At 43.0% G+C, this 70,025-nt stretch overlaps 8 protein-coding genes across 9 annotated transcripts; 5 read left to right on the top strand and 3 right to left on the bottom strand.

The window, feature by feature from the left end:
• The first annotated feature begins 2,989 nt into the window (after positions 1–2,989).
• Positions 2,990–10,017, top strand: LOC310964609 (ETS translocation variant 5-like). The gene is made up of 13 exons (XM_083937799.1): positions 2,990–3,070; positions 4,817–4,879; positions 4,976–5,060; positions 5,214–5,261; positions 5,382–5,432; positions 6,861–6,969; positions 7,050–7,322; positions 7,436–7,716; positions 7,817–7,870; positions 7,945–8,013; positions 8,136–8,287; positions 8,369–8,470; positions 8,589–10,017. The coding sequence occupies exons 2-13, from the start codon at positions 4,832–4,834 to the stop codon at positions 8,820–8,822; spliced, it is 1,506 nt and encodes a 501-aa protein (XP_083793925.1). The 5' UTR covers positions 2,990–3,070; positions 4,817–4,831; the 3' UTR covers positions 8,823–10,017.
• Positions 10,018–19,637: 9,620 nt separating this feature from the next.
• On the top strand, positions 19,638–24,414 carry cyp4f3 (cytochrome P450, family 4, subfamily F, polypeptide 3; the record flags this gene model as incomplete). The annotated part of the gene is made up of 13 exons (XM_083937998.1): positions 19,638–19,853; positions 20,109–20,253; positions 20,343–20,396; positions 20,502–20,629; positions 21,013–21,134; positions 21,238–21,384; positions 21,988–22,111; positions 22,207–22,273; positions 23,106–23,235; positions 23,554–23,687; positions 23,883–23,947; positions 24,027–24,109; positions 24,195–24,414. The coding sequence occupies 13 exons, from the start codon at positions 19,638–19,640 to the stop codon at positions 24,412–24,414; spliced, it is 1,635 nt and encodes a 544-aa protein (XP_083794124.1).
• A 1,829-nt stretch (positions 24,415–26,243) lies between these two features.
• On the top strand, positions 26,244–33,843 carry LOC310964615 (uncharacterized protein). Of its 2 annotated transcripts, none has more exons than XM_083937806.1 (11): positions 26,244–26,468; positions 28,005–28,154; positions 28,965–29,090; positions 29,219–29,379; positions 30,570–30,669; positions 30,748–30,846; positions 30,948–30,968; positions 31,445–31,465; positions 31,703–31,720; positions 31,821–31,877; positions 32,603–33,843. In XM_083937806.1, the coding sequence occupies exons 1-11, from the start codon at positions 26,393–26,395 to the stop codon at positions 32,629–32,631; spliced, it is 858 nt and encodes a 285-aa protein (XP_083793932.1). In that variant the 5' UTR covers positions 26,244–26,392; the 3' UTR covers positions 32,632–33,843. The 2 variants fall into 2 exon arrangements, with proteins under 2 accessions (XP_083793932.1, XP_083793931.1); XM_083937805.1 differs by having other exon boundaries at positions 30,745–30,846.
• A 1,728-nt stretch (positions 33,844–35,571) lies between these two features.
• On the bottom strand, positions 35,572–40,994 carry slc19a1 (solute carrier family 19 member 1). The gene is made up of 5 exons (XM_083937798.1): positions 40,536–40,994; positions 38,713–39,496; positions 37,528–37,720; positions 37,249–37,390; positions 35,572–36,780 (listed from the first exon to the last, which is right to left on the bottom strand). The coding sequence occupies exons 1-5, from the start codon at positions 40,839–40,841 to the stop codon at positions 36,577–36,579; spliced, it is 1,629 nt and encodes a 542-aa protein (XP_083793924.1). The 5' UTR covers positions 40,842–40,994; the 3' UTR covers positions 35,572–36,576.
• Positions 40,995–44,833: 3,839 nt separating this feature from the next.
• Positions 44,834–45,901, bottom strand: LOC310964738 (C-X-C chemokine receptor type 1-like; the record flags this gene model as incomplete). Its single annotated transcript, XM_083937997.1, has 1 exon — positions 44,834–45,901. The coding sequence occupies one exon, from the start codon at positions 45,899–45,901 to the stop codon at positions 44,834–44,836; it is 1,068 nt and encodes a 355-aa protein (XP_083794123.1).
• A 4,870-nt stretch (positions 45,902–50,771) lies between these two features.
• On the top strand, positions 50,772–59,614 carry arpc2 (actin related protein 2/3 complex, subunit 2). Its single transcript, XM_083937803.1, has 10 exons — positions 50,772–50,978; positions 52,681–52,715; positions 53,267–53,379; positions 55,089–55,134; positions 55,369–55,555; positions 55,869–55,962; positions 56,247–56,373; positions 56,473–56,573; positions 57,340–57,440; positions 59,113–59,614. The coding sequence occupies exons 1-10, from the start codon at positions 50,905–50,907 to the stop codon at positions 59,132–59,134; spliced, it is 900 nt and encodes a 299-aa protein (XP_083793929.1). The 5' UTR covers positions 50,772–50,904; the 3' UTR covers positions 59,135–59,614.
• A 1,770-nt stretch (positions 59,615–61,384) lies between these two features.
• LOC310964737 (keratin, type I cytoskeletal 18-like) lies at positions 61,385–64,450 on the bottom strand (the record flags this gene model as incomplete). The annotated part of the gene is made up of 8 exons (XM_083937996.1): positions 61,385–61,716; positions 62,238–62,272; positions 62,582–62,811; positions 63,201–63,326; positions 63,404–63,565; positions 63,645–63,801; positions 63,893–63,975; positions 64,073–64,450. 8 exons carry the CDS (start codon positions 64,448–64,450, stop codon positions 61,385–61,387), a joined length of 1,503 nt encoding a protein of 500 aa, XP_083794122.1.
• A 384-nt stretch (positions 64,451–64,834) lies between these two features.
• On the top strand, positions 64,835–67,778 carry LOC310964612 (keratin, type II cytoskeletal 8-like; the record flags this gene model as incomplete). Its single annotated transcript, XM_083937802.1, has 7 exons — positions 64,835–64,990; positions 66,318–66,526; positions 66,612–66,672; positions 66,872–66,967; positions 67,082–67,246; positions 67,343–67,468; positions 67,554–67,778. The coding sequence occupies 7 exons, from the start codon at positions 64,835–64,837 to the stop codon at positions 67,776–67,778; spliced, it is 1,038 nt and encodes a 345-aa protein (XP_083793928.1).
• Positions 67,779–70,025: the final 2,247 nt, after the last annotated feature.

The following is a 70,025-nucleotide window of genomic DNA, read 5'->3' as shown; positions in this document are numbered from 1 at the left end:
CACCATATGTTGTTAACCTTTGCATGATTACGATGTAAAACCATTAGCCATAAGATAATACATCATATTAACGCGTTACAATAAAAAAGTCAGCAAGTAAAGTGAAGTAATAAAACGGTAGAGAGAAAATGCTAACAGGACTTTCATTAAGGGACAGAAGAAAACACGTCATAAACAACCTGCAGACACGTTAGATAAGGAAGAGTGCCGTGCATTTCCTGCCACAGGATCTGTTCGATCATATCGCGCTTGTCAATCTGCCAGAACGGATGAATATAAATCTGTGATGTGATGTGCACACGGTAGTAGACGTGTGCTGGCCGAGTAAACAGGGGACACTGCGAATCAGTAACAGAGCTGCTGAGCTCAGCTGATCACACACACACACACACACACACACACACACACACACACACACACACACACACACACACACACACACACACACATCTATTCTGGCATCCCCTGATGCTGATCAGGCACTTTCTGGGAACACAAACACTCACTGCACTCTGCAAAATCAAAAAAACACGTCCACCTGAACAGGTCACTCAGTCTGAAGTCATAAAACAGGGCTTTTAATTTGAAAAGTAGGAACTGCCAGTGGGGTTTCCAGTGCAGTTGGAACAAAATCTGCAACAGAGAGATTATGCAACCATCATGATATTGTAAAAAATGCTTCCTTTGATGTCGACAGGGACATTAAATGAAGGGTAGGTAGAAGTTTGCATGATTTTAAGTGCATGGATACAACATAACATAAAGCAGACTTAGGTGAATCTGTATTTAGTGTGTTTTCTTCAAGACAGTACACAGATACAATAACTGCATTAACTGCATTCCTTGGTCATCCATTATCTCACGGTTCCATAAAGCATATTGCGTTGCATCTGGGGCGTGCTTTAAACTTTCTGTCTTTTTGTGTCTCTTTCTTGGATAAAAGTTCTCATAACTGCGGCGTTTTTGTTGTTTTGTCTCACAACTCCAAGACCCATCAGTCGTCAAAGAGGCCCTTTGTGAAAGCCTTAATGCCGGCCTGTAAATGCACAAAATACTACACTTTTAGATAATCACGTGGCACGATTGGGGATCTCTCTGCAGCGAAATGGTAATGAAGTGGAAAGAGATGAAGGTGGGATTAAAAGTGCTCGGGCCACACACTGAGACTTTGAAGCAGTCAGTGTGATGCTGGATTAAATCTATGAAACATGCAGGAGTTACAGGAGTTACATAACTGCCTGTAGGCCTCTGGTGGCGCGTGATGGCGTGCGGAAGAATAGTATTTCTACCCCTAAACAAAAGCATCCAGGTTGATGTCACGCATTGTTTTTATAGGCTGGAGATGAGCCGTCGTTTTCTTATTGTTAGCCACAAATGAGTCCATTATGAACTGAGGACACTTGCAGGAATACTGAAGCTTCCATTGAAGTGAAATAAGTTAGGGCTACTGCTAATTATCTTTTTAAATATCCATTAGTGCTCAATCAATTAAATATATTAAAAAAACAGGAGCTTGTAAGCAATGCACATCCTTTTGAGAAGGTAGAAACTGAGAATGTTTGATATTTTGGTGGATAAATGGCTTCAACATTTACTGATTATCAAAATAGTTGATGATTCATTTTCAAATTATTGACTAAAACTTTTTTATTGTCGTCTATCTGTTTAATTATCCTTTTTTTGTACATGTAAGGTGACCTTGATTGTCCTAAAAGGCTCCCATAAATAAAATTGTATTACTATTAATAGTGTTATTATTATTACTCTATTAAACAGCACATTCTTTAAGCACTAGTCTTATCCATAAGTTTTTAGTTCTTCAGTTATAATAGTACAATAGTGTTGTGTTGGCTGTCTGGACTCTATATATGACCCTTAATAGCCAGTTTAATCCCACATAATAGTGTTCATTATTATGCCATTTTGCCAAATCATATTTACATGTATAGACATTTTTAAAGTTGTAAACATAAACATTTTAAATGTGTCCCAGTTTGTTTCCTGTTGCAGTGAATGTGAATGACCTCATCTGACAGGAAGTTAACAAGGACCAAAGCTGTTGCCTAGCAATGGAGTTCCATTAAAAAGGTCTTTATGTTTGGCAGATTATGACTAATAAGACAATACGTTTTCCTTATTAAATTGCATGTAATACCCCTCAAAACGCCCTGTGGATGCATTATTTATTTATTTTAAATATGGCTTTTAATGAAGATTCTACTTATTCAAACGTTAAGTAATTATTTTATATAACAATAATAATAATGATGATGATAATAAATTTGCAAAACCATATCATCATATTAACTGCTAGAACTGAGAAGTTAATTTGGATTTATTTATTTATTTGTTTAAATACAGCTTTTAATGAAGAGTCTACTAATTCAACCTTTAAGTCATTATATAATAATAATAATAATAATAATAATAATAATAATAATAATAATAATAATAACATATAATAATAATAATAGTAATAATTCTATATAATAATAATAATAATAATCATATGATATTAGCTGCTAGAACAGAGAAGTAAATTCGTATTTATTTATTTATTTGTTTAAATACAGCTTTTAATGAAGAGTCTACTAATTCAACCTTTAAGTCATTATTATATATATAATAATAATAATAATAATAATAATAATAATAATAATAATAATAATAATAACATATAATAATAATAATACTAATAATTCTATATAATAATAATAATAATAATAATATGATATTAGCTGCTAGAACAGAGAAGTACATTCAGATTTATTTATTTATTTACTTATTTAACGGAATGGCGGCGCTGGCCCTTTAAGAGAGCTGTTGCCATGAGTGAAACGCAGCCATTCATAAAAAACACGTCAGAGCAGTCTGGACGTTGATTGGCTCGCTCTTTGACGGACTCGCGTTCCAGCCAATGGGAGTGCGGCACAGGGCTCTGGTTCTGATCCAGCGATCTAAGCTCTTCATTGAGAAAAATCCACGGCCGAGCTTTTATCCGAGGAGCCGCAGGGGATGTAGGGGAGAAAACCTGCGTTTTTCCACACGGACAACAAACTCCACGCGTCAAGTGAGTCCTGCATTAGTATTATCATCGTTATATCCTCGTGAAAACGCTGCGTGGGTTTGTTTGTGCTTTGTTTTGTGCCATTAACCGCAGCGTGATGATGTGAGGGGAGCACATAGGGGTTTAAGAGGCGAACGCCATTTTCTGAAACATCAACGGCAACATTGCGTCCATTTCCCCGCGTCCGTCAGCCCTGCAGCGGCGTGTTTGCGTCTGCAGCGGCTGTCTTTGCGGCCTGTTCGCATCGTGAAGCTTTCTCCGGGGTAAAATTTCTCAATGGTGAGCTGGTGTGCCCCCCCTTTTCACACCTCCTCCCCCTCTGCGAGGATCAAGTTTCACTTCATTGAGAAAAACAAGGAGGTCCCACGATACGCGCTGGTCTCTGCTGTGCGTCACACCAAACTCCATTCACAAATCTGATTCTTGCTCTTGTTTATGCCCTGTTACGAGTCAAAACAGCACACATGAGAGTCCCGTGTCATTTATGTTGTGTTTGTGCCGTTACAGCTGATTAATGCGACTTCAGCTCCAACTTTTCGCTCCTTAGTATCGCGATATTCTCCGAACAAAAGGTGACGAGAGGTGTTGTTTACCTACGGAAGCCCACTGCATTCCTCAGAGGAACAGACGATTTGTGCTCATAATGACTTCCGTGTGTCGCAATCCTTATCCAACAACAATGGGATGAAAGGATGAGACATGTATCTTATTATTTAGTTTGGATTTAACTGGATTAACGTGTGTTTTGATAGGTTTTTAAGTGATTAGAGCCTTAAAAGCCTTTTTTTTTGCATATTTTTACAGTACTTTTGATCTGTATATGTTACTATTTTACATTTGATATTATATATACATATACATATTTTATATTTCTGTTTTTCTAAATATATATGTTATCTGTATAATGTTGTTGTTGTTTGTAAAGCTGGAGTCTGCAACGGAAATAACTCCCCCTGGGATTATTAAAGTATTTCTGATTAATAATAAGACATTACTACCTATGCTTATGGTAGGTTTATAAGTTACTAAGTATAAAAACACACAATTAAAGTTTGACTTAATGTTTTAAGGTATAAATCTAATAAACATTTTGACCATAAAGGTATATATTTTGACACCTATGCAATAAACAGTCAATTATCTACAATTTACACAATGTGGCAATATTCCTATGTTTGTTTTTTCTTCTTTTAAGATTATTTTTTGGGCAGTTTTCAAGCTTTTACTATGTAGGACAGACAGGAAATGGGGTAAGAGAGGGGGGGGGGGCATGCAGCAAAGGGCCGCAGGTCGGAGTTGAACCCGCGGCCTCAGCCTCATTACATGGGGCGATTTCTCTAACCACTCAACCACCGGTTGCCTCAATATTCCTATACATTGGTTTGTTACGTCCACTTATTATTCAGCAGACTTTAGATGTTTGCCTGCTTGATTAAAACCATTGTTTCCTTCCTGTAGCAGCTGTCAGTTAACATTAAAACAACTCAAACTGCATTAATGATTACCCCTGCGGTGAAATCCGCAGTAAGGTCACTGCAGTGCAACCCGACAGTAGGAAAAGTCAAATGACGTCACATTTTTATGACTGTACAGCTGCTCTCTGTTTACTGTTTCCTGCTGTGAGGTGGTGGAGGTTAGACAAAGACCCAAAGGAGTCAGAGTATTGGTGGAAATAAACATGTTCATCAGGCCGATGCATTACTGTCTGTATTTATTATAAATCTGTCCTCCAACCCCTCTTTATTTTAGGAAGACTCCTGCGACATGGACGGCTTTTATGACCAGCAGGTCCCTTTCGTGGTCCCTGAGAGCGTGAGTTCATCATCCCCGTGCCACAAACACATCCGCAGATTCCACTGAGGTTTCCAGTTTATGTTCACTAAACACTTCTGTTTGTCAAACTACTAGAAACGTCAAGTAGAGGGAGCGGAGAGATGTCTGAGCGACCGCAAGAGGAAGTTCATGGACACAGAGTTGGCTCAGGACACAGAAGGTAGGCTCGTTATCCCGGCCACATGTGAAAGCGGTTACTGTGTTGAAATGTTTGTCGGAGAGAGTCTCAGAATGGAGCAGGTGAGGGTGGAAAAGTTATGTAACCACGGTGAGGTTTAGAGCCAACATTAAATGGTGTTACGTCTGTTTTCAGAGCTCTTTCAAGATCTGATCCAGCTCCAGGAAATCTGGATCGCAGAAGGTGAGACACTGCACACAGAGAGGGTTCAAGGGCATTCTGGGAAATGTAGGAGGGAGCTTAAACTCACACAAGTGGGAATGCACAGAGTCCTTTAATATGCTGCTTTTTTCCGTCTGACAGCTCAGGTTCCTGATGACGAGCAGTTTGTCCCAGATTTCCAGTCCAATAACTGTGAGTACCTGCGTCTCCTCTAATGTTTAATTATGGGTTTATACAATCCAGTTAATCTTATTTCCATATAGCCAATGTATTTTGTTATACCATTTGTTCGCACCTTATTTTGAAAACCAAGTCCGCAGTCTTCAGCTCGATCTGGGCCGCTCAAACATCATAAGTAAAAGGAGGAAATGATCTTTTGTTCTAAGATAACAAAGGTTGATTTCTCAAGATAATAACATCATTAACTTGCAATCCTAAGATAATGGCCTAATAAATAATCCGTTCTATTTACCTTTTCTCAAAACTCCCGTTTCCAGCTGTTTATGGAAGTTACTGAGCCTTTTTTTTAAAGAAACCACACATTTGTGAGGTGTTTTTTAATGTTTTAAGTAGAAACCAAGTATCACTCCTCATGATTATGATTCTTTATCATGTACTCTTTGATGCGACGTGACTCTGGAGAAGCGGTTGAAGATGAGATGAGATCATTTACTCCTTGATGCTAGTTAATCTAAAACAGTTAATCCTGTTTAATTAGCTGGTCATATGTTTTAAATGTCGGTAAAGTAACTATACAGTAAGTGTTAGATGCATGTACTGCAGTAAAAAGTACTTCCCCTTCTTAGAAGTATAAAGTTGCATTAAATGGAAATATTCAATTCAATTCAATTTTATTGATAGTGCAAAATCATAACCAAAGTTATCTCAGGACACTTTAGAGAATAGGTCAAGACCACACTCTATGACTTATTTATGATAAACATAGACCCAACAATTCAAACTTGTTCGTTGTTGCGGCTTTGTGCAGTTTCTTTCTGCAGCTTTTTTGTGAATGAACCCAGGCCGCGTCCTCTCCAGGGTCGATGGTGTAAATACAGTTTACACAGTTTATGGCCCTCACACAGGCCCGCCGTGCATCTGTGCCAGTTAAATGATGGCAGTCACGTGGTGCAGGAAATGATGTCACAGATTAGACCTGGATGTGTGGAAACAGTACATTTAGTGCTGCGGCCAAACACGTACTGCGTGTGTTTATGGCTGCTTGATAGCTGCCTCCGGTCCTGACAATAAACCCGAGAGCGATTGCGTCGTGGATGGAAACGTCGCTGCTGAGATCAGAGAGGAGGCGATCGCTCTTTTCTCACATGTGAGCCGCAGCGTTTGAAACAAGGGTGTTGGAGCATCGTTTAACCCTTGTTTCACTGTAACAAAGTAGACATTGATGTGTTACAAAGAAACTGTGAGAGGCTGGTTATTTTTGTCCAATAATTTTACCTGTTCAGGTGGTAGAACGTCCTAATTTCTCAGATACTCTAAGCACCAACTGTTCTTTATTTATCTAATATTAAATACTCTGTAAGTATAAAAAACCGCAGGGGGAAGTCTTTTCTTTTCTGGTGATGTGTGATCTGATATCAGGGCTTTCGTGTGTGTTCGCAGTGATGTTTCATGGACCGCCTGTCAGCAAAGTGAAGCGAGAGCCCAGTCCGTGTGAAGAGCTGTCTCCCTGCAGGACGCCTCACGCTGACATGTGCCTTTACAGTTACAGGTATGAATGCGTTATATCATTTAAGCACACATCATATCGTTACATCACGCATACGCTCACAACCTGCGTCCTCTCCTCAGTGCCTGTGACATTAAGCCATCTGGGCTCAAAGCTCTGACTCCAGCCTCCACGCCGGTGCAGTGTGGCTCCACCCATCCTGCTGGACCTCCACCCGTACAGAGGCACTTGCAACCTTCTGCCCCCCAGCTGGCCAATAACTCCCCTTCGAGCCACGGTCCTGCTCTGAGCCCCTCCCACCACCGCAACCTCCCACAGGCCAGCCAAAGCCAGCAATTTGCTCTGCCGCGTGCCCCCATCAGCTGCCCCAGTGCATCTTTCAGCACCGAGCAAAGGTGAGCGCTTTGGTACTTTTGCAGTATTCATTTAAGTGAGTTCGGACTCTAAAGGTCCCGTATGATGCTCAACGAGTCATTCAAACCTCGTCTTGTGTTCTTCCACCCCGCAGGTTTCAGCGGCAGATGTCAGAGCCCTGCTTGCCCTTCCTTCCTCCGGAGAAAACCGTGAATGCGCCGTACCAACCTTCGAGCCGTGACGGGCGACCGCTGTACCAGCGCCACCTTTCAGAGCCCCTGGTCCCCCACGGCCCCCGAGGTTTCAAACAGGAGCTGGTGGATCCACGGTACCCAGAGCCAGGGCCACCGCCCGGTCCAGGTCTGGCCCGCTCCCAGGCTGCTTTCAACCACGTCACGATCAAACAAGAGCCGAGAGACTTCGGCTTTGACTCCGGTGAGTGTGTGACCCACATTTGCGACATTTTGACAGGAGACTAATTCATTAGCGCAGCATTTTCGTAGCGAGCACTCACAGAACGCTTTGTGTCTTCCAGAGGTCCAAACCTGCCATTCGTCGTCTTCGGTCTTGTACCAGAACAACAGTGTTGGTGAGTTTTGTTTGTCTTTGTTTTTAAGTAAGTTTTTCAGGTGAGCAAATGTTAACTTTTCCAATATGTTGCAGGGTTTGGTCACGACAGAGAGCCACACTTGTACTACGACGACGCTTGTGTTGTGCCAGAAAGACTGGAAGGTAAGATGAACGTTAAAGAAGGAGATGAGTACTTCTAAACACCGCAGCCGATCACCTCAAAGGAACACACACAAAAACAGCGCGATGTGAACTCATTGTGTCCTGTTTGACTCTGTGTGCAGGTAAAGTGAAGCAGGAGGGTCTGCCGTACCAGCGCCGCGGCTCACTGCAGCTCTGGCAGTTCCTGCTCACGCTGCTGGACAACCCGGCCAGCGGACACCTGATCGTCTGGACGGGACGCAACATGGAGTTTAAACTCATCGACCCTGAGGAGGTCAGTCATCGCCGAACCATTTAAAAAGCCCGAGTTAAACTTAAACTTTAAGGTGACGATGCTTTAATGTTTTTTCTTCAGGTGGCCCGGCTCTGGGGGCTCCAGAAGAACCGACCGGCCATGAACTACGACAAGCTGAGCCGCTCGCTGAGGTACTACTACGAGAAGGGCATCATGCAGAAGGTAAAGGTGTCACAGTGCGCTTACATGGTCTTACACGTACGTTTTACCATCCATGCTTCAGGGTCTGCATTAAAACTGATCCTCTTTTATTCTCACCTCTGATTGGCTCGTCCTGCAGGTGGCCGGGGAAAGGTACGTCTACAAGTTTGTCTGCAACCCCGAGGCGCTTTTCTCCATGGCGTTCCCGGACAACCAGAGGCCAAGTCTGAAGGCCGACCCAGACGCCATCCTGCCCCCCAGCGAGGAGGACGGCCTCCCCCTGCCCAGCTACGAGGAGGAGGGTCCGTACCTGGCTGAAGGAGGGGAGCAGTGCGCCCAGGGACTGGCTTTCCCTGACAGCTACCCGTACTAGACTTCACAGCCCGGCAGCTGGAGGTATTTCAACCAGGAGGAACCCGAATTACTAAGCAGTGTTTGAGATTTTCAGCATGTACACCCATGTTATGTTTGTCACAGGAGAAGAGAGAGGTGTTTTTATCCACAGGAAATGTCTGTTTTACCAAAAGATTTGGTTGCATAATTATAAATGATTTGGTTTCATGTGTTACTGTGGGTTAGGGCCACTGTTTGCACACAAAAGTCTAAATATTATTGGGGAAAAAAGTCAAATTATTACAAGAAAAAGCTGTATTTCAAAGTAAAGTTGTGATTTTACAAAATAAAAGTCACAATATCATGTTAAAAAGTCGGTTATAATTAAAATATTGAACGTTTTCTTGTAAAAAATTGCAGCCGTTTCTCCGTATATTACAGCTTTAATTTTCCGCTCATGTCACAACGTTTTTAATATTTAACTCCCCCGTCACAGTCACCCTGCAACCGGTGCGGTTGTAGTTTTGTAGCATGGCCGTCGCTGTAGTTGTGTACGTGAACTCTGGGATCTGTATTTCAACCAAAAAGCATCTCAAACCCACAGGCACTCCTTTACGCATTTCCTTTGACTCGTTTTATTGGTAAACCTTTTACTGCCTGAAAGGGACACTTGTATTTTCCAGATGGTATAGTCCTCCTATAAACCTGTATATGAAATGTCTTTTGAGTCTTGTTTTCAAAGCTAATATTTTTGGTATTATATGGACTTGTAATTTTTTCCTAAAACGTTTTCTGACAAAGGTACTGCTACTATTTTTCTGTAATACTGCCACGCTGATGCTAATATTAATAATAATAATGATAATAACAATAAGCATGGACTTTCATATAAACCGACCCCCCAGTTATTGTACTGAGATAGTTTTCTGCATTTTGTATAGTTGATTTGCTTCAGTGTGTAGAAAAAGGTGTATAATTATATATGAATATATTTTTGCAAAAGGCTGCATTTGCTTGACATTGTACTATGAGCTGCAGAGTGCCGCCTGCTAACGTGTTGCATCGGTTGCAGCCTCTCCCAGTTGGATGAGTGACACCCTCTGAGAGCCGCAGAGAGAAACGGATGTACTGGTATATTTTGTTATATATGATCTCACGGTGGTTTGAGTGCAGGAGGATGGAGGAGGCTTTGACACTGGCGTGACGTCTACCCTCAGATACTGTATGTGTGCCTTCTGTTGATCTTTACTGATACAATAAACTATTTTACTCTTTCTCTTTGGTCGTGCTGTTCAGTCATGTTCACACCCCCAAAGAAACCTCCACTGTCAGATGAGTTTTGTCGCCATCCAGTGGCAACAGTGTGTAACTACAACTGCATTACTATTGATATTGATACTCAATAACAAACAGAAGAATTCCTTTATCAGGTATTGCAATGAATGAATAAGAAGAAGACACACAGGCCCGAAATACACACACATGCACAGACAGACCTATATACATGCAACCATGTTGAGGCCATCATGTTGGGGCGAGGGGGCCAAGGGCAGTTGGTGGTTCGGAGCACTACCTCATCTATTGGCACCTCTCCAGATACCAGTCCACGCTCCATACAGGGACTGTAACCGGCGATACCCCGGTTCCCAGACAACCGTAGATGACCCGTACGGGGGTCGAACCCGCGACCTTGGTGTTATTGTATACTGTAACCAACTGAGCTAACCGGCCATCACTGAGGGGTGACCGAGCAAGGGGACTTCCCGTTGATCTCGCCACACTCTATTCATTGTCCACACGGAGTCTCGAACCGGCGACACCCCGGTTCCCAGCCAAATCACCTAACTTTCTTTACGACAGAGGTTCAGGAGATGTGAAGAGCCGGTACAAGGAGCGGTTGCCTAGCGCGTTCCCAAGGGTACAGTGACGAAACATAAAGAAGCTAGCTATACAGGTTCCGGCATAGACATATAAAGAGTAGATGCCGCATCGAACGTTGGGCCGTGAGAAATGCGGCCGCCATCTTGGACCGGTCATCCTACCAGATAAGTTCTATGAGTGACTCGTTGAGCCTATGAGTTGAGCAGCAGAAGGAACAAGATGCCAGAGCACTGTGCAGCGTATTCCTGCTCTAATCTAATATTACAATATTACAATTCATAATCAGTACGGTACAGTACAGTTTTAAACAATTATAAATAAATCCATGCATTTTTAAATGTTATAGTGAGTCCCTCAGGCTGTGACAGGTAGATACATATTTAGCTGCCAGAGGAGCTGCTGTCCCTTATTATATTATTATTATCTTGTCACAGTAGAGGCGTGGAGATTAGCCTCTGTGGGAATCTTAGTTAATTTACCCCCCGGCCAGATGTGTGTGTGCAAGCCTGTGTAGATATGAAAGGAGAAGCAGGGAGGAGAGGGGTTGTCGTACATGTGGTCTAGTGTAAATGGATTGCACATTTCCAGCAGTAGGTCAGCGGAGGATGTGCTGTGGTTTCATGAGAGGAAGACACTTCAGAGACAGTTAATCTCAGGTCACCTCAGATATTCTCAGTTTTGTTTTTTTAAATATTGAACATGACATTGACATGAATTATGAGATCATTTTTCATGTCATGTCACTTTTTTTAAAGTTTAGACTATCAAAGGAGAAGTGACAGAATCTGATCAATATCCTTTGCTGTTAAACTGTTTCATCAAACAGGAGCAACATGATGTGGGGTTTATTATAAAGAATGAATTAGAGATTTAACATGTGTTTCCACTCTGTGCCCGATATTCTCACAGCTGAACTAAATGTTCCATACATTTTTACTTGGTTCTCCACATCTCCACTTAAAGCAGGACGAACGTCACATGTTTGTAAACCAGAGCTGATGAGTCCAGGCTTTTTTAGTTCAGTTGTACCACAGAAGTTAAAAAAATCATACATTTATTTAACTTAGGAAAAATCTTAAATGGTTTGTATAATTTAAAATGGATATTACTGAACTCTGCCCCGTGTTTTTGTTTGCACATTAAATACAATTACTACATAATTAAAATATGTAATAAAGAAGACATTCACATAATTAGACCTTGCCTAAAAACAAAGGACACAGTCATTTTAGATACTATACAAAGTACTCCTACAACATCACTTTCTTTACCAATTAGAGCTACACTCAAATTGTTAACTGTGCAAGAACAAAACAGTGTGAAAATGATCGATTTAACAAAATGTTATATATATTTTTATACCACACACACTCGCTCAAATGTGGACCCTCCCTCTCCTCTCCACTACCACGACTATGCGACTGGCAGAGCATGGATCATTTCTGAATATTTATAAACATATAGGGTTCGGCTCTTGCTTTTTTTTTAGTGCTTTAAATGAAAGTGTGTCTGTTTGACTTGTATTTAGATGTGTCCAAAATGTCATCTCTCTCTCTGACCTAATTGTATTGATACTCTTGATTTATATGTATTTTAATTTTCTCTGAGTGTGTGTGTGTGTGTGTGTGTGTGTGCTTGCGTGTGTGTGTGTGTATGTGTGTGTGAGAGAGAGAAAGAGAGAGAGAGAGAGAGTGAGTGAGAGAGAGATTTATGTATTCATGTATGAAATACAGCCTATTAATACTCTATAAATGATTTCTCTTGTTGTGTTTATATTTATAGTGTTTGCAAACACCTATCATACATCACATATATCATATATCAGAATATTCTATTACTGTTAATCCCACTGTGAATATTAAAATACGCTGAACCGTGTCCTGTCCTTACACTGAGTGGAGCGGGCGACCGGGCCAAGATGGCGGCTCCACCGCTCGTCAGCGCCAATAGGCCCAACGTTCGATGAGGCGTCTACTCTTTATGTCTATGGGTTCCGGGGCTACGGTGAAGGGACGTGCATAACGGGGCTAGCTATACAGGTTCCGGGGCTACGGTGAAGGGACGTGCATAACGGGGCTAGCTATACAGGTTCAGGGGCTACAGAGACTGAATATGAATAATGTGGCTAACTATACAGGTTCTGGGGCTAAAGTGACTGAATATGAATAATGTGGCTAGCTATACAGGTTCTGGGGTTACAGTGACGAAACATAAACAAAAGAGCTAGCTAAACAGGGTCCGGGGCTACAGTGCCCGAATGTGAATAACGGAGCTAGCTATACAGGTTCCGGGGCTACAATGAAGGAACGTGAATAATCAAGAAGCTTGTCACCTATATATTATACGGTATACTGTATACGTTTTTTGTGTTTGTCTATCCAAATCTAAAAATGGAGCATTTTATAAATGGATGATGCATTTAATATGTGAAACTCGTGGACGGAATTGTTTGATGCTGAAAGACAATAAAAAACAACAGTGACAGTGTCCAGTGATGTGTTATTAAGAAGCTTGTGCACTTGGCTGAATTTAATATCAGTGTCAAAGTGAGCGGTCTGAGCTCATGTGGGTGTTTTCAATGAAGCGCTAGAGAACAAAGTGCATTCATGTGACTTTACTCTTTCATTCATGAAAGTGCTGTGTGATTTAGACCCAAACCCCAGGCTTCCTTTAATCCACACCCAGAGAAAAATAATGGAGAAAAAGGGGCAAACTGAGAGCAAACACTAACACAAAGACAACTTTATTTTTCTCAAACATTTAACTGTAGTACTGGAAGACTGTAAAGCCCCAGTTTCTCTATCCATGTGCATTGTGTGCGAGTGATTAAGTGCAACAGTCACACTGAAGGATTTCAATCAGTTACTCTTTGATCAGCTGGAGGTTGCTGCACCAGAATAAATAAGAAGCTCCTGTTCAGACTTTTCATGTCCACAAACAAAATAATCTGTGCAAGCAATCAGCATCTGTCCGCAGCTTGCAGGCATGAAGGCAGACACAAAGACAGCCGGTGTCTTCTCACGGATTGGTCTGATGCAGCTTGGAGCCGAGCAGAACGGCCCGGACCAGAGTTTGGACTCGCCAGGACGGGCCTGGAATAGCGTGGCCCAATGGTGGCAAATGGAGTCATCGAGCCTGAACCATCAACACTCCTCACAGGAGACGACGTGGCCCCGGTCTGTGCTGGAAGTGGGCTCTGCTCGGATGAGGTACTCTGCTGCCTCCCATCATCCTGTGGTCGGGTGGAGCAGCTGGTGCTCGTCTGTGATTGGCCGGCTTCGGTTTCAGACCGCTGGACTGAAGTCACCAGCCACTGCGGCTCACTGTGCTCACTGGTCTGATGATGTGACGGGTGCAGAGGAGAGTAGCTGTCAGAGGTGAAGCTGCAAAAGACAGAAAGTTGCATTTTATGGGTCCAAGCGATACAAAAGTTGTGGCAAAAATAACATTACACAACTTGTGAGGCTTTGTGTTGTAAGGTTTACGTTCATATTTCCCTTTACAGCATTTAGCATGTGTACTCCTCAACCTTTCCTATTGCGATATTTCATCATTTTGCAGCATGATGCACCTGGAATTCAGACAGAAAATGTATTTTTTATATTCTCTGTACTAATAAATACAACGGCATATATTTTACTGCAATAGAGCTGGGTCTGTCTGACGTTCCTGTCTGTTTTAGTGAAGGTTTTCGTTGCCACTGTACTCTACGGGGGAATTGTTGGGTCAGTGTAAATCATAAATAAGTCATAGAGTGTGGTCTTTACCTACTCTGTAAAGTGTCCTGAGATAACTTTTGTTATGATTTGGCACTGTAAATAAAATTGAATTAAACATGCTGAGCAACTACTGTAAATTCTCATATTCTTGTTTTCACACAATAGGCAGCTAAAACACATTGAGCAGGTGTAATTACAACAAATATGGTTGAATTAGTTTAATGTAAATTTCCACAGCATTAATAATTAATTATTTCTCTTTAACAGAAAATGTTTTTGTACTTTGTATTTATTTTCAGTGGTCTCTGGGTCTCTAAATGAGTTTTAATGGTAAATTCTGGAGGAATTGAGTTTCATTAATGGCAGCTTAACGCTGTTGGGAGAAAAGTGGCCTGACAGGATTCTTATTGAACTGAAGGAGAGGGAAATTGACATTATACTGAATTTATCAGAACAACAGAACGTGCTGAGCTTGCATCAACTGGGTCATAAAGGAAATTAGAGGTCTCAAAGATCAGGTCTCTCTAGAGCTGCAACGATCAATTGATTAATTTAACTATTTCATAATTGATAAATCTGTACGAGTCATGTTTTAAGAAAAAGAAAAAGTCCAAATTCTCACAGCAGCTTCTTAAACTGGGAATATTCTCTAGTTTCTTCCCTCTGTGAAAATAAACTGAATATCTATGAGCACTGATCGACATTTCTCACTATGTTACAACATTTATGGACAAAACAACTAATAAAAAAATGGTTAGTTTTACCTCAAGTTCTGAATTTGATCATTTTGTCACCAAGTTAAATGTACCTGCTGAATGACGTCTGCAGGGGAGAGGAGGGTGAGGAGTAAGCCTGGTGTTTTTGTGGGCTCGCCATGGTCACATAGTCGTCCTGGGGCGACATCATCATGTACCCCAGCCCCTCAGAGTCCTCCACCCCGCAGACTGCATCGCTGCGGTGGTCCTCTGTCACCATGGCACTTCTCCTGCAGTCGTCTTCCCTCCCGATGGTCACTGGGAGATGCCGGTCCGTCTTCATGTCCATGTAGCTGCCGGTCTCAGACCTGGAGCGCTGACGGGATCTGAGAGGGCTGAGATGTGAGGTGGAGCTCAGAGAGGATGCAGGATCGGTCTTGTGGGTCGTTGGACTTGTCTGGATTTCAGGGTTTCTGGGGAGCAGTGCCTGACGAGAACCAAGCGGTCTCACATTCACCAGCTTGTCTCTGTATTTGGGTCTGCAGCGTTTTGAGGCCAGAAGCGTTTGCAGTTGATTGTGAGTTGAAGTCGGTGAACGGCTGAAGTCGGGGAGAGCCCGTAGTGCCCTTATCGTATCGCGAACCGCCTCATGGATCTGCTGGGCTACTGCTGGGTTTCCTGGACATAGCAGACAGAAAGGGTAGGGGTTACACTCCTGTGGTAGAGCAGATATTGGTAAAAAATCAACATCTTATAATCTGAGTTACGTTGGTCTCTCGCTTCCATCCAGATCTCTCCAGGGCCGTTCGGCGCTGACCTGCCGAGCTCCAAGAAGAACGACCCATCAGAGTGGCCGAAGCGGCGGACACAGAGCAAAGGTATTGTAATCGACGGTAGGTCACTACATGCAGCCACTCTGACCAGGATGAGAGACGTAGCTGTGAGGCAGAGCCGGCTCTCCCCGGCCAGGGACTTGGAGGAGCCCAGACCTCTGGGCTTCACGGTGACGGGCCAAACCTTAGACGAAGGTGAAGGGAACAGAGGCACAGATCAGGCAGGGATATTTACATCTAAAGGTCTATTTCCAGGGAAATTTGAAATAAGGGTGAAATTAGCTTTTTGTTAACGCCATCTGGAAGTGTAAGCTGAGGTAGAAGATCTATGACGAGATGGTTGATTTGTTATTTTAGCAACATTAAAACTGCTGACAGACAGTTCTTGCCAAGTTCCTTTGATTTACTTTTCGGGTGTTTTAATAGGTCGATGTTTTAAAATGAATTTGCCAATTGAAGAAGCCGTTTCATATGACATAATTGCTCTTTGTTGCATATAAGGGTAATATCACCAGGATAGCCTCAGTGAGCATATCATCTTTTATTTGATTTGATTCCTGAGGCTAAGCAGAGTGCAAGTTATATATCAAGAGGTCATCCATCTCTACATTAAATAAAACGTCTGCTTTAAACATTAAATCAACTTTACTTAAAAGCTCTCTTAGTGTGGAATCGACTGCATGTGACAGAAAAACAATACAAATCTGGTCCGACCTCTTTGAAGTAAGCAGCAGGAGGCAGAGTGCAATACCCATCATCCTCTTCATCAAACCCTTCTCGGTGCTCTTCATCCTTACGCTCTTCCTCCATCAGTCTCTTGATGGCGAGATACCACTCTTCCTGTTCCCACTGGTCCTCCACGACCAGTACCATGGTTTGATCCTTGGCGTACAGGGCAACCGCGTGGCCTTTCCTGGCACTGCCGCTCCGGCTCACGCCAAGACAGCACCTCAGGTAAATCACCCTGAGGAGCAAGAATGGCGTTGAATTTGATGTCAGATTGTAATGTTTCTTCTAGAACAGTCTATAAGTTCAGAAAATTACATCCCGGTTACAGTTTCTGCTTTTAAAACCAGGAAAACAACATTTACGATGTTACGATACTCAGGCGATATCAACCTCATATCACGATACACATGTTCATTCATTCATTCATCTTCAACCGCTTATCCCGGGGTCGGGGTCACGGGGGGCTGGAGCCGATCCCAGCTGACATCGGGTGTGAGGCGGGGTCCACCCTGGACAGGACGCCAGTCTATCACAGAGCACATAGAGACGAACAGAGACAGACAACCATTCACACCTACGGGTGATTTAGAGTCATCTATTAACACGTGCACGTCTTTGGACTGTGGGAGGAAACCGGAGAAAACCCACGCAGACACGGGGAGAACATGCATGTATTAAAATATATTGCCCTGCCCTATTTAAAGCCTTTATTAGTCGAAGTCACTATAACCAACCCTTGCTTGCTTGAGCCAAACAGCGCAGCTTTACCAGCAGACTTCTCCATTGCTGTGAACTTCTCCCGGCTCTTGTACCACTCCAGTCTGCTCGGCCCTGTGTGACTTCCTGCTCTCAGGACAAAATATCTTTGGTGCTTCTGCTCCAGCTTCCCCAGGTAACCTTCCTTCACCACGTCGCTCTGCGGCCCCGAGGAGGTCAAGAGGGCGCCGGACAGAGGGACCAGAGGGACCAGAGGGACGGAGGTCTGGCCGGTGCAGAAGAGTTCCTCGTAGAAACGAGACGGGGGACTCGACTGCATCTCAACGTAATGGTGATGAGAATCCTGCTCCATCCGACGATCGTCCATCCAGGAGGGACGCACAGGGGACTCTGCTGGCAGCCATGTTTGGGTGGAGCTGCAGCTGGGAGACGACAGAGGGGAGCTGTGAGCAGGTGGAGTTTGCACGTGGTGGGCACACCTGCTGTGCCGTTCTGCACTTTCATTCATTTCGAGCTGAAAACCTGAAACACAGGAGAAGTGAACATGATATTTCTTCAATTGTTGAAAAATGCAACTTACAAGGAAAAAAGACTCAATAGATTAAAAATGATGAAGCAAAACTGGTTCATTCTCAAAACTTATATTCAAGTATTTCCATATTGTGGAGCATTTTTAACCATCTCGCTCTCGTATTACTGCTTTTAATGAGTCTCCTTTACCCAACTGATATTAATAAGCACAAACATGTAGGCTACTTCTAATTTAGTTATTTTATTAATACAATTTTTTTTTAATTCAAATGGATTTAAACACCGATTTCAGAGGAGATGGTAAACGCACTAATATACTTTGATTTGTTTATTCATTTACATACAATAATGTTAAATTATAGTCATGGATGGAGTCCCTTTAAACAAGTGTCTACATGACTAGTCCACACATGATATAAGAATACATTATACTGCTAAATAAGTCTGAAGGTAAACACGCTGCAGTATTTGTTAAAAGTAACCGATTGGGGGGAAAAAAGCAGTCAGAAATCTTGGAATTATGTCAATTTACTTAATTATTAACAGACTGCAGCTTTTAAATAATATATTTAACAATAATTATAATAATTAATCCATTTGTGTGCAATAAAATACGAACATTACATACATATCTGCATCATTTCCTGGCTTTGTTGTGAACAACTAACCCAAAATATGATGAATAGCAACAATGAAGTGCAGTCTCTAAACCTGATTAACCCATAAAACATTAAGTGCTGACGTGTTTCCACACATTTGGACAAATGTTGAACTGAAACTCACCTGAAACTGTCAGGAACAAACATTTCACCTGCAGAGGTCAAACACAGGTCTGCACTCTTCAGCCTGAGCACGTTTGTCCCTCAGGTGCATCTGATGCCAATCAGCGTGGCCTTCAGGGACTCCTGGGAAAACCCAACACTCACATCCAGAGAAAAGGGATTCGTCTGCCACATAATGAGTTAATGTGAAGGAAATAAAAATATTAGCTGGGACAAAAGTGAAACTTGATTCATAGAGGTTGATAAATAAAACTATATCACTTTGTTTCTTTAATGAGGAATGCCTAGAGTTAAACACTGTCCAAAAAATTAGATTTATTTAGATAAAAATATTAATTAAGCATCTCTAGAACGCTAGGCTTTGTCCATTCAAAATGCTATTAATTAAAAATAAAAAAGAAATAGTAAGGGTTGTGTTATTTAACAACTTTATTTGACCTCATATACAAACTATTGTAAGAATCAAATATATTAATATTAACTGAAAACAACAACAAGGCTACAGTAAGTATAACAAATCTAAATAAACTGGTATGCATACATGTAAATAGGTATAGAAAGAAACAAAATTAGTGGTAAGTGATACATTTAAATGTATTATTATTGTTGTTACTGTAGCAAAGAGAATGAAAGTTGAAGCGACTGTAAAAGGATATTGGTCAAAAACAAGAAGTTGAGTCCTAACTTGAGACAACAATGTCTGGTGTGTTTTTAGATATAAAGAAGAAAAGTTCAGTTCATGGCTGAAGGCTTTGGTTTTATCATCAGAAGAAGATATGGGGAAAGTATTGCTTATGTTAACAGACAAAGGAAGTGGAGTCCCTCAACATGGTTACAGCAGTCGCTCCTGTTGAAATAATTGGGTGGAACCGTTTTGTGTCTGCATATTTCAACATGAGTCAGTTCTGTCAGAGCAGAGAGAAGGTCAAGTTACCTCTGGAGACTGGTCACTCTCTCTCTGACCCAGGATGTCTCTCCTCTGGGGTGTCCTCTCTCCGGTCCTCAGCTGGACGGGCCTCTGTCAGGTCCTGTTGGTGGCCGCTGCAGGACTAGGAGCCGTGTTAGCAGCTGTGGTTGCGGTTCTGACCATGAGGCTGTTGGTGCGACACGCCTGGTTCACATACAGGCTGTCCTGCTTCAGCAAGCCTCATGCAAACTCCTGGCTGTTAGGCCACTTGGGCCAGGTAGGATGCACACAAGCTGCAAAAACAAACACACTAACACACATTTAAAGCCTTTTTGTCCGTTCAAATGATATTTGTCGTTATTGTTGGTAAATGTGGAAAGGATGTGCTCAGGGTTGCAAAATATTCTCATTTCTAAATTTCCTCTTTGTGATAAGTTTTCTTTGAAGTGATGATAATTCAGCAAAGCGGTGACACACACGTCTGTGTACTATTGTAATGTTTTGACTGAACAAACGTTGATTTGTGCCTCAGATGCAGAGCACAGAAGAAGGTCTCCTGCAGGTGGACGAGCTGGTGCAGACGTACACACACTCGTGCAGCTGGTTCCTCGGCCCTTTCTATCACCTGGTCCGAATCTTCCACCCGGACTATGTCAAACCCTTGCTGATGGCATCAGGTAGTGTATGATCACTGTAAACGACCATCAGTGGAAGCGTTAATGGAGCTGTTTAAACCACATCTGATGTTCTCTTCTCCCTCATCCAGCCAGCATCACGGTGAAAGATGAGCTCATCTATGGTCACCTGCGTCCATGGCTTGGTGAGTGGTGAACTTGGTTTCAGTTACAAGTACTGACTGTCCAAGTGTTAATTACATTTAACGGTCATCCTCACTTACAAAACTCCTCTCTCGTTTACATCCCAGGGCAGAGCCTGCTGCTGAGCAACGGGGAGGAGTGGTCTCGCAAGAGGCGACTGCTGACTCCAGCTTTTCATTTTGATATTCTGAGGAACTACGTCGCCAAGTTCAACTCATCAGCCAACACCATGCTGGTAAGACACACAGCAGAGCACGTACGCAGACCCAGGCAAACACACACAACTGCTGTCATTTAGAAAAGAGAGAGATGGTGGTGCAGTTTAAGGGCGCAGACCTGCAGTAAAGCAGAAAGCCAAACTTTTATAAACTTAATCAAGGGGTTGCAGCCGTCCATAAAGGAGCCATCAAGAAAAAAAAGTGTGTGTTAGTAGAATAGTGTAGAGGGTTTTATTATATTATTATAAAATCGATTTATGTTTTCATTTATTTTTAAATAAATGTGTGTAACAATGTTTAAAATGTATGTTTCATTCATGTATTTGTATTATTTCCCCAAATCTTACTACACTTGTTCTTCATTATGCAAATGAGAGGTGTATGTATGTGTGTGCTTCAGGATAAGTGGCACCACCTGGTGGGGACGGGCACGACTCACCTGGAGATGTTTGACCACGTCACTCTGATGACACTGGACAGTTTGCTGAAATGTGCCTTCAGCTACAACAGCAACTGTCAGATGTGAGGACACAACGTTTACCATGTTTCCACACACACACACATTCTTCTCCCACTGCAATTCTCTGTCTTCTTTACATATGATTGTTTCCTTTTCTCTCTCCAGGTCCAACAGTGAGTACGTGTCAGCCATAGTGGAGCTGAGTGACCTCATAATAGATCGCCGCCAAAAGATTCTGCACCACTGGGACTGGTTTTACTGGAGAACACGGCAGGGAAAACGATTCAGGAAGGCGTTAGACATCGTGCACAGGTACAGCACGTGCACAGGAGCGACCTCCTGACCTTTATGTACCAGGGGAGCACACAGAGTAGAGGAACCTTCAAGCCTAGTGATACATTGTTACTGCAAAATGATCAAATCCATGCACATTCAATCATCAATAGGGGTGAGTGTGGCTCAGTGATAGAGTGAGTCGTCCTCCATTCGAGAGATCAGCGGTTTGATCCCCACCTCCCCTGGTCCACATGTCAAAATGTCCTTGGGCAAGACACTGAACCCCGAATTGCTCCCTGTGCTGCTCATGGGTGTGTAAATGTGGTGTGAATGGTTTGATTAGATGGTCTGTAGATGTCCACTGCCATCAGTGTGAATGTCTGTGTGAATGGGTGAATGTGACAAACACTGTGAAAGCGCCTTGAGTAGTCAGAAGACTAGAAAGGTGCTATATAAGTACAAGTCCATTTACTGTCTTGTAACATTGTATTGTATCTTATCAGCGTGTATCAAAGTGTATCAGAATACACCATCTTGCATCGTGCAGTATCATGTTGTACACATTGTATCTTATAATATTCTGTAGTTATGTATCAAGTGCGTATTGCTGCCTGTTGCTCTGTTCTGTGGTGTCTGCAGGTTTACCGGGGACGTGGTCCAGAAGCGTCGAGCTCTGATCAGCCAGCAGACGAGGACAGATGCAGGTTCCACCACGGCGCCGCGGGGAAAGAAGGATTTCGTGGACATCATACTTCTGTCGAAGGTAGGAGACGAGAAGGAATAAGAATGAGAGTTGGACGGAAACAAACAGTGTTTTTAAAAGAGCGGTGACTGCAGTGCAATTCTGTGTGACCGCAGGATGAGGATGGACGAGGCCTAACAGATGAGGAGATACAGGCTGAGGCCAACACCTTCATGTTTGCAGGCGAGGCATTAGCATTGTTTTAATTATGAAGCAGGTCCTGGAGCACTTTAAATACTTTGACAGACAGTGTTAGGCAAATAATGTGTTTTTTTTAAATGTTAAAGTGTAAAGTGTGGTCTTTTTCAGCACTTACATACATCAAATAAGACATAAAGATAGTTATTTTCTCGTGTGTAAACTATTAACTGAGAAATCCGGTAGAGTCTCTAACAGTCGGACGTGGCTAACACTGGTTAGCTCGGGACAGTACGGTGAAGGCATTCAAAGGTCTTTTTTAACCACTAATACTGCTGAAAATAACAGCAAACCTCTGCAGCAGCACAAAACAAAGCACCAATGGGCTCCTTCCTTTGGGATTGGATCCACTTGAAAGGACTTTACTATGAGAGGAGCTGGTACAGGGGCCAGAAGGTAAGTCTTTAAAACACTCTTTTAATAAACTCTGGCTTCACTAACTACGCTGTTGGTGCTTTGTTGTGTGTGTAGGGACTCTTCTCATGCTGCTGCAGAGGTTTGCTTTTATTTTCAGCAGCATTAGTGGTTTAAAAAGACCTTTGAATGCTTTCACCGTGCTGCCCCGAGGTAATCAGAGTTAGCCACGTCCGACTGTTAGCGACTCTACACGATTCCTCAGTTAATAGTTTATACACAAAAAACTTTCTTGATGGCTTATTTGATGTAAGTGCCAAAAAAAGACAACAGGATGATTTTGCGCTGGAATTACACTTTAAAGCATGTAAACATGTTAAAGTCGACACCCAAAAGAACAGGTATGAACCTGAAAATGACAAACATGTCTGCTTCATATCAAACTGTTATTCTTTCCCCGCAGGTCATGACACCACAGCAAGTGCGATTTGCTGGACACTGTATAATTTAGCACGCCACGAGATCTATCAGGAACGATGCAGGCAGGAAGTGAAGGATCTGATGCAAGGGCGAGACAGACATCAGATAGAGTGGTCAGAAAACACACACACACACACACACACACACACACACACACACACACACACACACACACACACACACACACACACACACACACACACACACACACACACACACACACACACACACACACACACACACACACACACACACACACACACACACACACACACACATACACAACATCAACCAGTGGACGTTTCATTGTCAGTTTCTCATTTAAAAATGCTCAGTAAGAGACGGAAGAGTTGTCCACACACAATCTGAAACCCTGTAGTATTAAGTCCAGTTAAAAGTTTGTTATAAGTTATATTTATATTTATCTACAGGGAGGACCTGTCCAACCTCCCCTTCACCACCATGTGCATCAGAGAGTCTCTCAGGCTGCACGCCCCTGTGCAGGCTGTAACGAGGAAGTACACCCAGGACATGGAGCTGCCAGGGGCTCGGACCGTGCCAAAGGGTGAGACGGAGAGACTTTGAGCCTTTTGTGGAAGTTTTTCTCAGTGCACTTTTGACCACAGTCAGTACTTAAAATGATCTGGGATTCCCATTTGCCACCATCAGCGAGGAAGTGAAAGCCGGCCAGTTTGTGATAACCTTTAGAGATTGAAGGACAACTGTTCCCCAGATAGTCACTTCTGTTATTTTTCCTAAGGTGTCATCTCTTTGGTCAGTATTTATGGGACACACCACAACCCTGCTGTCTGGACCAACCCACACGTAAGAAATGAAAAAGGAACATTTCTTCTCACTTTGGCTCAACTTTGTCATGTTTGACGTGTGATTTAATCTCTTTTAGGAGTTTCAACCTCTGCGTTTTGACCCTACGAACACAGAGGGACGGTCTTCCCATGCCTTCATCCCCTTCTCCTCAGGCCCTAGGTACCGCGTCCTCTTAGCCACAAGGTGAATAAGACCTGACACAATGAGGAATACGCTGGTCATAACAACCTGTATGTGTTCACAGGAACTGTATTGGTCAGAAATTCGCCCTGGCAGAGCTTCGAGTGGTCGTGGCGTTGACCCTGCTCAGGTTCCGTCTGACACTCGGGGTGAACCCTGAACTCGGGACCAGATCTAGGGGAGTCCGCCGTCTCCCTCAGCTCGTCCTGACGGCTGAGGGAGGTTTGTGGCTGCAGCTGGAGCCTCTGATCCGGGACGACCCGGAGAAGAACCCGGACGTTTAGTACTGTTCTTCTCACCCGATTGTCTCTGCATTCGTGACCTTGATTCCACTTTAAATCTAAATGTAATGTGACTTGTTGCATCATTTGAATGTAAAATGCAATTTATTATTGCGGCATCATTGTTTTAATGACATTATTGTTGACGTTTGTTTTGAACTGTATAAAATAAATCCTCAGTTAAAGAAACAAACATATTATTGAACTCTCAGCAGGCAGAGAAATGACTTTTGAGGATAAAACACAGGTTTAGAACAAAAAAAACTTTAATATCTGCAGAGCCTGAGCAAGACCAGGGTCTGAATCACTAAAGGTCAAGCTAGGGTCAAGATGTCAGGCCAGTGAATCACTCTGTGTGGGAAATAAAGAAAGGGAAGTGTGGTAGCTGAGGGAACCCCTCTCTGGTAACAGTAATGAGGATTTATTGCAGCCCTGTTCGTCACATCACATTTGGATGTTTGCAGGTAAACTGAGCCGAGAGTTATTAAATGTGCTTCATTCAGTGGTGTGAGTTCAAGACTGTTGAGAGGTTAACACTAGTGATAGACCGATACATTGGCTGGCCGATATCATCCTCCGATATTTGCGTTATTTACGTGTATCGGTATCGGACGATGTGGGCTGCTGTGTTCGTTGATAGTGTTTTTCTGTCATTATTTACAGACAGGCGTCCACAGGCAGCTCCTTGTTGCTGGACACGCCTTTTTAAGTTCAATAAATGTTCCTTTTTTTAAAAAATGAGACTTGTAACAGTTGTTATCACCATCGTGTGATTTTTATGATGTAAACTGAGGGAGCAAAAGTAGCATCGGCTCCAAATATCGGCTCAAGAAAATCGGCAATCCGCATTTGTCGTCGGCTAAGGCTGACGAAAAACAAATCGCCATCGGCCCTAAAAAATCAATAAGTGTCGATCCCTGGCTAACACCATTCATGTCTGTGTTTTATTATCTGTAGAGCCTGGGCAAGATCAGGGTCTGAACCACTAAAGGTCAAGCTAGGGTCAAGATGTCAGGCCAGTGCATCACTCTGTATGTGAAATAAAGAAAGGGAAGTGTGGCAGCTGAGGGAACCCCTCTTTGGTAACAGTAATGAGAATATTCCTGCGGGGACAGATGAGGCATTTAATGCACATTACATTTGGATGTTTGCAGGTAAACTGAGCCGAGAGTTATTAAATATGTGCTTCATTCAGTGGTGTGAGTTCAAGACTATTGAGAGGTTAACACTAGTGATAGACCGATACATTGGCTGGCCGATATCATCCTCCGATATTTGTGTTAGCATCGGCTCCAAATATAGGCTCAAGAAAATCGTCAGCCCGTATCGGTCATCGGCTGACGAAAAACAAATCAGCATCGGCCCTAAAATATCCATATGGGTCGATCCCCAGCCAACACCATTCATGTCAGCTGAGGGAACCCCTCTTTGGTAACAGTAATGAGAATATTCCTGTGGGGACAGATGATGCGTTCAATGCAGCCCTGTTCATCACATCACATCTGGATCTCTCATCTTAAAGTGGCCTGTCATTTGTGAATATGCTGTTAATAATAAAGGATTTGGGATTTGTTGGTTTTCAGGCTGCAGGGACAAATTACGCACACTAGGAGGCGGAGCAGTGACTTTTGTATTGTTGTGTGTGCAGAATAATGATTTATATCACTGTTTCCAGACGTAAATAACTACAAAAGTGACTGTGTTGGTTAGTGACACACGTTTGTTGACTGTGGAGGACGCAGAGAGTCACGTCCTCCCTGTGGGTGGAGGAGGCGGAGACACGGAGAGAATCTGCGCCTGTTTCACTTCAACTTTCACTTTCAGCCGCTCCACCCTTTTCTCCACTCTCACAGCCCGCTGACTGCTTTTATAGAGACCATACACCGCCTGAGATGTGTTCAGGGTTTGAATGAAGTTGTTTGGCATGTTTCAGAACAGAAGCACCTCGGGTTTCCTGTGGTTTTAGAGCGTTTAGGGGACGATGAGGCGGCCCGTCACAGCCGCGGTGTTGGCCGGCTGGCTGTGGCTCTCCCTGGCGGCGGTGCCTGCAGACTGCGGTAAGGCTTTTACACCGAGATCACCTTAGAGCTGGTTTGTTTTTAGACTGGTGTCTGTCTGTGGAGGGTGGTATGGGTGTGACATGATGTGCAAGTTGTGTCGCAGTAATGTCATTTCCCCATATCTATGGCCCCACCCAGTGTAAACTACAGAAATGCAACACAGAGGCCATGAGGGCATGAGAATAGAATAGAAAGAGTCAGGAAAAGAATATAAAAGAGTAATGTACAATAGAAAAGAGCAGATACAAGCTGGCTAGTGTTATGTAGAATATAAATATAGTTAGAATTAGAATATAGTACATAATTGAAATGTAAAGAACGTGGAAATAGTCATATTTGTATTTATTATCATTATGATTTTATTGTTTGCACAATTTAAAAACATACATAGAACTGTTGGGTCTGTGTAAATCATAAATAAGTCATAGAGTGTGGTCTTTACCTGCTCTGTAAAGTGTCCTGAGATAACTTTTGTTATGATCTGGCACTGTAAATAAAATTGAATTGAACTGATTTAGAACAAAAAATGCCAAATGATAAACTGCAAAAACCTGGAGGGGCTTATTTCTTATCAGGGTTTATTTGAATCCTCCAGGATAAAACACTTCCCAAAGTTATTGAGATTTCAAAACACACACGATGTAAAATATACACAACATATTTAGGAATGAAATAGAACAGAATTTAATAGAGCAGAAGAGGTAGAAATAAAACAGAGTAGAGCAGAAGTGAGTGTAATAGAGCAGAAGAGGTTAGAGTTAGAAGAGCTAGAAATAAAACAGAGTAGAGCAGAAGTGAGTGTTATATAGCTGGATGATGAAACATGTCAAATAGAAAAATAGTTGTGCGTAGATTAAATCATAAACATTCTCAATGTGTGGGAAGTTAACAAGGACCCGGGCTGTTGCCTAGCAATGGAATATCATTAAAAAGGTGTGTAGAATAGAACATTGGGCGCGTAGTAGCTCACCCGGAAGAGCAGGTGTTCCTTACACTGAGGCTGAGTCCTCACCGCAGCGGGCGGGGTACAACTGTGCATGTCATCTCTCTCTCTCTCTCTCTCTCTCTCTCTCTCTCTCTCTCTCTCTCTCTCTCTCTCTCTCTCTCTCTCTCTCTCTCTCTCTCTCTCTCTCTCTCTCTCTCTCTCTCTCTCTCTTCTCTCTCTCTCTCTCTCTCTCTCTCTCTCTCTCTCTCTCTCTCTCTCTCTCTCTCTCTCTCTCTCTCTCTCTCTCTCTCTCTCTCTCTCTCTCTCTCTCTGTCTCTGTCTCTCTCTCTCTCTCTCTGTCTCTGTCTCTCTCTCTCTCTCTCTCTCTCTCTTTCCCTCCCCCATTTCCTGTCAATCTTACTCAGAAATAAAAGCATAAAGAGAATGAATAGAACTGAAAATAGCACCATAGATTATAATGTAGCAGTTCACAGAATTGTGTAGAATGGGAATATCAGTTTACATAGAAGAGCCATGAATAAGAAAAGCCTTACCTGTAAAGTTGAGTGAACAAAATGAGCACACACAGCGTCTTCTGGTCCTTGCAGAGACTACAGTCTACACAAAGCTGGGCGATGAAGTTGTCCTCCACCCAGGAACTGCACCCGGCCCCATCACCAACATCATGTGGAAACACGGTCTGGACATCGCCGTCCAATGGGATGGGACAGATATCGATCTTTATCGTCAGTTCGCAGGTAAACTGAGCCGGGAGTTATTAAATGTGTGCTTCATTCAGTGGTGTGAGTTTAAGACTGTTGAGAGGTTAACACTAGTGATAGACCGATACATTGCCTGGCCGATATCATCCGCCGATATTTGTGTTATTTACGTGTATCGGTATCAGCCGATACTGGCTGCTGACAGTTTTTTTTCCTGTCATTATTTACAGACAGGCGTCCACAGGCAGCTCTGTGTTGCTGGAGACGCCTTATTAAGTTCAATAATTGTTCCTTTTTAAAAAAAAATTGAGACTCGTAACAGTTATCACCACCGTGTGATTTTTATGATGTAAACTAAGGGAGAAAAAGTAGCATCAGCTCAAGATAATCAGCAGTATGTATCGGTCATCGGGCATCGGCCCTAAAAAGAAAAAGAAAGAAGAATTCCTTTTTTTTAGCCCGCAAGGGAAATTCAATTTTTTCACTTTGTCATTATTATTCATGTTACACACACACACACACACACGCACACACGCACACACGCACACGCGCACGCACACACGCACACGCACAAACAGGACCTATATACATGCAATTAATGGAGAGATGTCGGAGCGAGGGGGCTGCCAATGGCTCAGCGCCCCGAGCAGTTGGGGGGGTCGGTGCCTTGCTCGACAGCACCTTGGCATGGCCCAGGAGATGAACTGGCACCTCTCCAGCTACCAGTCCACACAGGGACTTGAACCTCGACCCTCCATTTCCCAGCTGAGTCACCTACGGACTTAGAAAAACATCCATCTGGGTGGATCCCTGGCTAACACCATTCATGTCTGTGTGTGTTTGAAGAACGTGGACGCCTGAACACGTCGACTGGAGAGATGACTATCACAGGACTGACCGGGGATGACAGTGGGTTGTACACACCAGAGATCAACAACATTGTCAAGGATCCAACGCGCCTCATCCTCATCTGTGAGTGCATTCATCGTGTTTCCTGAGTTTAACTCCTGGTGACGTTTAATCTGGGAACCTGATCGTATGACGGGGTTATCGTGACTCTGAAGACCTATTTCTAATGTTGGTTTCTGCAACAACAACAGCTCCCGTCCCCAAACCCACTGTCCTTCAATCCTGTGATGAGGAGAAGACCCGCTGCATTTTGACCTGTGATGGAGACACCACAGGCGCTGGACCCGTCACCTACAGCTGGACGTCAGATGACAAAGTGACAGGGTCATCTAAGGAACAACACATTCAAAAGGTATTATTTATATATCTGCAAATGTCTTCAGAGTTAAGCGGAAGTGCTCACCGACATGCTCCTGGATGAACTCCTCACTTTTAGGATGTTATAATAACCTTCAAATCAGAATAAACTGAACCGAACATAGTGGTAGTTTAACTAAAAGAACATTCATCTTCAGCCTCTTGTCCCTGTCGGGGTCGCGGGGGGCTGGAGCCAATCCCAGCTGACATCGGGCGTGAGGCGGGGTCCACCCTGGACAGGACGCCAGTCTATCGCAGGGCACATAGAGACGAACAGAGACAGACAACCATTCAAACCTACGGGTGATTTAGAGTCATCAATGAACCGAACACCTGCACGTCTTTGGACTGTGGGAGGAAACCGGAGAAAACCCACGCAGAAGGGCCCCAGTTGGGACGCGACCCTGGAACCTTCTCGCTGTGAGGCGACAGTGCTAACCACTACATCATGTAAAAGAACATATTATACAAAAATTACAAATAAATAACAATAAAAAGAAAGGATTGTTTAAAGTAGTAGGCTATTGGATATGTATTTGTACAAATTGAAGGAAAAAGGAACCGCAGATAATTGGATTTTGTCTTTACGGTTAAGAAAGGGATTCCATACTTTATTAAAATTATTTGTGGTGGTTAGCACTGTCGCCTCACAGCAAGAGGGTTCCTGGTTTAAATCCCGGCTGGGGCCCTTCTGTGTGGAGTTTGCATGTTGTCCCCGTGTCTGCGTGGGTTTTCTCCAGGTTCTCCGGTTTCCTCCCACAGTCCAAAGACGTGCAGGTGTTCGGTTCATTGATGACTCTAAATCACCCGTAGGTGTGAATGGTTGTCTGTCTCTGTTCGTCTCTATGTGTCCTGTGATAGACTGGCGTCCTGTCCAGGGTGTACCCCGCCTCACGCCCGATGTCAGCTGGGATCGGCTCCAGCCTCACTGCGACCCTGACAGGCACAAGCGGTTGAAGATGAATGAATGAATGAATGAATGAATGAATGAGCCCCTTTAAGCACATTTTATTTCCTTAACTTAAAAAAGAACAATTACGTGTGTTTTTCCATTTAAGTAGGTAACCAATTATCATTGTTCAGCACATTTACACAGAGTTAGACAGACAGTAGGTGCAGCAGGTTGTAAATATGGTATACGTGCATAAATATTTGGTAAAACTAACGCTTTCGGTGTAACTTCAGGACGACAGTGCAAGTGTAAACAAGTTCACCTGCGAGCTGAAGAATCCAGTGAGTCAGGAGAGCAGCCAACCCATCCCCAGTCCTTTCATCACAAGTGATAGTAAGTTAGTTTATATATTAGTTAGTTATTAAATATTATATTATATTATATACATGTGTATGTCTTCTCATTTAGCAGCACCTGAAGCAACACTAAACATTTCCACGGGAGTCGTAGTCTTCATCTGTCTGCTGACGTCTGTGCTGCTGCTGGTTGTCCTCCACAGAGTTAAAGCCGGTGAGAGCTCGCAGATTTTGGGCATTTCTGTATTTATTTAACAAGTCTGATAACGGTGAGAGAAGTATTAAGTCGTAATCGTTCTGTTTCATCTCCTACAGGAATGTGGTTCTTCCAAAAAGGTAAGAAAGTGTTTGTCTGTTCTCTTTAGACCAGGGCCGCCCAACCCTGCTCCTGGAGGGCCCCTGTCCTGCATGTTTGAGGTTTCTCCCTGCTCCTACACACACTTACACCTGTGACGAGCTTCAGCTGCTTGATAACGAGCAGAGCATCAGACTCAGGTGTGTTGGAGCAGAGAGAAACCTAAAACATGCAGGACAGTGGCTCTCCAGGAGCAGGGTTGGGCAGCCCTGCTATAGATTATCTAAGAGGGATTCTGGGAAATGTAGGCGATCACAGAATGAAGTAGGATCCTACGGTGGTACTGAAATAACTTTGGTCGATTCTGCGGACTTCCTTTTATTCAGGGTTTACCTGCTTGGCTGAAAGTATCTCTAAAAATATGGATTTCTGGGGTGTGGTGTAGGTATTTCTTGTATAAATTAAGTAACTTGTTTTAAAGCTTGACATATTTTCTGCTGTAATTGTCTCCCTGCAGCATCCATGCCATGGGAAGCAGGTTGGTAACCTACATTATTTATTTATACCTTTACAGTCCCATGTCTAAAACCGAGCGTTTCAGACAGAGGGTGAATACAGGTTGATTCAGACAGACTGTGAGAACATTAAAGCATGTAAGTGCATGTATAAACCTGAAAATGAGCATGGTTCGGGACCGCCTTTACAGATTACATAACAGACGTCTTCTTGTGTGTGTTTTCTGTTAATGCTTCTGTGCTGTGTTCCTCCACTACAGACTTCTGGAGGAAGCCACGTAAGTTTCAGCCACCGTCTGTTTTCTGTATTGATTTCTGTTCTTTTTATTAAGACAAAAACGCTGACATTCACACTGTGCGTCTGTCTCATTAATACAGAAAGAGACGCTGCTGAACATAACGGCACCACTGCTCAAGAGACGGGACAAACAGACGGTAAGATGCAGGGAAAGATCACCCGCTTGTGTCTAAGGGCGCACTCACACTGTCCTTCCGCACCGCGCCCCGTGCTTTAGGGTACTTGCATCCCCCTCCAGGCCCGTTTGTACTCACACTACCTGGGCCTCGGAGAATGCTTCTTGCTGCCTATACGTCATCACGCCGTAACACGTCACACGCATTGATGACGTCATCACGATGCGTCGCTTTGTTTCCAAATCTTTCCGTAGACCCCGGAGTTTTTGTGCGTCTTGTCGACTGTTTTTGAATATTTTCATCGAACAAATCTGCAGTAAACACTCCACCTTCGCATCACACCAACGTGAACCTTTCGCCGCCATTATTTTAAATGTCCGCGCATGGGCCGTCCTTCTATTTTCTATGTCCGAACAGGCGCACAGGAAATGACGTCAGAACCGCCGTAGGTGTCATGCTCGTGCTCGTACATGTGCAAACGCACTCTACAATAGCCCACCTCTCTCAAACGGGCCGTGGACGGCCAGCTGGCCGCAGTTATGCGCAGAGTGGTTGCACTCACACTGGTCAAACGCACTAGGCTTGACCCGAAAAAACTGTTTTGGCCCGGTGCGGAAGGACAGTGTGAGTGCGATCTTACTGTGATCATTTACTGTCTCTCCACTTACAGCAAAATATATATTTATATTTATATATATATAACTAGCGGTACGTGACTCTTCTTCATCCCTTTTGCCTTTTGCCAGAGGATACACCAATGACCCGCACAGCGTAGTCGGGACCTGCCAGGTGTAAAACGAGACGTTAAACAACGACTGAGGGAAGCTGAAGAGTTTCAGGAAATCCAGAAGTGTACATTGGATCGGTCTGTCCTGTGCTTACAGTCCACACACTATTGAAAATCCCCCAATGCGTCAGATCTAAAGTGAATAAATCGAACAGAGTGAAATTACCTTAAGGATAATGTTTTAAAAAGGGAGAATGAAGTTGAAGACACTTGAAAAGATGTTTTAAAGACTGGAGTTCTGCTGCTTGTTTTAAACAGGAGACATGAGTTTATCCAGTAGCTGTTAAACCTGCTGCACATAAAAAAGACACTAAGAAGGGACATTTTATTTTGCATGTCATAAAAATAGAGTTGCGGTTGCAGAAATGACTAGAACAGAACATTATAAAAGATCATCTCAAGGTGTTTTTTTAAGATTTTCCAATGAGGGGCCCTTACAGTTTAGACAATACCAGGAAACCCTGCAAAGTGCCTTTTTCCTGCGACGGGCCGCATACCTGACACCGACCGACACCCCAAGCTCATTAAACAAGCGGGTCGGGTGTGGATCCGCTCAGCCTCGGTGTTGGAGGAGAGCTGGAATGTGTGGGGAGGAACTGGACGGATGGCAGAAGGGGAAAAGACACGCCATTGTGCGGTTCGGGCGGCCAGCTCCACCAACAATCACAGCATTGTACGGTGTTTTACTGCTGACTCCTCTGCAATAGCCACCATGTGTTGTGAACCAAATATTGTGAGATTTCAAGCTTGGAAAAAGGTCAATCAGCTATTTTTATTTAGCTTTTTTTTTGTTAAGTTTATTATCACTCCCCAGATCTCATTCTCTCGTCTCCATCTTTGATTTTATCTGTATTTTAATGCGTGTTCTGTTGGTTTTTGTCTCTTTTTAATGTGTTTAAAACAGAAGGAGTTTGTTTTTGCACGTCACTTTCCTTCCAAAGATGCTTTTGGCCTTTGTCATGTATTAACTTTCACATTATTTTAATGACGTGTGGAATAACAGGCAAAGCAGCACTGTTTAAGAATGAGTTTTTTTAATTGTAGACAGCTCTAGACGCTCCAACGTTTCCACTGAAGGCACTGAGTCATTCACACCCCGGGGGCTTCATATTTATTGTGGCTTATTAAAATGTTGTAGAATATAAAGAATGTATAAGTGAAGTGTTTTTATACGGGCTGTGTTTAATAAAAGGGACAGAATGTCAACCATCAGTGTCTTTTCACCGGTTTTTAAATGGACACGTCCACAATGAACCACTTGAGGGCAGCAAACGGACACGTTTGGCAGTCGTTGAGAGCAGAACAGAACAGTGACGTGTCCTGAGGATTGCTCTCTCTGCATAAATACATATATAATAATATATATATATATATATATATGCCTAAATACAGTACAAAGCCATTAATTATTGGTTTATGTAATTTTGCTTGTGAAATAAACACCAGATTACCATGATTTGTCACGCTCTGTATATGCTCTGAATTGAAGTAACTTTTTACACATTATTAAAACACTATTATAAATGACCTTATAGTTGAAGATTATATATATCAGAGCATGAGTAGCATTTAGGGCGTTGATTTTATGCAAATCAGCTGAGTTTTACTCTTAAAGTTCAAGAGTTTCAAGGTGAACAAGTTCGCTTCCCATGGGTTTGTACCATGTTCCCATAGACTCGGCCTCTCAATGGAAATATTCAAATGTAAAGACAAAGGTCCACACTTATACAATGTAAAGTAAACACATATCTCATTAAAGTCAATAATCGGGTGCAGATGCAGTGCTGAATGAGTGATTCTCTGGTTTTTGCACTGTGTACTCAAAGGACTTCAGGGTTAAAGGGCAAGACTGCTGACTGAGCGCCCTACAGCAAACATTACTCTGCAAATCTCGTGTTCCCTTTTCTTTCTTGGACACGAGTTACATTACAGAGAACCTTTTCAACAGGGAGACACGGGCTCTTGTAGAAGTGGATTTACAGCAGAGAGGGTTTCATCACATCGCTGTGTTCAGCTGTAGAAACAACCCAGATAAAAACAAAAGGACTGTTTAGTATGAAACGCAGAAAAACAAATAAGAACAGAGGACTCTTGGTCTTCATGTGGTGAGCAGAGACTGCAGCTGACCAAACAGCCTCAAACACAGTCTGGTATTAACGTTTCAAATATCCCACTCACTTGTAGAAGTGTGTGCTGGAGACAACTGTAAAACAGGACACTAAGTTTTTTACTTATCAAATAAAGTTGCAAAGATTTCAGAAGCAAAAATCCTTGAAATGAATGAAACATCAACAGTTTATGATGAGGGGAAAGATTCACGTTAAAGAGATCGTGTGTATGGGTTGAAGTGGGCTTGTATGAGGTACTTACTGTATTAGCTCACGTAGGTGGGCATGCCCAGTCTCATCTCATCTTCAGCCTCTTATCCGAGGTCGGGTCGCGGGGGCAGCAACTCTAGCAGGGGACCCCAAACTTCCCTTTCCCGGGCCACATTAACCAGCTCTAACTGGGGGATCCTGAGGCGTTCCCAGGCCAGTGTGGAGATCTAATCTCTCCACCTGGTCCTTCCCCGAGGCCTCCTCCCAGCTGGACGTGCCTGGAACACCTCCCTAGGGAGGCGCCAAGGGGGCATCCTTACTAGATGCCCACAGTACCAATCCACGTTACATAAAATAAAAAGATAAAAAAGGAGCTTTTCATCCACCAAATTCATTTATTTGTGAATAAAAATAAACGATTAACGTCAGTTATTGTCTTTTTACAGCATTCAGATTCACAGTTGCATTATGATGCAGCAATTATTTCAATCAAGTTTAAAAAAAACAAAAGAAAGAAATCTACGTTGTGAACTTTAGTACAATCCAACTCAAAACTCACTACTCTCGAGTATGTTAGAAGAAAGATCCGTAGATCCAAAATCATGGGTCACAACTTCCTTTTAAGGAAGTAAATCGACTTAAAAACAACTACTTAATGATGGCTCCTGATGCATCAAGTAATACTGCGTTCCTATGTCCTCTAGACGTGTTTTCTAGAAGTTTTTCCTATGAATGAACGTAAAAACAGCCGGACTAAAGAGTAAAATATAGAGTCAAAGGCCGTGAGTTAGCAGCAATATTTGACCACCCCACATACTGCTGAACATCAACTCTAAAAAGATATTTCACGTTTAAGGATTTAGACTAATTGTCGATTAAGTGCACGTCTGTGTGAATTGCTTTCACCTGTGCTCTCCACACAGCACGTTCTGCAGTCCCAACGTATCGAACGAGTGGAGCTTTTACATCACAAAGAACCTTAAGAGTGTTAAATCACATTATATAACCCACTGCTTTAAATCTGCAGTGTACAGCTTCAGATAAACTGATAAAATCTGATTATGACATTGAGATTATCAATACAGAAACTGTCTGTAAAAAAGCAATTATGGCACAATCAAACTGTAACATTCAAACGGGAGTGTGAATGAAAGGAGAATGTCTGTGGAACCTGAAGAAGTCTTAAAGTAATACTTGATCAGAGGAATCACTGTACAGTTTATAAAGTCACGACTGAAAATCCTTGTTTCCTGTACAAAACGCATTAAAAAGCTCCCTCTCTGTGTTGGAGAGGGTTCATCTCCATACGAAAGGATCTCTTTTGTATTGAATTAAAGAAAAGTAGAATTTACTCTTCTCGGTTACAGCAAATCATCGGCTTATTAAGTCAAATAAAAACTTTCCCGGGGCGTCGGACACCAGACGCCGGTGCAGGAGCTTTAGGTAGCAGCAGAGGCACTTCTATTATTAAGGCTCAGCAGCAACCACTGAAACCACCCCGTCCACTCCACAGGGTTAAAATGATTGTTCTCGCCGAGTCTGAAGAGCTTATTTGCAAACACTGGGATCTAAGTATTGATAGAAAACAGTTTAAGGCGAGACACTTTTCCTGGTATTATGCTTTGGCACTTCTGCCGTTGGACAAAGGTTCTGCCTCCGAGTCGGCAGCCATCGGGCTGAGCTCGGTGGGCGCCGCCGGTCCGTTGGCCCCGCCTTCTCCTCCCCTGGGCTGGTTTCTATAGTGACGGATGATGACCACAGCTGCGCAGACTAAGTACACGACGGTGAGAATGGTGAAGTAAATGAAGTACACGTGGAACTGTGAACAAAACAAAAAAATAGACCATCTTAAAATATGATTTGCTGACGTCAACATCATCACGTCAGCACCTGACGAACCTAAACTTGCTCTGCTGTCATTGGAAAAGAAGCTCCTCATTAATTCAAAACAAGACGCCTCTTCTTCTCTACTTCTCTATAGCTGCTCAAACGTTTGTCTTTGCAACCTTTTAGAAACTCTTAAAAAAGGTAGAAACAGCACTGAACTTGATAATAACACGTTTGTTTTTACGGACACAGGTGGAACTAATCACATCAAACATATCTCTACTCAAGTCGGCCGTAAAGGTCTATTGAACTTTAATGTCACTGAACTTTAAAAAATACAATTCTGTGCGTAAAGCGATCCGCACATGTGTGACCTGGCGTATTGTGAAAGGAAACGAATCCAGGTGAAAGCTATAGAGGCCAAGCTTCAAGCATTAAAGGTAAGAAACAAGGATTTTACCTGAGAGGCCACATCCAACGCCAGGCCTCTCTTGTCAGAAAAGATCAGGTTGATGATGGTCTTCAGTATGGTCCCCAAAAAGGTGTTGATGCCAAACACTAAGGCGCACAGCTCCTTGGTGAGCGACGAGGCTATCTGGAAACTATGGAGAGATGGTGCGTTGATCACCACAGACCGGACGGATGAGTACGGCGCTCCCGTTTCAGACACTCAGGCTGAGGCAGGTAGCTCTGTTGTTTCATACTGAGATTAAAAAATATGTTTCCTTTTGGCACTCACGTGGCAATTGGCACCAGAAACTGGTAGAAGCCCCTGAAGAGGACGTAGGCCAAGTAGCAGATCCAGATGTTGTCTGTGGTGCCCATGAGGAGCAGCAGACCGGCCTGCAGCGCTGTGATGACGCAGATGACGAGCTCGGACCAGACGTTCCACCGGATCTTCACATAGCCAGCGGCGAAGGAAGTGATTGCACCTGCAGAAAGACACACGTGGCTCAAAACACTGTTCCTGTCCCATGGGCTGATTCAAACAAGGGCAGAGATACTGTGCAAACCGGGCACTTAATCCTTACTCCTGTCATTTACTTTCATCTTATATTGTCACATACGTTGAACATATGACTTTCTATGCAAATTGAACATATAGTTAATAGACAAGTCAATCTGTACTCATCAATAACTGCTGCCCATTGAAGGAAGTGCCAGTTTATCATTTACTTACTGCTAGATTTGGTTTCACATTCCTTTTACTGCTTGCACGTGACTTCCAGGTTACTTAGACAAACCGCTACCTTTGTGCTTGACAGCTCATTAAAGGGCAATTACTGATGACCTGACCTGATGTAATAGCTCAACAGGATTAAAAGTGGGGGATCAATGACTCCACCTCTTAACTACAGGGACTAAAGTAAATGTCTTAGGTGCAAAGATGATGCCTTTTACTGATGTTAATCTCAGGGTCCTTACCAGTTTTTATGCTAAATTTCAACAACGTAAACTGGAAAAAAGTTCTCCGTTAATCATCGTTTTGTACATTAATTGTTGCCTTTTTTAAGCACTAGAGTGCCGAGTTTTCTCTGAGTTTGTTTTGAGGAAACCAACACATCATAAAAGACATGTTTTAGACTTCAATCTACAACAGAGCGTTTACCTAACTCCCGCATCTTCATTCACCGGTACAACAAGTGGGTTTAAACCACAACATAATGTTCTCGTGGGTCAAAGCTGGATAATCCATTCAAACCCCTCTATCCATGTATTTTTTACTTTCTTACTTAATATTTGAGACCATCTTTCTATTCAAAATCCTTAACAAAGAATCGTAGATCAATGAAAAAAACAAACACTCCCTTCAGGCACAGAGGAGTTGTCGCAATATTTGCATCTAAACGTAGGAGGCAAGCTGGAGCTGCATGCCAATGTGAAGACAAACATAAAAAGGACTCATGCTCATGAAGTGTCTCACTCAGTAAGGTAGAAGCTGCCTCCACTCCCCCGTTGTAAACGTTCTTGTTCTCAGTGGCCGGGTGGACTTTGTTCCACAGGATGTGAACGTAGAACAGCACCAGGTAGTACCCCGTGGAGTTGAACACCCACCACAGGCACCAGAGCCTCAGGTTGGGCCTCCTCACCACATTCCTCAGCTCGAGCAGCATCTGCACAAAGACAGAATCCCTCCAGCGTGATGCGGGGCACGGAGGGGCTAAAGAGGGCGAGTTGCTCTCATTTGGGTTTATTTTGTCCAGTTCTGATTTAGTTGCCACCGCCGCCACTTCCTTTTGCTCCTGGTTCTGTGTCCGGTTGAAAAACAAGGAGCGTTTAGGCCAGGGCAGGCACAGGGTGAGTGTCAGACCGAAGCTGACGAAACCCAAAGATATCGCGTTGAGGGTGAAGAAGCTAACATTTCCTACGGACATAAACAGCTGACCCAGCACCGAGCTGGTGAACACCCCCAACAGGACCGCAGAGCGCGAGTATCCAGCCACGCGCTGGTAGAGGGCCGGACTGACCAGGGAGAAGATGTAGGAGGAGTAGGCCACGCGGCAGGCCATGGTGATACCGTAGAAGAACTCCATGAACTGCATCTCCAAGAGGGTGGTTCCCAGGAGCAGAATGATCCAGATGACCACCTGGCTGATGCCCTGGATGACCAGGACCGGCTTGTAGCGCAGAAGATCCGTCAGCAGGAAGGCCGGCACCAGCACGACCATGTAGGAGTATGTCAGCACAGGAGTGATCTCATTGGTCACCTGGAAATGACAGTAAAGTCAGTTGAGAGATGAGTGAGGCGATGATAATAAATCTTGCAGTGTTATTACTGATTTATATTACTGTAAAGTTTATAAATATAACAAAACCAGGCATTTATAGACATTTTGAGTTAGAGAAAATAATCCTTAAATGAATAATTCATGAAAATGAAAGTTGCTGCCCTGTTATAATGTATGCAATATAACGCATTGTATGTATTATAACAGGTGTGGCCCATATCAGAACGCACCCTTCACACAGGCTAAACAATAATCCTAATAACGCTTTTGTCAGATTTTAATTACATGCTTAATTTGTGGCATTCATTGGGACAGCTTACAACAAGAACAGGATGTGAAACAACATGATGACATGTTTAATTTAATAAAGTGAAACTGGTTTAACTGGAAGAAAATCAGGACTAATAACAGGAATGATTACAGTTTATAAATACAGGACTTTATAGCATGGAGGTGACACTGCTTCAGATAAATGTACGGTGAAATGTGCGTTAAACCCAGCAAGAGGGGGCTCAGCTGCAAAACTGCCATTCTGATCTAACAAAGCATGTTTTATCACACACTGTCCGTTCTAGTTTGACAAATCTTTAACATACTCTACTCTCTGAAAGACACCCTGACGGGTAAAAAAATACTTGGAAGAAATCCAGGGTCAACTCTGGAAAAAATGAAACTAGCAATCAACTTGTAAACCTCTTACAAACCTATTACACTGACCAACTATGGAGGAATGTGACCTTTGACCACAGTAAGATGGATCAGCAGACTCCCCACAGGACATTCATTAATGTGGAACGAGTGCTTGACTGCATGTAGGGAAACTTATGTAATGTTATGTTATGAGTCTTACAGGTTAACTTTTATTTTGTACTCTCTGGGCAGTGTTGCGTACGAGCACCGGGGCGCAACTCTGCAAAACAATGACTGGCATGTCTTGTGTCTTTCATTTGGCAATATTTTGCAGTTGCCCTGGTGTTCAAACAAAGGTTAATGTACCCGTATAAAAACCAGCACTTACCTGCTCCCTGGTGAAGTTCTTCTCAGTGCTGAGCAGGTATGGTGTGATGAAGGGCTCCCCAGGCTTTATCGATGCCATAAACCCATAGAGACACAAGAATAGCACGGACAACTTCCACTTTCTGGGCCCCCCGGCTTCCTCTGGGGGACCTTCGGTAGGAGACGGGCCCTCCGAAGCAGCGGCAACCATCTCTACGTCTCCGTCTTCGCGTCCTCCGCTGTCTTCACACGTCGGCGCCTTCAGGTCCATCTCTTTCTCCCCCTCTGACGATCCGTCCCCACTTCCCGCTGTGTCATCCGCCACCATTGTGTCAGCCGGGCCACTCTGTTGTGCAGAGCGGGACTTTTTTTTTTCTGCTGTGTCAAAACACCATGTGAGGATATGTTTTGGTGGGGAAAAGCTGGCGACTTCCTACTTGAAATGAGGACATGAAAACCCAAACGTCTGGGTTTCACTCAAACTGCCTCTTCATGCCAGAGAATACTGAAGTGTCATACATGAACCATTAAACGGGGTGAGGACCAGGTGGTTAAAATGCTACATGTTATATCCGTTGACATGTTAGAGGAAACGTTGACCTTTGCTCCATTGCACAGTGGGACGGCGCTCTATCCAGCCGACGGGTCTGGTGTCTTTGTTAACCTGAAAAGATAACAATGTTGTCGGTTAGACTGTTGTGACACCGTGCAGACAGCTGCAACTAGAGCGTGGCTGCGTTATGGCAGACTAGAACTCGCTGCTTTGACTCAAAGAGGGCTTACAATTCACAATGATTATCATAAGCTGTGCATCAGCTGCTTATTTTAGCAAATAATTGATTATTTGGTGCAAACAATATCAGATGATTAGATAATGGGGAACAATGATCATCATGTGATGTCTTCCAGCTGCTTGTCACTTTGACCAGAAGCTAAAAACTGTGCACAAAAGGGCATCAAATACACACATATGAATTAAATAGAACAGATGAGTATTATTGAGCTTTTTCAACAGCTGCAACAAGTGAGATTATCTGCAACATAGACCAGGGGCATGCTTTGACACAGCTATAGGTGCTGATTCAGGTCCAGGTCTGGAGAGGAAACACACTGGCGTATTTTGCACTTTTCTACTTGGCACTTTGTGATCTTCAGTTTGGCATTTCTGACCCACACAACAATAAAAGACAAAGGCCTATAGATTAACAATATCAATAATACGTTTCTTTTTGTATTACATAGGACAGTTTATTGAACTTGTAGATTAATATTACCTCTATTTTTTATCTTAAATTATTGTTCTGTGTTGTTCTGTTATTGTTCTGCTATTGTTAATGTTATTGTTATGTTTAGGTTTGTCCTGTTAAATGTTTGGAACTGTGAGTAAAGCATGAGCCGGAGTCAAATTCTCAGTATGTCCAACATACTTAGCAATAAACCTGATTCTGATTCTGATTCTGATTCTGAACAGGCAGTTTACATTACTGAAGAAACTGTCAAATAATACATTTATTTGTGTATTACACAGGACAGTAAATGTGATAGGTGTCATTATGCATATTTGACATTTTCCACAGTCACAAAACCATAAGAGTTTGAACATTTATAATAATAATAATAATAATAATAATAATAATAATAATTTGCTGCTTCAACATTACATTTAAAGCTGTAAATTGTTAATGCTAAATTTAGATAAAAACACAATATTTACATTAATTTTAAATTCAAATTCAAGCACTTTTGAAGCATTTCAAGGTGCATTCTTGTCTCTGTTGTATCACATATGCCACCCCATATAACATGCACTTCAAGCACCTTCAAGCAGCTCAAACCTTGAAAAACAACAACACTAAAACACTAAAATCCAAGTGTTTTCAGGGTTTCAGGCAGTGAACACACAGCGGAGGCGTTGATTACTTAGCCTGACTTGTGTCGAGATTGTCTGGCACAGTAAACAAGTTACACAAGCCTTTCATGAGACAACACAGTGCGTTAACCTGCCGCTGCTTCACTGGCTGCTAGGTTAGCTGCTAATGTGCTAAACGACCGTTGGTAACACAGGTGCGAAGTTATGACTAGCTAGCAAGCCGGCTAACGTGCACACACAATGCTCCCGTGTAGCTTTTGTTGACATAAACAACGAGTAACGGAGAGCCCAGCGTAAACAACAACAAGCTACTTTTCTATTATTTAGCTCCACTTGTTTGTTTATAAATGCACAATTCACCAAATTGAGTTACATACCTCGTGTGCTCCATCTGAAGCTGCGGCGCTTTAGCTTTCACAATTCTGCTCGCGCCGCGCTGACTTCTGGGAAATGGAGTTCTGCGGTTTTACTTCTGCGACAAAACGGTGAAAAAAACTTTATTTAACAATTAAAAAGTGCATTAAATTGATTTTTTTTCTTCTTTATTTAGTGCCTGATAATATCCAAGATGGCACAGGTTAAAACATTTTGTATTAATTTTACATTTTTGTATTTTAAAGGTGCTTTTCTCGCCATCTGGGGGACAAAGAGTGCAACTACTAATACAGATAAACAATTATAACAACTCCATGAACATGTTGTATAATAATATTAAAACGTATAACATAATATAATATATCATTACTACACTTATCGTCTGTTAGGTGGCGTTAAGTGTTTTAATAATGTCGCTAATGTTAATGTTGTACTTGTTAACTTAACAGTACAGTACAATAATAATTTGAATTTAGCTGGTTCACACACTTCTGCAGTAGCAATATGATACTTTAATGAATTTTACTAAGAAATGTTGGATTAAAAATTGAGATTTCATTGGATATTCAAGTGGTGGTGACTTATCTTTTGCAGGTTTGACACAATTTGCAAACTCAAATATTTTTTTTTTATATAAGACAGATGATTTATTAATTATTGTATTGGCGAGAAAGACCATGTGAATACTAACCCACCACATGTCTACAATATTAAATCAGTCAGTGCAGGAAAGTAAGGAAAGTATTTTATTTGTAATGAAATGTGGATAGCAGTTGAAACATGTCTGGACATTTATTGAAAAAAAACATTATTTACAGTTTTTGCAGCATAAATAAATAAATACAAAGACATCAGCAGGACGATGAAAGCAGTGTCAGGGGGAATAGCTGATTACCCACTACAGTAACTTCTGTATATTTAAAATACATGCAATCCAAGATATTTTGGTTAAAAAGTTATGAGTTATGAGAAAAATGAACATGCACATGGGAAGGGTTGGGTTAGGGCAGGGGTCTGCAACCTTTCCTATCAGAAGAGCCATTTTTCCCCTTCTTCACCAAGTAAAATTTGTCTGGAGCCGTAAAACATATTTGATGTCACAAAGTTGTATATATAGTTATATAATATACCAAAAAAACCTACAGTTTGTTGCATTTATGAAATTATAGAACAAAAATAAAGACAACTGTTGATGTTTCATTCCTATTACTATTATGATTTTTATTACCTGTCATTAAAATTAATTGTTGTTGGCAGTGAAAGCAAATTGATTGACTTTCCACGCAACACTCTATTCTCCTCCGATAAGTTCTTTGGGTGGGGTTTATCCACAGTTAGCATCCTGACAGCGCGGGTTTAGAAACTCCAGATTAGCAGGGAAAGGTGCTGAGCGTTAGCCGTAGCATGTGACGCATATTTTAGTTTCACATACTATTTTTTAAAAACCACCTTGAAGAAGAAGTATTACTTTATTTATCCTGCAACGGGGAAAATTAATTTTAATCATTAATCATGTTACACACACAGGCCCGAAATACACACATGCACAAACAGGACCTATATACATGCAATTAAGGAGAGATGTTGGAGCGAGGGGGCTCCCAGTGACCGGCGCCCCGAGCAGTTGGGAGTTAGGTGCCTTGCTTAACAGCACCTTGGCAGTGCCCAGGAGATGAACTGGCGCCTCTCCAGCCACCAGTCCACGCTCCATACATGGTCCGCACCGGGACTTGCACCAGTGACCCTACGGTTCCCAGCCAAGTCACCTATGGACTGAGCTACTGCCGCCCCAATTCCACCAATTCCACGAACTCCACGAGAACAGGTGCTCCCTTTGAAAGATTGTCCACTGTGCATAATTTATTTCCATGTTATTTTTTGGCAGAGCGACAGGGAGCCACTGACGCCTGGGTTAGGGGTTTGAGTTAAGGTTAGGGTTTCAATAAGTGGAAGTAGGAACAGTTGCAAATTCAATAGATGGCAGCAATGCACCACAAATCAGAAGCAGAGAATGTGTGACAGATGGAAACGACCTATTATCTGAACGTAGATTTCTTTTTAAGTCTATTGAGGTTTCAGAGAACAGCTCCGTTGCCCTCTGAGGTCTGAGATGTCGACCTGCTGAACTTTGACCCCGACGTCCTCTCCGGCCTTGCTTTCCTCTGACAAAGTTGTATCATTCTGTTCCTGAACTTCTCTCCCACGAAGGCGTAGAGGAACGGATTGATGCAGCTGTGGAACAGAGCCAGGGTGTAAGTTACAAACAAAGCCTTGGTCACTGACCTCCTGAAAGCGCAGTCGAACACTATCAGATCGGCTCTCATTAACGTGTCCACTATCATGGTTATGTGGTACGGCGTCCAGCACAGCAGGAACGCGATCACCACCGCTGTGATGACCTTCATGGCCCGCTGCTTCTTGAAACCACGAGTGTGCAGCAGCCTCGCGATGGTGATGCTATAGCAGGTTATCATGACATCCACGGGGAGCAAGAAGCCAAAAATATGGCGTAACCCGCGAGCAGCAATCCTCCATAAGGAGCTGCGGCCTATGTCAAAGGTTTCATGGCAAATCATCCTCTCTGAGTCGTCGTTTAGCTTGGCGGCATCGTTAAAAAGCGCGGGAAGGGCGAGGGCCCCGCCGAGGGCCCACACTGCTGCACACAGGAGCCGGCTGCACATCCTCTGGCGACTCCGGCGACTCTCACTGGCCCGCACGATCACAAGATAACGGTCGACGCTGATACAGGCCAGGAAGAGGATGCTGGTGTAGAAGTTTGCATCAAAGACGACGCTGAGGAGCTTGCACATGAAGTCTCCAAAGATCCATCCTTGGACCAATGCTACAGCCCAGAACGGGACGGTTAGGGCCATCAGACCATCTGCTATCGTCAGGTGAAACAAGTACACATCTGATGGAGTCAGCTTCTGTCTGCTGGTGCCGATCACCCACCCCACCAACAGGTTCCCCGGTATCGCCAGTAAAAAGATGACGATGAGGATGAAACAGCTGGTCACAGCTACTGTAGGATCCGGCGCTTTTATCTCACACGATAACGTCTCTGGATCCGGAATATAGGGCGTGTTATTGTCGTGGATGGTCTCATTCAGTTCATAATCATCAAAGGAGAAGAACAACGACATGGCTACGGATGGAGAAGAGATTTAAATTAGTACACTATCATAGCAGAACAAAAACACTGATTCAGCTTCTGTCATGTTGAAGCTCGATTGAAATCCTCCACATTCTGCCTCCTGCATCGCTCAGTGTTGACATTTTAAAGAATTAAAGCACTGGACTAAATTAAAGAGCAATGGGATGCATGGTGTTACTTAAACCCAGGTTTAAAGATCACAATTCGGGGCTGCCAAATCTGCACTGTGCAGATTTAAAGCAAGCTGAGTCACTATTACAGCTACTATGACTACATGTGACAGCTGGATATTAAAATTTAAACAGTAGCACAAGCAGAGAAGAGTGCTACCTACCTTTTGTGGTGTATTTAGGGTTTATTTTATTCTTTATTAATTAACTTTTTATCAGATTTTTGGGTTAGTTTGTTGTTTGAAAAATGCAGTCTTCCTCTACTACACACAAATGTTCCACATATGAGAATAAATATATATATATAAGTCCATACGCTCACCTTTTGGCTCTGCCGTAGCTTTCAAAGATGACAACAGCTCAACACCCAAATGAGTGTGTGCCAATGAGCGTCCCTTTAAGTGTGATTCAAAACACGTTGACCCAACGTCCTGTTTCGTTCCACAATATGCCACTTGCTGCACGTGCCTGCGTCATCGGCTGTTGCTGCAATACGACGCTCTAACAGAGGACATTTTGACATGCCACAGTAGAAACAGCACAGGTGCACATAATGTAATGAATGGTGTCTTCTATTATAGATATAAATGGAAGTTGGGCCAGCGTGGTCATTGGGCATTTAGACTTATAGTATTATTGTGCTCCTATTCTAATCAACCAACACTGATTAGAAAAAATGTATGTCCTAAATGCATTTGTTGGGACAACTCATTTGAAGTCCCAGCCTCTGATGCAAGTCCTTGGGTAACCAGGGGGATGTTGTAAGGTGTTCTGCAAACCGACAGGTCAGGATGTCAGCCGTGACACTTTCTGGAAATGAAATATTTTGTTCTCACTCTTGCAAAACTAAAACATCATTCCCCTGTTTTGTTCCCACACCGTGTTCAGTGTTAAAATCACCAGTTACCGAGTAAAGATAAAGGTTTTCATTGATGCAGAGTAAAAAAAAGATCAGCACACATCGGTAATGAAAGGTTAGAAGGGCCACACTCCTCCTCCTCCTCCTCCTCCTCTTGGTCTTAAAGAACAGCTAAGTGTGTATCCAGACACAAAGGTATCTCCTCCCCTTTGTCTCCATGAATCACTTCATTCAGGTTCATAGCACTACGATGTACAGTCATCAACATAGCAGCGTGTTGCATCACTGCTGTCGTCCCTGCAGCTGCCACATAACGGAGACATAAAGGCTCCACGGCACTAATTGACAGTATTGTCGCAGGACGGTCCCTCAACGAGAACGGCCGGTTTTTAGTTTCTGCTTACTTAGGTAAACACTGTTTGGATCAACAGCAACAGCTGATCAAATGAAGACAAAGCTCAACACTAACTTTTAAAGGTGGATGGACCGTAAACCAGGTTTCTGTTGCTGCAACGACATTCGCAGTCACTTTATAATTTGAAGAAATGAAGATACTGTGCAGTTATACGTCAGCCTTATAATAAAAATGTGACACAGAAGATTTACAAATGCCTGTGCTGCATGAGTAAATGCACCCACACACACACACACAAACACACACACACACACACACTCACACACAGTGTTATTTGCGGTTACGGTTCTGACTGTAACAACAAAAGCATGCATGTATTCATTCATACCTTCACACACAACCTCACAAATGAATGCCTCCGAGGGCGAAACCTCACTCAGCAACCAACTGCCAGAGCAAGTTATTAAGCTGCTGGTCAAAGCAAAACATAATATTAATATTATATATTTAACACATAGTCCCCTTCTCTGGAAGTGTTGCATATACACCTGGGGTCCTTTATCACCATGCTCCAACAAAGAGGACACAAGTGAAACATTTGTTTTTCAGCAGATCCCCATCTGTCATCGTCTCATCAGCGTGTTTTGACTCTAAAGTTGGAAACCAGAGGTGATTCCTGCGAACTTTGAGGCCCTAATGCATTTAAGAGTCCCACCTTTGCTTGGAATTTAGCTGATGTTGGAGTGTGGCAGTATCCATGCGTTTTTCTTTAAGATAACACTTTTTATGAGTTTCTTTGTTTGACAAAGGACTTCCTTTTGGACTATACTCTGCTCTCACCACCCCGATGTTTATTTATTATAATCATAATAAACTCTTCTTCCCTTTTTAAATTATATCATACTCTGATAAGACATTAGGTACCAATATAGCAATGTTACAATACTCAATTACAAGTAAAATTCCTGCATTCAAAATCCTGCATCAGTAAAAGTCAGTCAGTCATCTTCAACCGCTTGTCCGTGTCGGGGTCACGGGGGGCTGGAGCTGGTCCCAGCTGACATCGGGCGTGAGGAGGGGGTCCACCCTGGACAGGACGCCAGTCTATCACAGGGCACATAGAGACGAACAGAGACAGACAACCATTCACACCTACGGGTGATTTAGAGTCATCAATGAACCGAACACCTGCACGTCTTTGGACTGTGGGAGGAAACCGGAGAACCCGGAGAAAACCCACGCAGACACGGGGAGAACATGCAAACTCCACACAGAAGGGCCCCAGCCAGGATTCGAAGCAGGAGCCCTCTCGCTGTGAGGCGACAGTGCTAATCACCGTGTCGCCCCTCAGTAAAAGCACATACGTGTAATCAGCAAAATGAACTTAAAGTTTAAGAAAGTGAAGTATTTGAAGGTAGAGCTAATTTGAAGTATTTTATGTAGGCTACAGTTGGGTAGTTTAGCAGTTCCTGACCTAAAAAAGTTATTTTTTATCATATATTGGATCATTTTACTTCTTTAAACACTCTTCTTGAATGAAACCACCTCAGAAGTTTAGAGTGAGGATGCCTCTTTAGTGAAACAGTTAACGACAAACACTGTTTTTGTAAAGGGCTCACAAAAATCAATTAATCAAATATGATTCAGGTTTCTTGAAGATGAAAAAGTGGTTAAAATCGTCAGTCCGGCCGTGGCACAGTCTTGTTGGCTGAGTGTTGGTGGTGTGTTGCACTAAAGCCATTTGGAGAAACAAGAATATGTTTATTTTTTGCATAATAGAAGAGCAGTTTCCTTATTAATTATGTTCGTGAACTTCTTCTTTAATAAAACTTCTCAATGGAAAGGCTCAAAATGACTGATCTGTCACACATCAGTCAAACCGTGCTGTATTGTGTGGAGTTGACAGCACGTACAGCAATTACTGACTATTATTTGACAAACCTTGTTATTAGACTGACGCCAACGTTTAGTTTTACTACTCCGCATACTTCATCATGTTAGAGGAAACTTTATGACTTAGTTGCGGTCTTTCTGTTTTTGTTTGAAAGGTGTTAAAGAACAAGTGACATTGATCACAGACTTACTCCACTACATATTAAATTACAGATATTTACAGATACCTACGGGGGTATAATGATATACTTTATTTCAGTAGGGTTTCACTAGAAGACATGACTGGAATGGGAAATCCAGTATCATCTCCGGTGACTCGTTCCTCCCTGTTGGAACAATAGCTGTGGCCTTTATCTAATAGAAAAGAGCAACATTTTATTTACCTTAAAGCAGCAATAACATACAAGGACAAATATATGGGGACACTGTAAAATAAAATAAGAAATTAAAGATATATAGGTATAGGAGGTTCTGTTAATATACGCCACATTGGACAGAGCGTATAATTATGTTTTTTTTTTTGTTTTTTTTGGTCAAAAAGCAAGATGCTTTCAGTTGATAGGTGTCCATTTATGGGTTTACTACTGATTAATGATGCCCTAAACCGAATGGGTCACTTTTTATGCACCACATATCAATTCAATTCAATATCTGGAACAAACTCCCAGAAAATCTCCCTTTTAGTAAACAAAACCATTTATTTACTGCACTTTAACCTCTATTCCTTCAATATTCTTAGTTTTATTTGACTTAAATTATTTTAATTGCTTGTTTTTATTCAGATTTATTGTTATTATTTTATCTTTATGTCATTTTATATGTGTTTCTTTCCAAGGCTTTTAATGTTTTATGTAAAGCACTTTGAATGACCTTGTTGTTCAGTTAAAGTTATTATTTAATATGGTATACTGTATATTTTTATATATATATATATATTTGTTTCACGCAAAAGGGGTCACAACTAAATGGTGCGGCTATTTAATTAGCATAACAGAGCTAACGTTAACACAGTGTTTTCCTAAACCGTTTGTTGGTTCAGTTGATCGAAGATCAAACATCTCGTCTCTTATAGTGACACCACCACACGAATGAGCGCGGTCCAGTTTGAGATGATGGAGTAAGCATGCTCATCCCTAATTATTCATACACTTTAACCTGCAATAAAATAAAAACTAGCCTGGTATAGAAACATTCACACCCCTCAGTGTTGTCATGGAGATATGACCTAAACATACAGACTTGAATGTTTTTTAGTACCAGGCCTTAAACAGGTTTAATGATGCTGTGAAAACAACCTGTCTAACAAGGGGGTCAATGAGAAGCTGCTCTGTTGTGCAAACTACTCCTAGTGGACACTCGGAGAACTGCAGTTTTTGGTATTGGATCAACCAGGAAGTCGCTGTGGTGGTGGTGGTGGGGGGGTTCACAACTAAATAGATAATCTCCGTCATCCATTAAATCAGTAACAAACCCGTTTGATTCCCATCAATATCGTCGTTACGAATTGATTTCAGGCAGCATTGCGGGCGCCTTCATCTTCTGGGGTCCTGAGTGTAAAATACGCGGAAGTGACAGGCGGAAGGAGCCTCGACGGAAGCGGTTTGTTCTGTCAAAGGGAAGGAAAAAATCTAGCAGAATTTGACCCAAAGAGGTTTTTATCCCACCAAACAGGCACCGATCAGCCCCTTCTCTCCTCCACACCGGTGTCCGCTGCGATGATCCTGTTAGAAATCAACAACCGTATCATAGAAGAGACGCTGTCGTTGAAGTTCGACGGCGCATCAAACGGGTGAGAAATCGCTCGTTACACCTGAGCTAACGATGCTAACGTCAGCTAGCTTCCCCTTTAGCGTCTTTACTGGACGTGGTGGCTGCGTTTAATGGTGTAGAGGGGGTTTAGGGTGCAGCTGATACGCGTTTGCAGCTCTGCACAAGTCACATATGTGGTCGTTTTTGTCGTGAAAACGCTTAAACACACACGGAGGTATCCTGCCGATCCGCCGGGACTGGTTTGCCTGAAGCTGGGGTGTGTCTGCACGGGCGGTGCTGTGCCACTGCCACAATTTGTAACCCCTATTATTGTTTTTTTTTTTTTTTTATTTAATTATTAATCTCCTGTTATGGTGAAAAAACAAGATAATAAAGGTTATTTTGCCACCACTGACCGGAAACATATGATATATATATTTAATTTAAGGAGTAAGGTTGTTGACACGTCAGGTGTTTCTGTTTTTGTTTGCATTTTAATGAATGTAATTATTTATACATTTAGAAACACATTTTGGCGTTGTGCATAACTCTGGAACATGTCAGAAAAGCAATGTTTATATTACATCTATTTAATAATAAAATAATAATAATAATAAACGCATTTGAACAAGACAGCGCTGGTAATATTAGTATTTGTTTATTTGTTCCGAACACGTAAAGACATAAATATAAATAAAAAACAACAACAACAAATTGAAATATAAAATCATGAGGCCAAATCGCCTGTATAATGTTAACGTCTTGAGTTTCCACCTTTTATAATGGCAAACACTTGCACCGTCGCCCCTTTCCCCCACTTCCGCATTCCTGTAGTCAAGCTGAGTCAAGTCCGCTCCTGGAGCATGCGCAGTGTGCACTTCGGACAAGCTGCTGCAGCATCCTCCTGTTAGAAGTATTCATTTATAACTCACTGGACACCCCTGAATAGTGGTCTGCTGGTATAATAAAAGATGATCATGTCAAAGGTGATTCATTAAAGCACAAAATATGAATGTTTATGGTTTGAAGTCCCAAAGATTTTAGACAGAAAAAAACAACATTTGGACCAAAACAGAAAGTTTTAGCTTGAAATCAGAGTAACTGGTTTGTGACCACGTACAAGTCCAGACAGATGGCAGTCCGACAGAGTTCTGGGTCTGTTTGACGACCCTGCCTGTTAGAAGGTTTCGTTGCCACTGCGTGATTGCTGGATAAATACTGTAAATATTCTTATTTTTATAGATGGTGCATCTTACTGCTGCTCATGGAGGAATTGTAAATCATAAATAAGTCATATAGTGTGGTCTAGACCTACTCTACATGTTGGTGTCTTGAGATAACTTTTCTTATAATTTGGCACTATAAATAAAACTGACTTAAATTATTTTTTTGGCGTGGATGCAACCACCATTATTTTCATAATCTATTTGATTTGCAGATTATTTTCCTGATTGATTGACTAATTGTTTAATCTATAAAATGTCAGAGAATAGTAAAAAAAATCCCTTTCCTAAAGCCCAACGTTTTAAAAATACATGTCCTCATGAACAGTGCAAAACCCAATGGTGTTACATTTGCTATTGTATGTTTAGAAGCAGGATGTAGGTAATAATTGGCATTTTTGCTTGAAAGTTGATTTTGCGGTTATGAGGGAAAGATTTACAGTGTCATATAAATGATGTGACATTACAACGTATGACTATTCTCTTTATGCATCTCCTAATTTTATTTTCTCCTTGCAGAACCAAGCCAGAGGCAGTCGATGTGACCTTTGCAGGTGAGATTATATCATATTTTATCTAACAGCTGAATTTATACTGTCTGTAATTCCTGTGAATGTCCTTGTTTAGATCTGACCACATGACTGACTAACAGCTTGGTTGGTTGTCTTTTTAGTGTAATTACATTATTTATATTTACATGTATATATATATATATATATATATATGTTTTCCGATATGAACATATAATGCAGAAGACGATGCTTGAGGTGATCTAGAAATTACTATTTATTATGACTGGAGGTAATACTGTGTTTGGTGCTGCTGTCATCACACCAGTTATCTTCCTATTATGAAATCAACCTGTTGCACACGCTCAGCCCTGCCAGTAATCGCTGCTAGATGACACAGGGGGTTTCAGCTCCCATGTGAAATTGACTGAAATAATCTTACGCACTGACATGAACAGAGGTTGCTAATGAAGGTGGCACAATCGTTCCGTGTACAAAATGTGCCAGTGTGTCAAGTTGCCAGAGGGAGGGAAGGAAGGAAGGAAAGGTGAGGCGGTCGTCCCTCATTAATCACCTGCTGTTCATCTCTGCTGCAGATTTCGATGGCGTCTTGTACCACATCTCAAACCCCAACGGGGACAAGACCAAAGTTATGGTCAGCATCTCCCTGAAGTTCTACAAGGAGCTGCAGGAGCACGGGGCTGACGAGGTACGGCACACAAACGGGAAATGAAGAATCTGGAAAATGTTCCTCTGCGTGCCCAGACACACACAGGGCCTCAAGAAAACTCAGTTCTGTGTGTTTTTTTAAAATTGAAATACCCATTTTCACGTCCCTCAACACAGGTTCACATACTGTAGATAAACAAAATCACAAAATAACAAAAGCTAATGTGTCTGAAAGTCTTGGAAAAATCTTAATGCCTTAATTATGTAATCGTTTAGAGTCTTTTAGGTCTGAAACTTGAGTTTAAACGTCTTTTAAAATGTGATTTTGGTTTGGTTTGTGGTGACAGGTCATGCACAGTTGCTTGCATGACATACTTTAGATTACTATGATAATTACCTCTTGAACTGCAGTCGCTGTGCAAACACGCAGAGCCGCAACAATACAACCATTGTCACTAATACGCAGGAAAGCTGATAAGGTTTTTATCTCAATTTGGTGTCAGGTATTTTTCAAAAAAGCAAAGTTGGGTCCTGATTGCAGTCTACACACACTCACACACACACACATCTCTACCACATGAGCTCTGTTGCCATGTAAGGAAGAAAGCAGCTGCTGAGGCCTGTGGCAGAAACAGGAAGTGAGCTTGTGTGACTCACCCCAGGCGAGGAAGTGCTGACTGTGAACAGCAGCCACTGTGTGTGTGTGTATGAAGGTCTTGGCTGCCGTCCAGCGACTTCCCTCCTTGCTCCCTAAAACTCAAGAGCAGAGGGATAAGTGAATGGTTCGGCAGCGCTGCATTCACTTACTCAGCCTCTGAAAAGTCTATTTAGAAACAGTCAGGGGAGGGAGGGGTGAGTGTTCTCACATATTCTGATCCGGTTTTTACTTGACGTATGTTGCTTCGCTGCTCAAATAAAAAAGAGGAAGAACACAACATACTACACTCTGTCCGATGTTTACAACTGGTGGCGGATTATCACCATACCACAGTTTGATTTGCATATATCCGCGGCGTCTACATTCATTCCGCAATGACAGGTATCCATTAGAGAGGAGGCCCCCGTGCTGTTGAATTACACACATAGTTCCAGCCTTTTGTTGTACGGCGAGTTTGTTTCTTTTTATTTCTGCTGTCTCCTCTTGAACCGCCGGCTTTGTCTCGGGGGATTCCCACAGGCTACGGAAATCACTGTAGTGTTAAAATATTTGAATGTCAAAGGATGGCTTTAAAATGACCAGTTAAACACAAGAAAGCACCTAATCACCAGTCTCCCTAACTCAAGGGACTCTTCTCTATTTCAGCATCAAAGTAGCAGCACCGGGGTCTACCTCCGGAGCTTTATCACGCAAAACATACAAGATCTTAAATCAGTGTCCAGGTTTTTACACTTCTGCTTCCCTGTATTCATTCATTCATCTTCAACGGCTTATCCCGGGGTCGGGGTCTCAGGGGGGCTGGAGCCGATCCCAGCTGACATTGGGCGTGAGGCGGGTCCACCCTGGACAGGATGCCAGTCTATCATAGGGCACATAGAGACAAACAGGGACAGACAGCCATTCACACCTAAGGGCAATTTTTAGAGTCATCAATGAACCGAACACGTGCATGTCTTTTGGATTACATGTATTTCCTGTGACCTGAGATTTACATTTTAGACCTTTAAGCTCCTATTCTTTTACCTTTGTGTTGTGGTTATTCTGTGTTTGGACAAGTGCGATGCAATTAAAGGTCATATTTCTGATTACAGCTTCTCAAGAGGGTCTATGGGAATTTCCTGGTTTCAACAGAGGCTGGTAAGTTCTCACAAAGTTACCGTTTGCTTGGGATTGTTAGACTGCGTACATCGGGTCAGTTTTAAGATCCCTGCACCACGTCGCAGCCACTTTGTTCCTCATTTCTACAGCATCTTTTCCCAGTATCTGTTGTCTCACTTGTTCCTGTAAAAGGAAACTGTCAAGTGAGAAGTAGTGTTGATTTTGTACAATCTCTAATCCTCATCGCTCCATTTCTGTTTGGTTTCCTCCAAGGCTACAACGTGTCCCTCCTCTACGACCTGGAAGCGCTACCGGCCAATAAAGACGAGGTCGTCCACCAGGCGGGGATGCTCAAGAGGAACTGCTTCGCCTCGGTTTTTGAAAAGTACTTCAAGTTCCAGGAAGAGGGCAAAGAGGGCGAGAAGAGGGCCGTGGTCCACTACAGAGAGGATGAGTCCATGTACGTGTGGGGGAGACTTTGAAAGCTTTCACTTACGGGTGTCTAATAGAGGCAGAAGTTAAGAGTTGGTCCAATTCCTTTATGTGGACGGTGTCTTTTAGTTTGAGAAACATGATATACAGTATATAAAATGTGACCAAGTTGGCATATTAAATAATAACAGGTCGATCATGGCTCTGCTGCCTTTAATGGTACACATCTAAAAGAATATTTGCAGCCCTGTGGATTGATACAATTCTCTAGTAGCTCTCTCCCGTATTGGAAACTGTATTTATCTCTCATTTTAACCTTTGATGCGTTCGTTCTACCGCAGGTATCTGGAGGCCAAGAAAGACAGAGTGACGGTGGTGTTCAGCACGGTGTTCAAAGACGACGACGACGTCATCATCGGCAAAGTCTTCATGCAGGTGCGTGAGGGCGACACTCGCACATGAAGTGAGGTAGACTGAAGCAAGCTAGTCGACAAGCCGGTGGCAAAACGGCTGAGAGTTAAACCGAATCAAAACCCAGTATCGGCTCTGTCCATTCAGCTCAGTAAAAATGAGCTTTTCTTCCTTAATTTCTATCTAGTGTCACTTCCTCAAAAAGCACAATAGAAATAGCTCCTGTATCTATTTATATGGTGTGACCACAAGGCTGATGAAGTAAGAGCGTAGCATTAATGTAGTGCCCTTACTTGTTCTGTGCGTAGGAGTTCAGAGAGGGTCGGCGAGCCAGCCACACAGCCCCCCAGGTGCTGTTCAGCCACAGGGAGCCCCCGCTGGAGCTGAAGGACACAGACGCCACTGTCGGGGACAACATTGGATACATCACTTTTGGTCAGTACCTGTTAAGAGTTGGTTGAGGCTCTGCTACTATAATCATTTACCTAATCTGATACTCATGTGTGTATGTGCACTGTTCTATGATGTTCTCAGTGCTGTTCCCGCGTCACACCAATGCCAATGCCAGAGACAACACCATCAACCTCATCCACACCTTCAGGGACTACCTGCACTACCACATAAAGTGCTCCAAGGTGAGTTGAACTGAACCAGAACCAAAACATTAGAAACAATCTATAGCAGGGCTGCCCAACCCTGCTCCTGGAGGGCCACTGTCCTGCATGTTTTTGGGTTCCTCTCTGCTCCAACACACCTGAATCTAATGATGTGCTCGTTATCAAGCAGCTGAAGCTCGTCACAGGTGTAAGTGTGTGTAAGAGCAGGGAGAAACCTAAAACATGCAGGACAGTGGCCCTCCAGGAGCAGGGTTGGGCTGCCCTGATTGAGAGTTTGAGGCTTCAGCACCTGTCGAACGCTCACGCCACGCACTAAGTCTGCTTTAATCACAGGCTACAAACAAGTCATAGTCCTCCTCTGTCAGGGAGGGTTCAGTTCCATCCTCTTTCTCCAAAATTGAAAGCCAGTCATGCACAGATGAGATCAAACAAAGGGCCTGATCAGTGTTCATACGGGCTTTTAAGGAAGTCTGTGGGCGTTTATGTACACAAAAAAAGACATCCTTCAAATGGACTCGACTGTAAACCCTAATCAGAGCCACTGTTTGGATGACTCACGTGTCAGAGGCGTGTGTCAGTCTGCAGATAATAGAATTGTATGATGAATGTTTTTGCCTCAGACAGCCGGGAGTCTGCGTGGGCGATGATACTCTGTCGAAACAACCGTTTGAAATTGTCTTAAGATACTGAAACACAAAATGGTGACGCGTGAATCTCTGTGTCCGATGAATGAACAATGTCTGCACTCTGTTCGCGCTCATGCCTAACGTCATCTCCTCCACAGGCCTACATTCACACGCGCATGAGGGCCAAGACGTCAGACTTCCTCAAGGTGCTGAACCGCGCTCGCCCCGACGCCGAGAAGAAGGAGATGAAGACCATCTCGTGAGTAGCCTCTGCTCCGTTGACACCCGCCGCTCGTTTTACACACCGCTGCTCAGATTCAGGTGGTTAACCGCAACGTGCAGCGCCAGGAATCCGTGTTCAAATCCGAATTTAGGATTTCCATCCAATTATTTTTTATTTGAGCTTCATTTAACAGACTTTATTTAATTTAATAGCTCCTTAACCAGTGTTTCCAGCCTCATCTCTGCCCGTTGCACTGATCTCAATTAGTAATGTTCACGCACTGTGAGCATGGTTATGTCTGTGGGACTGTTTTTTCAGTTAGAAGGAAATGAAAATGCAGAGATGGTGTATTATCTTAAAGCTAAATCTGGATCTATTTTTCCTTTCGTGTGTGTTTTCCAGGTGTGTTCGCTCCCACTGTTTTTAGTGTTTGAAGTGAGTCAGGGAGGAATTTTTACAACAGCGGCACAGACGGTGTTTTTTAGCTTTTAGCGCTGAAATAATTGTGAAATATATATATATCGTCTGAAGCACGGAGACTGTTTGTTCTGTGGTTAACGTGTAACACGGATAAGTAGTTTCGGAGAGGCCGAAACGTTTCACGGGAATTCTGGGATTGGCAAAAGACGTCAGCTAAGAAATTCTCAGGAATGTAGAACGGAGGAGGAGGAGGAGGTGTCATCACACGAGTATCACTATCTAACTGTCTAACTGCCGAGTATGCCCACAGATTAAAGGCATATTACAGTGGTTTACGTGCTGTCAGCCAAAGAGATTAACGATTCTGTTAACACCTTGTTTTAATACGTACAAGGTAACAGTCTGTTCTGTTTCCTGGTTCAGCTACTTTAAGGGCCGTCCACACGAACGCAGGGACTTTGGAAACTGCGTGTTTCTCTGCACGGTTCGGCCTTTCATCCACGCGTCACCGCAGTCGTGGGCTCCTGAGAACGGAGCCTGAGTCCAGGGTGAACTTTCAGCAGTCATGTGTGGATAGGAAAACCGAGGAAAACAGAGGAAAACTGCAATTTCTTGTCGATATTGTTTGACATCACACTGTGCGACGGCACACAGTCAGTCGTATCCATGCAGACGTGTGGAGCGCTCTAGACGTGACCAGCTTCAAAACTACCCGTGTTCGCGTGGACTAGGACATAGAAAAATGACAGATACATATGCAGTGATCTGGGATTTTAGAGTAGGACACAGATGTTAGAGGTGAAACGTTCACTGATTACTGATGTGGCCGCCGATGTAGCGCATTTATAAGGCTGGGAATGAAATTCACCTTATTTCCAAGTGGACTTCGCGCAAATTTAATAATAAAACATTTAACACAATGCATACAATGAATTACTTTGTCAAACAATTCTATAAATGCCAAGAAATTATAGACTAAATAAAAGAAACCTTCTCAGTCTCAGTCAAATTCTAAGTAAGGATGCCGGCTTGGATCGGCTCAGGCCCCTTGCGACCCCGACAGGGACAAGCGGTTGAAGATGAATGAATGAAAACAGACTCATGACACTTCTTGTAATCAGCCCGAGCATCTTTACGTGTTTTGTAAAAATAGTTCTCACATCGGCACATATCAGAAAACACACACTGGCCGACAGATCTATTATAACGTATCTAGTGTTGGTTTTACGAGAAACGCTCAGAAAGCAAATCCACCTGTTCCTAAAATCTTTTCTGTTTGACTTCTCAGTGGAAAGACCTTCTCCCGTTGAGGCTGACCCCCCCTATCCCGCCCCCCCTCACCAGAGAAACCCAAACCCCCGTGGACACGCTCAAATGCGTGTAACACCGGGACTCAACGCCACATCGGACAGGACTCCAGGACGCCTCCAAACGCCCCCGCCCGGCCCCCAAACGTGTCCAGTCTCTCTTTTTTTTTTTTTTTTGTTTGAATGAATAATAATGTTGGCTCTACTTAGGAAAAGCTCCAGATAAATGGGAAAAAGGGCATTCCTTGCTTTGCGTAGTTAAAGAGAATTATTAGTCCTATATAAATATATATATGAAAAAAATTGACATTTTTGATACGATATCTTTTACTCCATTTGGTACTCTTGCTTGCCCCTCAACATGAATATCCATGTATTGGATGATTCCCACCCCCCCTTTCTCCCCTCCCTCTCTGTGCTGTCGTGTCGTCTGTACCATTGTCATTTGAAAGAATAAAATAAATCACTTACAAAAAAAAAGCATCACTCTGGTCGTACTGTGTTGATTCTGTGACTCTTGTGTAACTGCTTAGGTGTCCCAGAACCTTCTCCCTTTAGATTTACTCTCATACTTATTCTGTTGACAATTTTACAGGTTAAAGCAAACAAATGCGTAGAAAATAAGATGTATGAACGTGTACTGTCTCCTGGAAATCCTTTACCTTGGTTTTGAAAGTGTCAAAGCCTTTCTTCAAAGCAAAAGACGCGAACACACTGAACAAACTCATAAAGAAGGCAGGGTGTGATGTTGGCTCTAAGCTCGTCACCCTGGAGGAGGTGGTGGAGCACAGGATGCAAAACTGCTGATGATCATGGACAATGTCTCTCATCCCCTCCATGAAACCCTGGACGAGCTTCAGAGCAGCTTCAGCAGCAGATTCATCTAACCTCGCTGCTTAAAGAACGCCACAGGAAATCATTCCTACCTGCTGCCGTCAGACTCTACAACGCTGCACAACAACGCTGAGCGACACTCAGGGAATTAACTCACACTACTCAAAGTGACCTATCACTGACATGCACCTTATCTCACTTCCACATTAAAATCCACATAGCACATTTTAATATAGTAATTTATCTGCGATACTGTACTTCTATTTTATTGTTGTTCATATTTTGTATTTTATATTTTATCTTATTTTTAGTACTTCTGATTGCTCTGTACCTCTGCTACGATGACCTAAATTCCCCTCGGGGATAAATAAAGTTATCTATCTATCTATCTATCTAATTTGGTTTAAAGGCTTTAAAAAATCTATTTTACCACAATTTATTTAGAAGCTTTCTTGTGTAAACGTCTAAAGTTCCTGGTCCTTTTGTTTGATGCACGACAAAACCCTGTGTTGGTTGGGAACCATCCTCCTTCAACCATCCTTGAGCTCCATCACTTCTTTATCATTTTAAAACCGCTGCTCCTTTGCGTTGAAAGGAGCCAGTTGAGGTGGTTCAGGATCATCTAGTAAGGATGAACCCTGGGCGCCTCCCTAGGGAGGTGTTCCAGGCACGTCCAGCTGGGAGGAGGCCTCAGGGAAGACCCAGGACCAGGTGGAGAGATTAGATCTCCACACTGGCCTGGGAACGCCTCAGGATCCCCCAGTTAGAGCTGGTTAATGTGGCCCGGGAAAGGGAAGTTTGGGGTCCCCTGCTAAAGCTGCTGCCCTCCCGACCCGACCCCCGATAAGTGGATGAAGATGAATATAAATAAAGGGCGCTAATGACATTTAGGATTATTAAAGTGTTTTGGCAGTTTTCCTTAAGTCTCTTTCTGAAGTTCTTAACATGTAAATCATCAGCTGATGCTTCTTCCTGCTCCTTTTCAAACATACAAAGGGTTTTAATGACTAGTGCTTCAAGTGTAATATAGTTTTCACATGTTCATGATCTGTTCAGTTTACATATGCTTAATCTACAGTAAATACACATTTGCATTCATACCAACTACCCTTGGATGCTTCAAACGTTAATAGTTCACCCTATAGTGAGCTATCAGTTTTGTCTAAATCATGAAATATGAAAAAGCTCCCTGCTCCAGAATGACTTTATCTTGTGATCATTAAAGTACATTGTATGAAAGTAAAAGAGTATTTTACTAAAAACCACGTGTATGTATGTGCATGTATCAGAGTGAGTAAAGGAAACCGTGCTCAGCGACTTTCTTTCCCAATCAAACTTTTATTCACTGAAAACTGGAGTCGATTTACAGCTTTGGCAGCGACAGCAAGGAAACAGCTTGATATGATAGGATGAAAATAATCAGGCTTTGGCCGCTTCACCCTCTTTCTTGGGCTTTTCGTCTTCATTCTCAGAGGAGGAGGAAGAAGAGGAAGAGGAAGAGGAGGAGGAAGAAGAAGAAGAGGAGGAGGAAGAAGAAGAGGATGAACGCTTCTTATTTTTCTTGGTTTTTTTCTTTTTGCTTGGCGCAGCTGGAGCTGCTGCATTGTCAACGGCAACCTTCTCATCCTTGAGGTCTGCTTCAGGGGCTCCAGGAGTGGGATTATCAGAGGGGGAGCTTTGCTGCTTCACGTGGGCTTCTTCTTTCACATCTTCCTCCTGCTCTGGCACCTTATCAAGAGGCTTTTGCTGGGCTGGAAACAATCAGACAAATCAGAGTTTACATCTAAATGTTGATTCTACGATAGAGTCAAGTGACTACGTTATCTTTTCTCCGATCATTACGTTTCTGATTCATGTGCAGTGTTAAAATCAGGTGTGATTTCATGCAGTTACAGGGTGCAATGTGACAGCAACAGTTGGGTGCAGTTTAGTGACACGATCGGGAATCATTGGACATTGCGGGGAAGACGCTTTATTTGCTTTCTGGTGCAGGTTGGTACCAATCTTGTCATCTCCCTTTTGGCAAGGAAGCACATGTTTCTCCAAAGTATTCATTCAAGAGGTGATTTGCAGGTTAGAGATCAGCTTTAACTCTGCATGTTGATCTCTTTCCTGTTGGAAATGAGCCAATTAAAAAGCCTCTAACCCAGGTCTTTCTTTGCAATAGAGATGAACGTTTCAATCAGGTAACAGCACATCTCCATTGCACAATCATGCCGGCGTCTTTGTGATTTTATTTTAAATTGTTTTTCCGGCTGGATCCAGAACTTACCGTTACGCCACGCATCTTCTAAAGAAAACTCCAAGCTGTCGGGGAAGAGGAGGATAAGTATGCCAACCAGTGGGAAACAGGTAAACCATGCTGTTGTTTGTGTTTATGTTAACTAGTTTGACATTTGATCTCACAAGATGAGACCTAAAAAAACACTATAGCCTTTCAGCTAGTGCGACAAAATGGAAGCAAAAAACTGCAGCCATTTCTGGACAAAGTGGTCATTGTCTGTTGTTTTCCACCTCAAGTATTAACTTCATCTGAACCCAACAACATTTCACAGGAGCCAATAGGATGCATCTAAAGCTGTGACATCATACAATCATCATGAAGTGTTTCCTCACCTGTCACTGTCAGGGGACATGCCCTGCATCAGCTGCTGGTAGCTATTGATTTCCGCCTCCAGCTTCATCTTCACACACAGCAGGTTGTTGTTGTTTTCTCCATGGCGCTCGACCTGTTCCCTCACCTCCTTCAGCTCCGCCTCCAGGTCCAGTATCATCTTGTTGAGGGGGGACAGGCGCTGACCGTACTCCACTTTGGTGCTCCTCAGAGCCTCCTCCAGATTGATGATCTGAGAGGAAGACAGATAATGGATTTTTAGCCTCTTTTGGGGTTCCTATCCTCGAATCTAGTTCGTCTTTGGATATTAGACCAAAGGAGACAAGACCAACAGAACACAAGGTAGATCGCTGTGGCGTCACAGGAGCCTGGACCTTTTTAATGTTTATAGTTGTTGACACAAGAGCAGATCCAGGTGGCAGGGAGACAGACGAATAGTTTGTCTGGTTTAAAGTAGCACCTTTACAGTGTAATGATAGGGCATTCAGGAATGCAGGTCAACTTAATCACCTCTGGACGGAAAAGTAAACATTTTAAGATTTTTTTTTGTTTTAAACTTTGTATTTTTACAGAAGTGTGACAGGTGACGCACTGCATGTGAATAGGTTTACGTGTGGTTACCTTGCTGTGCACACTCTGGATCTTAATTTCCATAGACTGCTTCTGTCTCAGCAGCTCCTTGAGTTCGGACTTTGCAGACAGCATGTCCTCGTTGTTTTGAGCCTCCACCACCTCGATGCTGTCAAACTGGAAAAAAGACAGAAATGGTGAGATAAAGAGAAGAGATGGACTGAAGAGAGAAAGAGGAGAAGAAAACAATATACCTTGCTCTGGTACCACTCATCGGTGTCCTTCAGGCTCTTCTTGGCCAACCTGTCGTACTGAAAGCGGATTTTTTCAACGACCTCAGGCAGGTTGGAGTTCTGAGACTCGATCTCCACCTTCACCTCGGAGTTCCTGATCTTCTCACGCAGGACATCCACCTCCTGAAAGAGCCAAAGCTCAAAGTTTCCCTCTGATTTCACATAATACAATTTTCTTATTTGATCTTGAAGTGTGTGTCACCTGTTTGTGCTCCTGATCAAGGCGAGCGAGCTCTTCCTTCACAGAATCAATCTCTTTCCCCGTTTGCACGCAGTTCAGATTGGTGTCCTCGATGGTCTTCACCAGATGCTCCAGGTCTCTTTCTAATATCTTGCGTGCCTTTTTCTCATCGTCCAGCCTGCAGACAGGTGGAGGAGCCCATCAGTGATCCACACAAACACCACTGACTCTTCTAAATTCAACCCCATTTTTTTTTTTTATGTACTCACTTGTTTGTGAAGTCATCGTTCGCCAGTTTGGTGTTGTCAATCTGGAGCAGCAGCTTGGCGTTGTCCTTGGTGATGTCTTTAATCTAAGGAGAGGATTGCATGTGTATTTATTTTTAAATCATTAAAATGAGAACTAAAGTTATTATATACACAAGAGTTTCAAGAAATCAGATGACCAACCTGCTTCTTGAGGTCATCCAGGGGTTCCTCCACCTTATCCCAGGCGCGCCCCTCAGGTGTTTTCCTCTTTGCCAAAATGTCATCAATCTGTTTCTCCAGATCGCTGTTTTCCTTCTCCAGCTGCCGCACCCTGCCCAGGTAGCCGGACAGTCTGTCGTTCAGACCCCGCATTGTTTGCTTGTCGTCCATGGGGGCGGCAGGCGCGGCCGGGGGAGCCGAAGCAGCAGGTGTTGCTTGAGCTGCTTGAGCCACTGGAGCGGAGTCTCTCTCCGTCTCATTACGCAGCACATTGCGCAGCCCCTCGAGGCTTGCCACAGACACCCTGGAGCCCCTTCCCCCTGCTCCACCAAACATACTGGCAGATGTGTTTGAAGGCATGATTGTTGCTGGATGAGAGCGAGCTGACAGCGACAGAGAGCGTTTCAGGCTTGAGAGTCACTTAAAGGATGTGAAGGGTAAAGGTGGGTTTTATACCTGTTTTTTTACACATGAATCCGCCCCAAGCTCTGCCATTGGCTCCTGGTGCCCAGCACCACTCCTGGACAAACTGGTTCACACTCAAAATACAAGTATTTCATGTTGACTTTTTTATTTTTCTCGCTGTGATGTTGCACTTGTCCTCTCTTGATTGGACGCATGCAGAGTTTGGGGGAGGTGATGGGTGGTCCTTGTCCACCTTAAAAGTAGACGATCCAGAGGGCTGCAGGTACACTCACTGCTCACCTGACACTCGGGTCTCATCTCGCTGTCACAAGCTGCAATATGTCGAAACCAAGAGATTACAGCAGCCAGTCCTACTCTCCCGGCAGCACAGGACCCGCCAAGAGCTATGCGAACAATATCGACCCGTCGGGCAAATCCAGGGAGAGGGACGACATGGTTGGACTCAACGACAAGTTTGTCAGGTTGATTGACAAGGTGTGTAAATTATTATTGTTATGACTGTTATTGTTATTATTAGGTTTTAAATAAATAGAAACTGTATTTCCTAATTAATAATAGTCAAAAAACCTTTAAATTATAAGATTTCGTGCATTTTATTTGTCCCTCTCTCTTCTGTGTTGGGTTATAAATATTCTAATTAATGAATATAATACAATCTTTTTCATTCATTCTTTAGATGTTCTTGTTATTTACTCTATTTGATGCATTCATTTGCTTTACCACCCACTCACTGGGACCTGTACAGTTCAGAGTTAACCCTAAATAAGCCTTAAATGAGTGTAATGTAATATTTGTAAAACCTGTCTCCGCTCCTGGAGCATGACTTGTATTGAATAGCACGGACTCTCAGCCTGCTGTAGTATATTCTGTGACCCGGGGCCATGCAAAGTGTCTCCTTCTGCAAGCTCCACTTCATGTAAACAACACTGCAGGTGCATGTCGGGCGCCATCTTGTGGATATGTTTCGAGTCTGAGGCCTGTAAGGCTCAACTCAAACTGAATGAAATACATATATGGACTCAGTGAAGTGTGTTTTATAGTAAACCGGGTGAAACTAATACACACAGTTCCGTTTTAGCTTGAAAACCGGCTTTGACATAATGTCGTTTCGCATTTTAACACAGTTTAACGCAGGTGAGAGTGTGTTTGGTACGTACCTGTTCTCCCCAGGCTGCTGTGACAGGTTCAAACATTTGTTTCGGACGCTTTCATGTTTGCTAATCTCCTCAGAAACATGTCTGAGTTCAGGCAAGCCTGTTCTTCTAACCCTGGACACAAACACAGACAAGAAGTAACAACAAAATAAAGAAATTAACGTCTGCCGGGTTCAAGCAACGGACTTTAGCAACAACCAATCAAATTGCAGCTGGGCATTTGTAGGCAATCAGCTCTGCGCATGCGCACTGCTGTTTTCTCACACCTGCTAATTACACTTGACCTCTGGTTTTAAAACTATTTATAAATGAGTTTATAAGCCTTAAATTAAAGCATAATATTGATTATTATATTATTTTTTAATCTAATGCATCGATCCAGACATTTTGTTTGTGTCTGTTTCTTTTCTTTTAACCTTTCCCCCAAGTGAGACGACGAAGATGTAAAAAACCAGACGAATAAATACATATGTTACTTTTTAAGTTACAGATATATGGAGCGTGGAAAAGAAACAATCCACATCGTATTAACATGTCTCACTTAGCATCTACCTACACACTTATAGTGATTTACTTGATACCATCTCAGGGTATAATCATTTATTTCATTTGGTTTGAACAGGCCTTTGTCCGTGTCTCTGTCTTAGGTGAAACATCTGGAGGATGAGAACAAAAAGCTTGACACGAAGCTGAAGATCCTCAAGGATCAGGAGGACTACGAGGGGAAAATCGAGGACATTGTGAAGCATCTGGAGAACGAGATGGAGCAGCAGGTGGAGACTTTGTTCAGTGACAACGAGAAACTGCAGGCCGAGCTGCTCAAGAGCCAGGACCAGCTGCTGGACACCAAGAGGAAGTCAGTGGGGCCCACTAAACCCCTGCAGTACTTTACTTTATTCAATGACAAAACAAAGACACATACCAGTTTCTATTTGTTTCAGGTATGAGGATGAGTTTTCAAAAAAATCTGAGGTGGAGAACGACTTTATCATCAAGAAGAAGGTACTGTCAGCTTCCTGTCATTCAATTATCTAGAAAAATCAGAAACTGATACGTTCTTTAACTCTCTAGGTTTGAAAAACATTACGGTATGGAGAATTTTAGGCACCTTTTTGTATTGTATTTGCTTGTGGATTGAACTGGCAATATGATATTTTGAAGCAATTGCCACACGTATGTATGTGTTTAATGTGTGTGATAGGACGTAGATGAAGGTCACTTGAAGGCAGTGGATCTGGTTCTGGAGCTGGAGGACCTGATGGGAAAACTGGACTTCCTCAGGGTTGGCTATGATGAGGTAATGAAGATGATCTGCTCCGTCAAGCTATTACTTGTTGGTGTGATTTCTGGGAGATCTTAATTTAAAATAAAAGAAGTAAATTTAAAAAGAATATGGTTGCCCCCCCTGCAGGAGATCAAGGAGCTGGAGTCACAGGTCCAGAACGAGACGGTGGTCTTACGTGACAACAGCAAACGGTCCCTGGACATGGACCAGATCGTTGAGGGTTTCAAGAATCAGTATGCCAACATGGCCGCCCGCAGCAGGGAGGAAGCCGAGCACTGGAACCAGAAAAAGGTGAGGAGAAGGGGTATTATACCCCGCAGCTTTCTTCCAGCAGCTCCTTACAGTTACCAATAGACCTGGTGAATCGTGTCCCCCCTCTCCCGTTAGATGGATGCCATGGTCTTAAATGCAGGGCAGCATGAGCAGGAAGTGCGTGATTTAAGGAGGGAGATCTCAGACCTGATGCGCCACATCCAGAGGCTCAACGGGGACCTGGAGTCTCTCACAAGGAAGGTTGTGATCACACAGAAAAACCCTCCCAGAGTACAGGCCTCCACCTTCTGCATCCAACCAGATTTCTCTCTGTCACTCGTTTTAGGAAGAGTCCCTGAAGAAGAACATCAATGACATGAGGACAGAGGGCGACAACAGCCTGAACAAGGCTCGGGTGGACATCGCCCAGCTGGAGGAGGCCTTGAGGCGGGCCAAGCAAGACTTGGCCAGACAGATCCGCGAACACCAGGAGCTGATGAACCTCAAGCTGGCCCTGGACATAGAGATCGCCACCTACCGCAAGCTGCTGGAGGGCGAGGAGCAGAGGTAGGCCGGATCACGTTGCTTATATAAAAATGGACCACAATGCATCTGTGCTCGCACTAACAACTGTCCCTGTACTGTTTCTGCTCCATCTCTGTGAAGAATGAACTGCCTCATGCGCAACGGAGGTGAGAACCATTTTGTCTCTTTTTCTGGTGTGGTCGCTTAGTGGGGATTGTTTATTTTTATTTATTTTTTATCAGACGCTGGACAAATTTGTGTCAGAGTATTTCCAGAACAGCTAAAGCAGGACAGGAGAAGTTTTTGAATGAGCTGGAACACAGGTTCACAATCTTTTCAGCTCGTGAGATGAGAAAAAAACGAGAAACAAAAGATACGATGGTGTAACACCAATGTTTTTGAAATGTTCTCCCATTTGTGCACTGATGAAGCCCAAAATATACCAGAATGCAATGCGGCAAATGTACGCAAAGTAGCAGGTTGTCCACTTAAAACACTGAAAAACACTGAAAAACATCTTTAAACATCTGGCTCAAATATTTCCCTGTCAGGATCTGCATGTTTAACAAGTTGCTCAAAAAAATTCTGGGAAATGTAGGAAATAACCAACTGAGGTAGAGGTAGACAAGGAAGGTGGAGAGGTACACAAAAAACTAAATTTAACATAATTATAACATGTGAAATATATAAAAAAATGGACATGATTGATTGATTGATTCATGTTTTGTGTCCCACTAAAATCAAACCTCTCTTTCGCTCAGATTTCTGAAAACAAAACAACAGCAAACCAATCCAAGTCTTGCGCTCCCATGCAGACGTTCACCTGCCAGAGAGCCCAAAAGCCCCAGAACCCCCCGTTGTACCGGCAGACACGGTAATCCCAGCTGTGTACCCCGCCTCCAAGAAACGCCTGCATATCCGGGTGGAAGTGGCGGCAGGCAAAGTTGTGTCTGAGAGCTCCCACTACACCGAAGACTGATCATCATCACAACTCCGTCCCAAAATGTGAAGTTCAAATGAAATCAAATTAAGAAGAATCAAAAATCATAACTACTACGCTTCCCTTGTGCGCTCTCTGGTGCAGTCTAACAACAGCTTCTTGGCAGGTTGAATGTTTTTAGGAGGCGTGCAGGAGACATTTTGTTTATGTCAAGCAGTTTTTAAAGGTTTTCTTATCTTTGTTTACCGTTGCTCCTGTTCCTGGCACCATCTGTGTCCTTTTTCAGCTTTCTCGCAGTTCTTTATCTCATACCTTTGTGAGCGAAATAAGAATTTGTCTTTCTGACTTTGTAAAGGTTTCTGAACGAAGTGAAAAATGAAAGAAGGAACTCGTTGGATTGAACCGGCATTTGGAGTGTTTCTGTTCTGTTTCACATCTTTATTAATATCAGGAAGGATTTTCACAATGTCTGCTATGATCACAAGAGGTCACATTAAAGGGAAGCAAGCATGGGTGTGTGTGTGTGTGTGGGGGGGGGGGGGGGGTAGCTGCTGCAGGCTTGAAATGGTCATGTTTACTGTTTGGGGGACAAGTGTTTGCAATGGAATACAATTAATAAATAAAGCATCACGAACAATATGTCTGCTCTCTTTTTCTTTCATGCACAGACACACACACACACAGACACACACACACACACATGTATAGTATAGTCTTAATCTGACACATTAACGAGACCTTTCATATGTTCACTGTGTGTTTCCCAGGGTCAGTATGTTGAGACGACCCACCCTCAGCTTATAGTTTCCGTGTGTTATACTCGTTGAAACCCGAAGCCTCAAATTTGCAGGCAAGACTCAACAGTGGCTGTACGGATTTTTTACCATTTCAACTGCATTTGAAACATCCGTATCCATTTGTTCTTTTATGATCAGAACTGTGAAGCTACCTTTCATCAAACTCATACAGTGTTAGTTTATATCAAGGGACATACGACCCTGGGAAACAGCAGGGTCATCCCTATGCTGCCTGGGTCCTGTGTTCCCCGGTCGCATAAGCCTCTACCTTTGCGGATATAATTCCGTACTTTGTTAGAGCTAGAGGTCACGGTTACGGTTATGGTGACGGTCAGGGTTAGAGGGTAGTGTTAGAGTCTCCATAAGCCTATTTGCAGGGTAATTCGGCAATAACAGAATAAATAACAGACCGGGGAACATCGGACCCTTTCTGTGAAAAGCGGGGAACATCGGACCCTTTCTGTGAAACGCGGGGAACATCGGCCCTTTTTTTTGTTCCTCTGTCACATGAAAAACTGGGAACATAGGAGCCGTGGAACATAGGTACGCTCCCGAA

The sequence above is a fragment of the Echiichthys vipera genome (genome assembly GCF_963691815.1).
Source record: "Echiichthys vipera genome assembly, chromosome: 23".
NCBI lineage: Eukaryota > Metazoa > Chordata > Actinopteri > Perciformes > Trachinidae > Echiichthys > Echiichthys vipera.
The sequence above is the reverse complement of the archived record's forward strand: the minus strand, read 5'-3'. Positions and strand labels throughout refer to the sequence as shown.

What these genes read in the sequence shown, in the direction of transcription:
- LOC310964615 (XM_083937805.1), top strand. Translation starts at nt 26,393, where the DNA reads ATGAGGCGGCCCGTCACAGCCGCGGTGTTGGCCGGCTGGCTGTGGCTC. An exon ending in AACGCGCCTCATCCTCATCT is followed by an intron (nt 29,091 to 29,218) that starts GTGAGTGCATTC and finishes CAACAACAACAG; the next exon opens with CTCCCGTCCCCAAACCCACT. An exon ending in AGAGACGGGACAAACAGACG is followed by an intron (nt 31,878 to 32,602) that starts GTAAGATGCAGG and finishes GCCTTTTGCCAG; the next exon opens with AGGATACACCAATGACCCGC.
- LOC310964609 (XM_083937799.1), top strand. Translation starts at nt 4,832, where the DNA reads ATGGACGGCTTTTATGACCAGCAGGTCCCTTTCGTGGTCCCTGAGAGC. An exon ending in GGAAATCTGGATCGCAGAAG is followed by an intron (nt 5,262 to 5,381) that starts GTGAGACACTGC and finishes TCCGTCTGACAG; the next exon opens with CTCAGGTTCCTGATGACGAG. An exon ending in AGATTTCCAGTCCAATAACT is followed by an intron (nt 5,433 to 6,860) that starts GTGAGTACCTGC and finishes GTGTGTTCGCAG; the next exon opens with TGATGTTTCATGGACCGCCT.
- arpc2 (XM_083937803.1), top strand. Translation starts at nt 50,905, where the DNA reads ATGATCCTGTTAGAAATCAACAACCGTATCATAGAAGAGACGCTGTCG. An exon ending in TTCGACGGCGCATCAAACGG is followed by an intron (nt 50,979 to 52,680) that starts GTGAGAAATCGC and finishes TTCTCCTTGCAG; the next exon opens with AACCAAGCCAGAGGCAGTCG. An exon ending in TACAGAGAGGATGAGTCCAT is followed by an intron (nt 55,556 to 55,868) that starts GTACGTGTGGGG and finishes GTTCTACCGCAG; the next exon opens with GTATCTGGAGGCCAAGAAAG.
- slc19a1 (XM_083937798.1), bottom strand. Translation starts at nt 40,841, where the DNA reads ATGGTGGCGGATGACACAGCGGGAAGTGGGGACGGATCGTCAGAGGGG. An exon ending in TTTCTGGTGCCAATTGCCAC is followed by an intron (nt 37,391 to 37,527) that starts GTGAGTGCCAAA and finishes ATCTCTCCATAG; the next exon opens with TTTCCAGATAGCCTCGTCGC. An exon ending in CGTTGGATGTGGCCTCTCAG is followed by an intron (nt 36,781 to 37,248) that starts GTAAAATCCTTG and finishes TTTTGTTCACAG; the next exon opens with TTCCACGTGTACTTCATTTA.